Source organism: Tenebrio molitor, chromosome 4 (genome assembly GCF_963966145.1).
Source record: "Tenebrio molitor chromosome 4, icTenMoli1.1, whole genome shotgun sequence".
Classification (NCBI taxonomy): Eukaryota; Metazoa; Arthropoda; class Insecta; order Coleoptera; family Tenebrionidae; genus Tenebrio; species Tenebrio molitor.
In genome coordinates, this window is record NC_091049.1 from 18,599,406 (window position 1) to 18,671,494 (window position 72,089).

The 72,089-nt window shown below is 32.4% G+C and overlaps 2 protein-coding genes and 1 long non-coding RNA gene across 3 annotated transcripts; all 3 read left to right on the forward strand.

Moving 5' to 3' along the window:
- The first annotated feature begins 1,777 nt into the window (after positions 1–1,777).
- On the forward strand, positions 1,778–3,779 carry LOC138128400 (23 kDa integral membrane protein-like). Its single transcript, XM_069044604.1, has 5 exons — positions 1,778–2,733; positions 2,782–2,967; positions 3,019–3,192; positions 3,246–3,440; positions 3,492–3,779. The coding sequence occupies exons 1-5, from the start codon at positions 2,674–2,676 to the stop codon at positions 3,546–3,548; spliced, it is 672 nt and encodes a 223-aa protein (XP_068900705.1). The 5' UTR covers positions 1,778–2,673; the 3' UTR covers positions 3,549–3,779.
- A 23,459-nt stretch (positions 3,780–27,238) lies between these two features.
- LOC138129640 (uncharacterized) lies at positions 27,239–29,837 on the forward strand. Its single transcript, XR_011159296.1, has 3 exons — positions 27,239–29,001; positions 29,057–29,433; positions 29,491–29,837. It is a non-coding gene; the product is annotated as an uncharacterized lncRNA (long non-coding RNA).
- A 21,988-nt stretch (positions 29,838–51,825) lies between these two features.
- LOC138128649 (cytochrome P450 4C1-like) lies at positions 51,826–54,776 on the forward strand. Its single transcript, XM_069044858.1, has 8 exons — positions 51,826–52,094; positions 52,153–52,344; positions 53,249–53,434; positions 53,498–53,564; positions 53,618–53,744; positions 53,796–54,186; positions 54,238–54,417; positions 54,471–54,776. Exons 1-8 carry the CDS (start codon positions 51,905–51,907, stop codon positions 54,638–54,640), a joined length of 1,503 nt encoding a protein of 500 aa, XP_068900959.1. The 5' UTR covers positions 51,826–51,904; the 3' UTR covers positions 54,641–54,776.
- The last annotated feature ends 17,313 nt before the right edge of the window (positions 54,777–72,089 follow it).

Sequence of the window (72,089 nt, forward strand, 5' to 3'; positions counted from 1 at the left end):
ATTAAAATCTCAGTATTGATACACTGTACTCTTAAATTAACATTTTTTGTTAAAATTTGGACTTGATTAATTCATTTTTATGTTATAAATTTTATTACAATATATAAAAATATATATAAAAAATGATGAATAAGTGAATACACACCTTTCACACACAGGAGTTAAATTGGTTGCAATTGTTGCAAAACAACTCAATATAGTAATAAAAATTGACAGTTCACAGTGAGGCGGCAAAAATTTCATAACATGGGCATGGCCTGCTTCGACTGAAGACAATGTTTTCAACTTTAAAACTAAACAACAAACAACAATAAAGACTTTCTATAAAAAAAAAAAACATATACATTTTCTCATAGCGTCAATAAAAGAATGTTACATATTTTTACAGCAAGAAGGAAAGTACGATGAAATCCTAAGAGTTCGATGGGTGTAAGACATCCACTCGCCTAAGCCGACAGACAAGGTTGAAATGAGTGTTGCCTAAATCTCACAATTTTGCTTGTACTTTTCAAACAGTTATATTGATTAAAAAATAATTTTTAATTAATTGACGCAACATGACGTCAAGAGAAAATGTTGAAATACAAAAACCCCGATTTTACTAGGTTCTTATCGTAATTTACGTGTATTATTTTATCGAAGATATTGTACATAGGTATTAGCAAGTTTATTGATAAAAAGAGATATATTACACATATAACTTTGTTATTCCTGCCTCCGATAAGATAATTTTACGTAAGGTAATATATGCTTCGATAATATTAAAATATGGAGCAATATTGTTCTATTGTTATCACAACACTTAGATAAGTTTAGTCTTAATCATAATATTTCGTAATTATTTCCTATGTATTTCAAATTTAGACCATTTCAGCATTCTATTAATTAATTATTTTTTTCAAACCTGTCAATCCAAAATCTAATAGCATTGTTCAGCAATCATTTACAAATCCTAGATATGTGTAATGTGTTCCCATTATAATTTCATGATTTGTACGTAGAAATAGTCTTGAACGATAAAAATTAATCAAAATTGACTAATAGTCAATTCATTAATTGAACATTTACAAAAACCATAAAAGTGAAGAAACGATGTATTTAAAATAACCATGATCAATTATATGGCAATAATACCTTAAGTAGTTACGGTAACAATTATGACACTCCTAATTCCAATTCCCTTGGCATTAAGAATCCATAATTTCCCGTCCCATTGCGTCTTCAGTATTATCACTGCCACACTTTCTTTTCAGTTCTTTTTTTACATAGGATCAGATCTTGAAAGTAGGTACTCCAGTAATGTACTGATAATTCCATCATTTAGGTATATGTTTGCTTCCTGGATGGTTCTCCTTTAGCTATTGTTGAAATCTATCATATTCCTTCTTATAGGTACAAAGCTTATGTGTAGTAATGTAGCACTAAACAATTTATTTATTTTTTTTAACTTTACTGAACAATTACAAGGTCTGTGACGACTTCGGGCAACTTACTTTCCCGTTGCCCTCGGTAGTTATAACCGCATGAATAGTTGGCATGATGTACTAATGATGTACATAATGTACAGTCGCGAGCAATAAATTTTAGTCGTCAGTGTTATTCTTTGACGCAATGGAAAATGCTCCATTGTAAAACGGCCGTAAATATCATATTCATATCATAACCTATCATCATGTTATATGACATGAATTGTCATGTTTTTTTCATTTTTTTACACTTTCTTGACATGGGCATAATCACACAGGGATTTTTTTTTAATTTGTCACAATCTAACCAAATTTTGAAATCTTTACATTTACATATTTATCATTTCATAATTGTATGCTTTGACATTAAACGTACAAGGTTTGTTCTAATATTAGAGAAATAATGTCCTCATTTTGATATTATCTATGCACAGTGACAATGACCCATGCAGGTTCCTCTTCATCACAATGAACAATTATATTTCAATTAAGAATTTGCCAATTTTCAACTTTTTCGATCTTTTGTCTCTTACAGCCTGTTGCTAAGATTGATAAAGATTGTACAGGAGCTAGAGAACTTGTAGAGAACCCGTAACGGCTCTTGTAGAAAGTATTTATCCTTTTTCTTTGTTTTTCCTAGTTTTTTCTGTGCCATTTTCAACTAATTATGAATTTCAAGATTAGAAAATAAAACCACAAAGTTAAATATTTTTGGTAAAATGCGTGGTCTTTAATACACTGATTCAAAAAGTATGAAAGATATCCAGGAATTGCTTGAACGAAAGAAAATTTCACAGACACACAAAGCCACCATGGGAAAACCATTTTTCTTTACGTTTTGAACCAAAGACAATCAGAATCAACAGGAAACGAACCATCGTAGCAAATATTACAAAAATGCCAAATAAGTATTTTACGATGACTCAATTCTATTAAATTAATATAGTAGTTGAGATTACCGTGAAATGATTTATTTTTATAAACTTGATGATCTTCTTCATTATTATTGTTGCTTATCTAATCTCATGAATCACACCAAATGATAAGGATTTTTTGAAAATTCTAGTGGTTAATATAACAAAACAATATAGGTACAACAGAATCATTGTTTTTCTTATCAGAAATTATCGCAATCTACTTTAGGTAGGTACTCATTCCAGTTTTTATTAATGTGAACAGTGGTAGCGATTAACTTACTCTATACAAAATGAGCTGCATCTCCCAATTCTCCAAATATATAATATTTATATTTAATTTTATTATTGCGGTAAGAAACTTGTCAATACTGCCTTCTTGTTTAATTGCCAAGTTGTAGATTTGTGCCGTCGTGTTAATAGTTTTTGGAATAATCTACATAATAAATGAAAGCGACGGTGTAAATGTTTTCGGAGATGTTTTCTCACTTGGTGCTTTGGCAATAAGCGTTGGAGTCATTATATTCTTCATAGCTGCTTTAGGATGCTGCGGGGCTCTTCACGAAAATTCATGTCTTCTAACAACTGTAGGTAAGCAAGGTAATAAAGTACTTAAAAATCTTATTGTAACTTTTTAGTATGCCATCATCTTGATAGTGCTTTTTGTCATACAACTTGTTCTTGGAATACTTGCTGTAGTAAAAATAAAAGATGAAGATGATTTCTTCAATCAAGTGAAGGACTTAGTCAGAGATTTATTCGACAATAAAGACAAAGCTTCTATTGCAGCTTTTTATGCTCTTCAATCCTCAGTAAAAACTATTTTAATTTTTGTATGGATTTGTTAACTTTCAGAATATTTTAGTTTCATTGTTGCGGGGTAAATGGGCCGTCTGATTATTCAGTTACCACAGAAGGTTATCCAAAGAGTTGCTGCGAAAATGAGACAACACCCTGTTTTCATCCGTATAATGCTGGATGTGCAGCGGCATTTACAGATACGATTAGAGACTATATTGAAATAATTGGCTATGTTTCTATTGGTTTTGCTGTTGTGGAAGTAAGTTATATAAAACATTTAATATGTGTAACAAAAACACATTTGTTGTAGTTTGCTGGTGCTATCTTTGCCTTCATGGTAAGAAAGAGACGAACGGAATATGTTTAGGAAAGAATTTATCTTTAACTTAAACAATATGAAAGTGAATCTAATGAATTATGTACCTAAGTGTTCAGGATTAAGTAAGGTAGTTTAAAAGGAAATTTATTACCCAGATTTAAAGTTGTGAATAAAAAATTTAATGTTACTTAGTTAAAGCAGTCACATGGAAGTTCTTTGAAGAATAATATTTAATAAATACACTTTTTTATAATACAATAATATAAAATAAGAAACTTACTTTGGGGTATGTGTATACGAGTACTTTTCAAACACCTCTCAATAGTTTTTTAAGGAAGTTTACTCATCATATGTAGGTATATATAGAGGTTGAGTCGGAAGAAACGACGGAAACTCCATGAGTGTATTTACACTTGAAAATAATGCAAAAAAAACGTATATGTTCCTATCCGATTTTCATTTGTTTTCAAGTAGGTCCAAATTTTTGCTTGTTTTCACATTCAAAACATTTTGTAATCAGAGTATGTACAAAGAACAAGTGAACACTCGAGAAGTACTAATTCGACGTATTAGAAATACTGCCGCCAAGAAAGGCATGAAGCAATTCGGAGAGCAACAAGCGCCCTTCGTAGACGAAGTAGAAAATGTTAAGAGGTCAACATTTAATAAAAGAACGCACTTATTAAAACAATGTTAATGTTTGAAATTTTGTTTATTTGTTATTACGCTATAACTTGAAAACAAATAAAAATCGGATAAGAATATATTAGTTTTTTTTTACCATTATTTTAACATGTAAATACACTCATGGAGTTTCGGCCGTTCATTCCGACTCACCCGGTATAGTTAGCCAAAAAGGTTGGACTGGTAATCTTATGTACCTACCTACTGTACCTGCATCAAATTCCAAACTTATACGGTGTGATCAAGAATGACTGAATCTGTTGGTAACAATGAAATTTGGCAAATTTGAAATTTACCATCAAAGATTCATTTTTGTACTATCGTGTCAAAAATATATAACTCCCTATGATTTAGGGATATTCGTTACTAGGTTACCATAAATTTGGTTAGGTTGGAGGCTATGTGGTTTCTGGTGACAAACAAAACATATCGTAACCGTTAGGCAGCGAATTCCTTGTAGACTACGTCCACTGATAGAATGCATTTTTTTAAATATCCTTAGATAACAAAATCCCCAAACCATAACATTAAAATATTAAGAAAGTATCATAGATTGTGTTGGTAATATCTTGAAGCATTCGCGCCACTGATTCTCATTGGTTGTTATAAAACCCACGCGAAAAATAAATTATATGACGTTTCAAATTTGAAATTGTCAGTGCTGTCAAGTGATTTAAGCATTTAGATTTGCTATTTTTCATCTTTAGAGCTTTGTTTTGCGTTCCTCTGGTTTTAAAAGTTATTAGTTTTGATCGTGTTGCTGTTTTGATCTCCTCCGTTGCGATTTTTTTTGATTTCTTTGAATTTGTGAAGTGAGTGCGTGCCTCAAGAATCTAGCATAATGAACACTTTAAGTGACATTACAAACATCGAAAATGATACAGAGGTAATTTTTCTTCATGCATTAAATATTAAATAATCTCTTGTTTGTTTTAGCCATTTCCGAAAAAAGCTGGATATTTTCATTTCTGTACCCAGCTTTTTTCAGAAATTCGAAAATGTATTGTGCGTTGCATTTTTAAATCCATCGGGCACATTATCACTCTTGAAATACCCTGTATTAAAAAACCTAATAATATATTAATAATAATAATAATCCCTGCTATACAGAAGTTTTCTTTCGTCTTTCCTAAGTGCAAACATACAGAATAATAATAAAACATCACGTGTAAACCTGTTCTTTCATTTTTTTAAATTTCGCGCCGGATCTATTTCTTATAGCGTAGAGTGAACACTTTTAGTAACATTTATGTCAAGCAATCTATCAGTGGACAGAGTTTAACAGTTGCATATGGCTCTATTTCTCGCTAAGTGATGGATGTTTTTTCGTTTCACAATCAATTTTGGTTTCTGGCGGCATATTTAATTGGACTTAATCTCTTAATTTATAGTAATCAACCTTAAACATTCAAAATTACTTTTGAAGATTCTAGTTACATACAACATGAAAAACGTTATTTCCCTAAAAGTTCTAATTCTGGGGAGTAATTTATTTTTGACACGAGAGTAGTAGCATAAACATAACTAACATAACCAAAAATAGCTATTTATGCACCAAGGGCGTTACAACGATGATTACGCCCGGAGAACGATGAATCAGCTCGAGGGCTTTAGCCCGAGAGATGGATATCGTTCGATGGGCGTAATTATTCGGTGACGCCGTGGTGCATACAAGATTTTATTTTTCACTATACGTGTGCAGTAACATTTTTGCCATGAAATTATGCTTTAATTAATGTATTCTAGTGCATTTTGTAGTGTTGGGTTAATTTAATACAATTTAAAATCTCCCAATCTCTTGCTGGATGAAGTATACCTACCTACCTAACTAATTTGTACAATGAATATTTTTTTCGAATCATGAACTGGTGGAAATGTAAAATTACTGTTTGATAAAATTAATGTAAAATGTGTTGATTTTTTTTTTTGCTTATCTTATCTCAAGGTTTTTCTTCAATTAACCTTGCCTCTTGCCTGATAATAATAACAAATATAGTCGTAGTCAACCACTTATACTACGGTGTGTTAACTAATTGTTTTAATTTAAATCAACAATTCAACGATTTCGCCTACCCTAAGATGGTCTTCAATCTTCAATAACATTGTTTCCATAAAAATCCTCGTTTTGAATTAACTGTCTTGTTGCATTAGCTCAATTAAAAATATTTATCCTTGTTTCCCGTATTTTCAACAATAGAGTTGAAGAATAATAGAATGTCTAAGTAACAAAGCATTCGTGGTGCAAATGGTCTTATATTCATAATTAATTCTAATTAATGGGCATGAAGTGGGAATATGGTTTAATTTTCTCTAGTGTTGGGGCACGTTTTGTTTCAGCTCTCGTCAGTCGTCAGGCGCCTCTGGAGATAAACTCAAAGGGGTTGTCACTTTGTCAGCAAACGGTAATTGTTCACTTTAACTACTTCTGGAATTTTCGCGTTTTTTCTGGCTAGACAGCCTCAGGGCGTCCTCCTAGATCGTGTCCCACCATTCAAACCTTGTGCAAATGCCTTTTTTTTCTCTCTTGTTGTGTTTCAAGGTCGCTTCAAGGTCGCGCCAAGTCTTAGTGTAACTAAAGGGTAAGGAAAATTTTCATTTGCACAAGGTTTGACTGGTGGGAAACGATGTAGGAAGATGTCCTGAGGCTGTCTAGCCAGAAAAAACGTGAAAATTCCAGAAGTAGTTAAAGTGAACAATTACCCAGCAAACGAATACTCAAGTTGTTGAATAGTATGAGCGATCAAATTAATTTGTAATCGAGTCATCCATGGATTTGAATCCGTATGTTTTTTGCGATTGATATGTCGAGATCTAACCTGCGTTTCAAGGTGTTTATTGGAGCATGGAGTTCAAGTAACGACATACGATTTCGGATTCATGGATAACTCGATTACAAATTAATTTGATCGCTCTTTAGAATAAGTGTAGGTATTTCACAATGAAGGAAAATAACAAAAATGGATCTGGTCTCGTTGAACGCTGCTGGAGGAAGAGGCCGCATTGCGCACTGCCTCAGTCCGGTCTTGGACCTGCCAGCCGTGGTCGCTCACTACATAGCGTGAGGGTGGTTTTCCCTGTGCCGCAGGTACTATACCACCCGCACTACTCCTACTGGCTAACAAAGTTGCCTAACCTCTGTCTCTTAATGTTAACACTAAGTGTACAATAGTCAATTGGCAAATTTATTAATAAAATTAGGATTGAAACCAGTTTAGCAATAAAATTTTCCCAAAGTCCGCGCCGAAAATGTTAATGTTCACGTGATGAATTTCAGGAGTTACACATTTATGAGCAACCTAATGATTCAATCGATCTTCTATCACTACTATCAGTAGGTAATAATTAAACGTGAGGACACTGACACTAAGATTTTCTTAATCTTTGGCAACCGATTATACTTCCTATGTAAGCAATCGTATTGCAAGTGAATGTCTCAACGTTGACGATCGTTAATACACAATGTTTCATTGCAAACACAGCTCAATCACTTCCTGTTATTTATCTCTACTTTACCTTCAGTAGGTAGGTAATTTAAATAAATTAGATGAAAATTAATATAAAGGTACTTGAAAAGATTCACTTGCTGAAACGGTATCGACTCGATATTTAATTGGCGGTCTATCCAGAGAAAGCATCATAACCAATGACAAATGTACATAATAAGTGGAAACAAAAAAAAAAAGTGAAAAATACTAACCCCCCTTTGTCATTCTGCAGTATTTGCTTTAGCAAAAAAGGGGTTGGTGAGCATCCACTAATCAAGTTAACAGGGCATTCGTCTCCTCACTCCTCACTCTATTAAACTATCAGGGTGTTATTGAAATGCGTGGACAAATTTTAAGCACGAGCTACTGGCTTCATGTAGAACACAGAAATTTAAAAAATTCTAAGTCAAAAAATAAAATGACATTTATTTTTTCAGCTACATTTTTTTTTTTTTTACTTTTAGTCTTCTACGTTGTCCCACAACCTCGTAGGTTAAATTTTCATCACATTTTAAAAATACACCCTTTTTATCATATTTTACACCAATGCGGTTTCCTTGTTTTAAAGCATACGTACCTCCTAGAGACTACTTCGCATTGGCGCATATTTTATTAAATATGATATACGAGTTCTACATGAAGCCAGTAGCTCGTGGTTAAAATTTGCCCACGCATTTCAATGACACCCCGTGTGTATTAACTTGATTCTGATCACCAAAAGCAAATAAGCAGCTTACGAGGTAAGGCTTGCACGTAGAGGGTTGCATTCTTTGCGAAGTGAGCTTTCAAACGAGGTGTTACTTCACCCAAACGAAAACGTAACGCATAATTTTTGAAAAAAATCTAAAAACAGGTCAATTAGTGTTTTAAAAAAAGATTTCTGCTGGTATTTTCTTTTGGTCTTTTCGATGATCTTGAAAAAGTTATTATGTTATAAAAAAAATAGGTTTTTTTCAGCAAATTTCTTATGTAAATTGAAAATTTTTTTGAGCGTCTGGTAGACAATTAAAAGATCTATGACCTGATGACATCATAACTCTTTCAATGTCATCAGAAACAGCAAACAGATACCATCAACAGAAAGCTTTTTGAAACCGCTAGTTCACCTGTTTCTGCGTTTTTCTCGAAAATCATTCGTTTCTATTTTATTGGGGTCTTTCCAGACTCTTTGGACACACTGAATATCAATAACAATAATCTTTCAATTTTCTATAAGTAAACTTTGCGTTCGATTTATGAATGCCTAGTATTTTTCGTGTTCGTTTCCTGAGATACCTAGCCACTTTAGGTACTCGTACATTACTCGTTACGTTACACTACAGAATATTCATTTGCTTTCATCTTTCAATAACTGACTACTGTTGTTGAATATTGAGAATATTAGAATAATGTTTAAAGTTAAAACATAATTTCATCTCATCAAAGAAAGAGTGCGCCACACCCACACGTTAAATAGGTAGGTACTTGCATAGAATATGTACTTGGATCGTCAAAATAATCGAATACTTTAGTTATCTGTAAAGTCGGTACATACTGCATAATGAAATACCGGGACATTTTTTTAACTCTGAACGTAGTCCATACTTATTCCCTATGTTCAATTTTAAAAAACACAGATCAATACATTGTGAGTTGCTATGCAACCAACTATACCGAACACCAGAGATTTTGAAATAATGTTAAAAATTGTTCCGATTGAGGGAATTGGTCTATCATGTGTTGCATTGGAAATGTCACGCACATTTCTAATGCTCTGATTGGCATAGAATAACTGCATTATGTGTATTTCTTCTTCAAATAACTTGACCATTTTGTTAAACTGTCAAGTATGTACTTATTTTTGTTACCTTGGTTACGTGATTACATACATGCATTGACCTGTGTTTTTTAAAACTGAACATAGGGAATAAGTATGGGCTATGTTCAATGTTAAAAAAATGTCCCGGTATAACTAATCACGAACAGAGTTCTGTCTCGGTATTCGTTACTTTGGATCTCGTCGAATACCGAATACTTCAGTAACGAATAGTTACTTTTTCTACATCACTATTGGAAACCATTGATTCAAATTACTAACTTACCTGGAGTCCACATACTCGCACTCCATGACCGCCGTTGGCGCGGATACAAGCTTCAGCACGTCTCAACCACGGTTGACGGGCACCACCAAAATTGCCCATTTCCATCCAGATGGTTTCAGCGGCAGCAAAAATTCTGTTACGCACTTCATCTACTGTGTCAGGGAGAGGTTGATTATCGTACACCAAAGCCTTCATGTATCCCCATAAAAATCCGGAGATTTGGAGATCGTGCCGGCCACCTTCTAGGCTACGGCTATTGCGTCCAATTCACCGTCGAGGGTTTGTCCTATTCAAAAAGTCTCTAACCTGCCGGCTGTACATTATGGAAGTTGACAACACCATCTCGGGTAAAACACACTTAATTTGCGCTTTTTTGTAAAAACCAGCTACAAAAACGACGACGCACTGGATAGTCTGCAGGACTTAATCCTTGAACTCTTATACATGATAAGGATAAAGTAGCTGCTCATGCAAAGTCCTAGATACAACCGATCGTGACACATTAAATTGCCTGGTGAATTGTCTGGTACTTAATCCTGAATCCTCTTCCGTTGCGTTTAAAATTTGCTCTTCAACATTTCAGCATTGAAGGCTGAAGTAATCCAGTTTCTCGCTGCAAATACATTTCCACGACTTTCTCCGTAAAGTAGATGCATATCCGCGTATTCGACATTCGAAAAAGGCATTATTTTGAATAAATTTGTCACCGACAATGTGAATTTATACCAACTGACTGATGCACTTTCGGCAAAAAAAAGAATGTCGTTAAAGCCCAAAATGCCATACGGCTTTTTTTGTACAGCTTAACGAGATGTATATGTTTGCCAAGTATTGCAGGTTATACACCACTCATCCTCTATTTTTTGAAACGAACATTATGTCTGATTTGTCGTGTATAGGCTTTGCCATTTCTATTGAAACACCACCTGTTGATTGACAGTTTGGCAACGCTGCAAATATGTTTAGTAATTTTTTGACTATTTTTGCCAATCTTGATTTTTGTTGAATGTCATGTCATATTTGACTCAACGCGTCTTTCATTCAATTATAACCCAATAATTATCAAGAATGTATTGTTTTTTCGCGAAAATAGAGCAAAATAGAAAAAAAACGAGTCCTTATGGGTGCTGACATGAAGAGAACTCTTATTAAATTATATGATAAACTGCATTTAAGTCAGCCAATGTGGTCAGTCGGAAAAATTTGTGTTGAAATTTCAGAAATCTTTTCCGTAAGTTAAAAAAGGTGTTTTTCTATCATTCTAAAAAGTGTCAGCGTCTTCAGCTTAGGACGTATTTACATTTGCTAACAATGCTAACATTTAGGTATAACATCAAAATTAAATCCCGCACTTTTTATCACACGCCACTTGGCACATGCGCCTTGAGGGGACACCTTAAATTATTGTTCTAAATTGGAATTAATTGTAACTTTGATTTTCATCTCTTCAGCTAAATTTTAAGTGCAGTTTTATTTGTTATTAATTATTATAACTCATTTAACTTTAACAGCAGAAAAGTGAGGTTAGGTACGTGTTAGTTTCGTCGATCCTCTGCGGTTTCAGTATAAGAAATATTCAATAAAAAAAGCATTTCAGCAAGTGTAGTTTATTAAAAATACTTAATACATATAAGTACATTGAAATAAACCAAAATAATTATTTTTTTACTTAAACTTTTCCCCAATTCATTCAATTATGAGTTCCTCAAACTCCTGATTTTTTTAAATCCTTACAATCTTATCCCACATTGCCTATATACCCCCATAATACCAATTTCTTTTTCCAGATAGGTATCTGATATTACTGTCTACAGAATTATCCAATCACACCTGAGAGGCGAAATCCTTCAAGATTCCAAAACTGGCGCCAATCCTTTGATTTTGTAATTTCCTTGTTCATTGATTAAAATTCTTTGAGTTTCCCTTGGGTTTTACCTTCCACCTTCCAGCAGGAACACTAACCACGACAGATAACCACGCTAAAAACCACTCACTCACATTTGTAGTGGTAGGACTCGCAGGCGTAAAATTTTTAGATTTCTATTGACATTTATATTAAATTATTATATATATTAAGATTGCACGATGCGTCGACGAGATAAATAATTGCTAAATGTGTAGTTAGATCATTGATTTATCAATTTAAAATACTTATTTTGACGGCGATTTGCGTTGACGTTTTAGGAACTAGAAAATGTCAAAATTTCAAATTTCTCACTAAAAGCCGTTTTACAACCAACCGAACCTGTTACACATTGCTAAATTTTAGGAAAAATCCAACAGGTGGTGTTTCAATAGAAATGGCAGAGCCTATATAGTCCAATTTTTACCCTTTTGCGATGACGTCATTATCTAGTAACTTTACGTATGTTTGAGCTAGGATCAGAAACAAATTTGAATTGATCATAAATAACTATAAATGTGTCAAATTTGTTGACAATTGCTTCGAAAGGTTATGTTTGTAATCAATGTAATAAGTGAAAGAAATTAAAAATTGTCAAATTGACAGGAGCATAAAATAACTTCAAAGTGACCATCAATAAATAAACGTGCCTATTTCTTTGTTTTTTTTTTTCTGTTTCTGTCGTTTCAATAAAGAGAAAGCGAGGAAGGAAAGCGTGACGTCACCTCAAAAGGGTAAAAATTGGACTATACCTACCCTTTGTGAATCGATGGGGCTTGTCCGTGCGTTTGCCAAAGTGTCAGTCGAATTAATAGCGATTTACTTTCACTCTTTCGAAATTTTCAATATCAAAATTGGAGAAGTGGCGTTTTGTAAACCAAATTTTATTATTATCAAGTCAAATTATTTTTAGAATGCTTAAAAAGGCGGTAGACTGTTGCGGTCGCGAAATATCGTGAGTTAAAAAATAAGTATTTTTCCGTTTCATTTTTAGATGTATGCCAATTTTCTTTCACGGCATGGAAATTGTTTAACAAAACATTTCAAAGTATTTGGTATTCTAAGCTTATGACGTGTAACACATGTTGTTTAAATTGTAAATTTGAATGCCCATCCTGTAAATATGTATTTATTTGTGGTTAACATGTTTGCCTTTGAGGCAAAAACTGGTTTATTTACGAATATTTATGTGACCAAGTTTTTAGACAAAAACTGGCTTTAGTTATGTGTGTATTAAAAATAAATTTGAAAAGCGAACAGCCTCTTCAAAACAACGAGCAGATTCGAGAAAAGTTCTGTCAAAAATACAGTCTGTCAACAACTGCCGCATATAAGCGAGGTGTTGCAAAATAAAACAACTCTTGACACAAGAAATTAACATTCTGTATCATTACCATTGTAAACTGTAGTATTTAATATTTCGTTCTTCTCTATATTTTTTTACGCGGCATACATATTCTGCTCTCATTTTCTTCAGATGTGGGATTTCCATAATTCTCAATGTTTTCTCTAAATGTCGATAAGATATCCCGATATTCTTTAAATAGAGCCTGAAGGTTTCCTGTGAATAATTAATTTCGTATCCACTCATTTAAAGGCTTCAGAAGAGACTCAACCGTTGGCACTCCAGAAACGATAACAAAGAGCCTGCTTGATGATAGATTTGATCTTGAATCTTGGCATATAATTATCAGTTAGGTACTACATTATCATTTCGTATATTGTTCAAAAAATGCTTCGATTGTGTTGTAATATGTACACTTGTATTCAAAAAGAATCGCGTACACCATTTAAATCAAGTAAGCAATTTTTATAGGTTTTTTATCGTTTAAAAACGGACTTTTTCTGTCATTTTGACAAAAGTTATAAGACAGGTTATGTCTTAATTTTTAGATAATTTTATTTGAATATTATATTAATATTTGGTCGTGGCGCCGTTTGCATTTATAACCGCCTTTAGTCTACGTGGTATAAAAAAAATATAGACGATTTACTAATATAATTATCCAAAGCAAGTTGTCCATAACAGCGAGTGATAGGTACATCAAGAGCTTGGTCTTGATTTGTGGCTTATTTTGGACGTCCAGACTGTGGGATATATTTTACATTTCCAGTTTTCTAATCAATTTTGACACCGTGGATAGTACAGTTAGAGACACGGAATTTCGGGCATCACTGTCAATATACTGTCAAAAAATGTAAAATATGCTTTACATTATTAACCTCAATGCGATTAACATGAACAGAAGATAAATTTCAAAATTTGACTTTTGAATGTCAAGTTGACAATAAAGAGTGATTTACATCGCAATTTTTTGAAGTAACAGAAAAATTATGCCCGAAATTTCGTATCCCTAACTGTACAATAGGATTTCTGTCCGGATGAACGTTATTAAATAAATGACAAACATCTTGGTGTGAACATTGTCGATCTCCCATAACCAACCATCATTAGGATTTCAATTCTTTCAGTTTCACTGATTTTCACCGTGTTTACAAATAAAAATAAAACTATTCTTATTAAAATAAACCAACTTGTTAACTTATTGAAAGATACTTAACAATAACAGGGAAGATAACATTAAGGAAACTGATGCCACTATCATTTTTTGTAGAATTATCTTCACATGAATAAATAAACAGGAGTATTAAAAACTGGAGAATTTGATTTAATATCACATTTTGCCGTTTATTGGAAATTAGAATTTTATAATTCATAGGAAAACTCATTTGAAGAAAAAAAAGAGTAATAAAAGGCAGCAATTGCAATTTAAAAAAATAAATACATATAACAAAGCTAAAAGTTACCAAAAACAGTTTAGTAATATAATAATACGATCCATTATTAAACTGTTTTCGATATAATAATGATGAGTCCATTAGTAACGCAAAGTAAATAAATGATCTGACATTAACAAATTTTATGAGCCTGTCACAATAGTGTTAATGTTAGTGGTAATGTTATAATCTTAGTGGAGGTGGCAATGGTGATGTTAGTAGTCCAGTGTTCACAATAATGTTAACGGAATGTTACTCTTACAGCTGTCAACGTGGTGTGAACTGTCACTGCGCCTGCGCGTGCGTGAAATTCTCGATAGTGATTGGTAGATGTTAACGAAGATGTTAAAGAACCAGACATTTTCTGCATCTCTTAACATCGTTTCTAACATTAACATCACCATCACCATTATTGTGAACGGTTGAACGTTTCACCAATGTTCTGAAGATTAACATTCTGGCTAACACTAACATTAACATTACCATTAATACTATTGTGACAGATACATTACGCTCCCTTGAATAAAAAGTATGAGTTTTGTTAAGTTATGGTTAGGCAAGACATTTTTCACAGCGGCACCAGTTTTGCATAAGTTATTAACGTAATTAATTAGCTTTATGAAAAGATTTTTCTATGATATAATTGTCACTCAAAAAAGTCATAATTATTAAAAAAGTCCTAGATTCGCAACACATAAAATTTAGCTATCATTTTCGGTTTTTTTTTGCTTTGGCTATGTTGTTTTATGTCTTAATTTAGGCATTTAGGGGGTCAAGAATAATAAGAGCAATTGAGATCAGGAAAAATTTAAAGTATGTGTTCTCTTAGTATATTGACCAGGATAACATTTTAAATAAGAGTTGTGAATTTTAAAAACTGTCGTTTTAGAGTATTTAAAGAAAAAAAATGAAGAAAGAACATTATTCTTTTTTGGTTTTAAAGACAATCAAGGGCCAACTGAAGGGTGAGCCTTATTGTGAAACAACTAAATTTATAACAAAATGTGTCTGATTTATTAATTTCGTTCAAAAAGCTTTAGCTCAATATAAAAGCTTAATTGTTATGATTATTGATTACATTTACGGCTCTGAAACGAATTTTTTAAAAATTGTAAATTAACATTTGAAAAAATTAAAATAGGAAACATTAACACTATTCAGCATTGAGGAAATGTTTTCTATCAAATGTGACATAATTATCATTTTGTTGTTTTTCCTATATGTATTTTTAGATCAAGTTTAAGGTCAACTTTATTTTGCAATGTGTCATGCATACATTTTAATACTGTGAGAACATTTAATTTTATACCTACATAATTAAAGTAAGCGGTTTTTTTACGATTGGAGATATGTAAATATTTTGAAATTTAGGGTTTTCATGTTCAATCATGTTCAATTTAAAAGAAATGAAGCACTAGAAAATACTAGTTTTATTGACAATCATAAAAATTGTTCAAAGTTTTCTCCGCCGGTTTGGATGCAACTGTTAATTCGCCGTTTCATATTTTGTATTGTTTTGTATTGAAGGGTCACTTTGACAATTCAAATCAAGTTGTCAACAGTGTTGCCAATTTATTTTAAAAGTCATAGCGTACCTACTTTAATTATAAATTTAAATGATCTCACGATAGATAATAATCAGATTCGGGAAATATTTTGAAGCAAATAAAATAAGTGCTAATTCTTTTGTAAGACCAACTAATAATTCATACGTATTAATTTATTATGTGAGATAATGATCTTTATATGTGTGAATTATGACTGTCCCTCTTGTGATTAATTTTTTCCGTATGATACAGGTGTCCAAGAATCGTCTCCCCAAAGAAAAAAGGTAGTACAGTCGGTTGCAAAAAAAAATCGAGTACATCAAATTTTCTATAGATTAATTCATCCTTCTTGTCGTCAATTTTGATGTTACCGAGACAAGCAAAATGTCAAAACTTTTCATTTCTTACGTCAGGCAAATGACATTCCTTGTGTCAGACATAACCTATTTGAAAAAGTATGCCATTAAAAGTCAGAAAAGCCTCATTTACATGTGATAAAAATAGGAAAATTCAGTGCTCTTGATTTTTATGATGTACTCGATTTTTTTGCAAGCGACTGTACTTACCTATTCGGTTATTCGGATAAATATGAATTTTAAAGACAAAAGTCCTATCTGAAGCGATAATCGAAAAAAAAAAATTCTAAACTTGACCAATCAGAGTTGAGCACACAAAGGTAGGATTTTTTAGTAATATCTGAGGACGAGCTTCTGAGGCTGGTGAAATTGAAAACTTTATAAGTTGGTTATGTGAGCTACAGGAAAATATATTTTAGTCATTTTGGAGTCTCTTTTGCTGTCGGCATATGCCTGTTTTCTATGATGGGGAGGCAGTTCTGAGACAGGCTGTATAAATATGTCAGGTACTTATGTCATGCATTTTATTTTAAGGAGATAAGTAATGTAGTATGCTGATATTTCTTTGATTTAAGTTGTAAATAAAAATTTTGTAGTTTCTATGAACTAGCTAGTAGCCTGGAGGTAAACATTGAGCGGTGGCCAAGGTTAGTGACAAAAACTCTTGAGATATCACTAGTGGACTCGTAAAAGGAAGAATTTACTGTTTGCACTGTTGTGTCAGTTACCTTCAACTTATTTTCAGCGATGACTTCACATTATTTCGGCCCAAATACATAATATAATAGCCATGTCGTTTCTGACAATTCACAAAAATAGAGATTGAAAAGTTCCAATTGTAGTAAGCGGTCATAAGTCATAAAAATTTGGTTATACGGGTGATCCACGTAGCCCGTTCGTTAGAAGCTTTCTGATTTTTCAAAATCGTATTAATATGATTTTAACCCGATCGATTGTTTAAAAAAGAATCCATTCTCGCGTGATCAGACCTAGAAATCAAGATACAGCAAGCATGGCAGGAGGTCGATCAAAATTGTACCAGAAATTTAATTCTATCTGTGAATATGAGATTATAATAAGCTGTGTTGGACAGAAATGGGACTGCCACAAAATACTACTTAATTATTTAAATTAGAAACTCATATGTATTTAATGTTATGTTCATATTTTACTAATCTGCATAAACGTTTTACAGCTTTAATAAAAATAATTAATTAAAATTAAATCAATTCGACGTTGTTGGTCCCTATAGGCCGTGCCAAACCCAAATAACCACCACCTGTTGAATTACGTTGGTGAAAACAAAATTACACTAAGTGTATAATGGCAATTTTGATAAAATGCTAGACCAATCAAATCTAAGTACACAACGTTGCCGGTGGATTTTCTGGGTAGAATGCAGTGTTGGTGGTTATTTGGTTTTGGCAAAGACTATAACGGGTGTTTTTTTAAATTTGGCGTCGAAGTAGGCGTTGAACTGTCGATTGTGAACGCACTATACAGGTTACGGATCACGGATCAGCGTTTAAATCTTACATTTTTACACGAGTGGTGCGATCTCAATCGACTCTCCAACCCCTACTTCGACGCCAAATTTCAAAAAACACCCTTTATAACTAAACGCCCATGATTTTGTGAGATTACATTAAGTCACTTTGACATGAAAGTCCTATTACAATGTCGAAAAATGTTTAAAAAAAGGGCACTAGATTAACGTTGTTGTTTCCATATTTTTGGCCGCGATAGTACCCCATTTTCCTTCCATTGCTTGTTCCACAGCCCGTTGCGTGTTATTTTCATTCGCTGACTTCCGTGCGTTTTTTTTTGTACTTTCCCATTTCTGGGAAAAAAAACCTAACAATTCAGCACCTGCAGCTCAAAACCGGATAGATCTGGTTTTGTACAACTCTTTAGTATGCGATTTTGAAGTTCGCTAATTAGGTACAGAAAAACAACAAACAAACAAAAACAAGCTGTTCTAACTCTGTTTGCCGTTAACATACTTACACTAAATTAATGGAAGATTCTGGGGTTTGCATTTTTTTTTAATTCCGTGATGTACAGTGGATGAACCTTTTGGTAAGCATTGGTGACCACGCAAAGAACTCCTTTGCCGGCCTAACTGAACTTATTTCCGGTAGGTGGTTCATCTCAGACTGATAAAAATTGGGGTACGATACCTATAGAGCGGTAGTACAGTGTCATTATAAATGATTGTATAGTCGAAACAAGCCATGCCCATGTTATGACATTTTTGCTGGCTCACTGTGAACTGTCAATTTTTGTTACTGTCAGTGTCATCTTTTAGGTGGAAAGTACGGCCATGAAAATTCTATCTATTTCTTTCGAAATTAACGATCGAATATTGAGTTGTTTTGCAACCAATTTAACTCCTGCGTATGTATTCATTTATTCATCATTTTTTATATGGAGCGGCAACCATAAATTTTACATTCAGTTTTTACGCCAACTTGGACTACAATCATTTATAATGACCCTGTACATTATTAATGGAAGATTTACGCACCTGTTTTTTTTGAATTTTTGAATATTTATAAAGGAATTGGAAATAATCTAAATAATTCGTTATCTTGTAACTGGTGTAGAAAAAACTATCACTGAAGCTAATACAGCTTGTCGTCTTTTTATAATAAGTTAGATAATTTAATATCTAGATACATATTTCTGTTTCAAAAATGTACTTTTATTTTTCGATGATACAATAAACCAAGAAACAGATTTCACGTGAATGCATTATAAAACTATTACAATAAATTCAAATTTCTTCAAGCCCAAATATGATATACAGGGGTATTCAGGAGTAATATTGGGCCTAACAACGTCCCGACGCAATCAAATAAACATATTTCTCAAACGAGTAGATACCAATTGACCTATTTATTTTTTAATGAATACAAGACTGCTTTTAGTAAGACAATTTTCAGTTGTTGTTACGTGACATCTACCAAACCTAAAATGTATTTCAGTTTAAATAAAAATAACCTAAAACTTCATGTCAAATTAAAAGAAAACTAAAACCAACTGTTTTAATTTTTTTTAAATAAATATAAAGGATCCAGGAAGGCGATGAAAATGTATAACTGGTTGCATTTCAATGTTTGTAAGGCCCATTATTACTCGTGAATAATCCTGTATTAACATCGTATGTAACATTTATAGAAGAATTGAGTATGAAATTAAATGTGAGTAAGTAAATTTTGGAAAACGAAATTTAACATTCAAAATCGACTTGCATATTTAAAATATTAACTTAAAAAAAGAGTCGCACATGCTTCTGGGTCTCTTACAATACAATGATTATTTATTAGTGACAAAGTTAAATGTGATGAGTTTATGTTTATACAGGGTGTCCCCAGAAAAAAAGACGAGTCCATAGCTCCCTTATTTATCGCAGGATTTTAATTATCTATACACCAAATTAAATGGTTGTTAATAGGCTACAAAACGGCTTCATAAATTCACGCACAGCTCGAAGGACTTCAATACTAAACTGTCAAAATATTTTTTTTCAAATAGGATTACATACTTTTTTTTAGTCATTCTGATTGAGATTTTAATTCTGAAAACAACAATGTATCACAAGTATAACTTCACATAAAAAAATAACACTAACTTTTGAAACAAATGACGAGCACCAAGCAAAAAGCTATCAAAATGCATTGCGTGACAATATAATAACCAAATTAAGGTAGCTGGAAAAACAAATGACAAATAATAACATGTGGGATTGCGCAGATATGCCGCCAATGTTTAGCGCAAAATGGAACATAGACGATAGTAGCGTGTTTTACATTTTTTTTTGTGAATTTTTGGTATTTCAGTGTATACTTGTGATACATTGTTGTTTTCAGAGTAAAAATCTCTATCAGAATTACTAAAAAAAAATATGTAATCCCATTTGAAAAAATTTTTTTTGACAGTTTACCCTTGAAGCCCATTCGGCTATACTTGAATTTATTAGGCCATTTTGTAGCCCATTAACAACCATTTAATGTGGTGTACAAATAATTCTACGGTGACTTGTCTGTGTACTTTTACCTAATGGAACGGAACTGACGGAAGCAACACCTTGTAATTCAAAGTGTGATGAAATTATTACGATCTGATCACCGTTTCTCATTCCTGTCTGAATTCCTCACGGACAGATATGCTTTGTCTGTATCACGAAAAAAAATTGTAAACAAATTTCGTAGTAGGTTTCAAGGTTCAGATAAAGTTGACTACTTATCTAACATTCCTTAACACTGTGAGTGATATAATTTTTTTGTGAGAAGCTATTTTTTCCAAATTATTTGGAATTCTTCTTAATTGTTGTGCCTACTGAATGTTTACAATTCGATTTGGTTTCGTCATCTAATCGCAATAAAATTTACAATTTATGATTTAATGAATCAAGAAGCATTTTACTACACTGCATACTCAGGATTAATTTTATTTTACAAATTTTATTATGCACACAATTTTTGTTTTGGTCTTCATTAAATAGTTATTTTTATATTAAGTGCGTGAAGGGAATGTTTTTTGTGCATGAAAAGGTCTTACGCCGCGGCGCAGGTCGAGGCAGTAAAACCCTTTGAATGCACAAAAAATAGCTTCACGCACGAAATATAAACAATATTTTTTCAAATTTTTGTAGGAAATCTTAAGTATCAACGCAGTGGCCATGTAGTTAGGTAACTAATAGAAAACAGTGAGTGAAGTGAAAAACAGAAAAGGTTAAGTGTGTGAAATCGCATCTCATACTGTTATGTATTGTTTCTATAGCTTCAATCTTACTAACAACGCAAAAAAAATATATGTAAGAAAATGACCCACTTCACGCATAGATAACTGTGCGTGAATAGCAATTTTTTGAATCAGTTATAGAAAAATAGTTTATTTAAAGAGTTTGTGTGTAAATTGGGATTTTTTTGGCATGAGTGAGCCAGTTTAAAACACGATTGAAACCTACGAGGGCCAAAAAAAGCCCAATTTTTTTTATTCGACGAGTCCCTTAAAGGTTCCAAATCGCTTAGAATCTTTAAAATTAGCTTGACGTTTCGTTTTGACTTTTATTAAATCCATTCACACAGGAGAAAATTCTCAAATTCTAACAGTGTCGAACAAAAAAAAAATGCATTATTATATCGGGCCTTTTTTTGTAGGTAACCAATTACTCTCCGGATTTACACAGGTTACATAGTAAGCTTTTTCCTAATTTCATATTGTCATATTCTGTGGAGGGGGGGAATAGGGAGAATGCACTACAAAAATTAAAAATATTTTCTAACCTAATTTTATTCCGTTAAAATGTCAGACGTTTCTTGTGCCATTTTCTACGCTGGAAAAATGTTGCAAACAATTGAATTTCCATAGGTTGCTCTAAATATAAATTTATTTAAAGGCCCGAAAACGGTGGTAGGGGTTTTTCAAATCTAGAAATACTGCAACACAATTAATTTGCTTCACTAAAAAATTATTTTTTCAATAGAGGTTGTGATAACATCTTTTTTAATGCTTTGGTTTCAGCCGATAAAGGTTGCACACCTTTAAATTTAAGTGATAATATAATTTCAGATATTGTTGAGCCAAATATACCTGACGCTAGAGTAAATATAAAACAGAAGTCTTTACATGGGAGATACTTTAAAGAACTGGAACAACCAGAAATTAATATTCAGGCATCTCATGCATGGCTTAAGAAAACAAATATTTACCCTGAGAAGGAGGGTTTTATATTTGCAATACAAGATCGTGTTATAAATACAAGAAATTATAAAAAACACATATGCGGTTTGCAATCGATCATTGATAAACGTAGGATTTGCGGAACTGAAGGGGAAACAATTGAACACATCATTTCTTCTTGCATCGTTTTGGCTCAAAGCGAATATAAGAAACGTCATGGTATATTCGCTAAAATTATACACACGAAATTAAGTTGTTAAATTTAATTTATTAAAGAATACACAACCACACTATAGTTATAAACCAGAAAGTTGTTTGGAAAATGATAATTACAAATTATATTTTGATCGAACAATTTTAACTGACATTCATATTAAGCATAACAGACCAGACATTATTATTTAAATAAACAACAAAAGCAAGCATATCTTTTAGATATAGCTATTCCAAATTCACATAATATAACACAGACATATAACACAAAAATTAATAAAAATTTAGAGCTCTCCGTTGCTATGAGAAATCTTTGGTGTTTAGAAAAAAATTCGATTTTACCACTTGCAATTTCAGCAACGGAAATAGTACCGCAATCTCTTTTTAAAAATTAAAAAATTCTGGATTTAGGGACAAATTGGTAGTTGAAATTCAAAAAGGTAGGTATATTATTATACTCATGTCATATCGTGAGGAAGTTCCCTAACATTGACACAGAACATAATAAAACACAACAAAGTCAAAATGTGGAGACGAGACGCCGGTAATTATGTTGATAAGCACTGCACTATTACTTGATAGTAATATCCGTAATAGTGTATGTACTCCGGCAAAATTGCCGTGCCGCCGGGTAGTGGAGGGAAATAAGAATATAATAATGCATTTGTCTAATTTCAACAATCGGTTTTTATTTATTTATTGTGCATCTAGTGTATTTATATGTTTTTGGTAAATAATCCATATCTATTGCTTCTACATGTTAGTTATTATCGCTAATTCTATACAAAATTGAAAGCAATACAGATCATGTCAACCAATAACTACAAAAATTCTTTGTATTAGCTGACCTACGTCTGAAACAACGTGTTTCCGGACGCTAGCCAGATGTAGGCAGAAAACCAGTAATTCCGGACGGCGACACAAAAAAATCAATTTTGTGCGGCCTTCTGAAAATCTAACTAATTACGGCATGCATATAAAAATAAACGAGTAGCAATATTACGCAATTGCATTTACGTACAGAAAAATATTTTTTATAACTTCCGCAATGTTCACTTAATTATATGTAAGAATGTAATCATACCATTTTATTTAACTCATCCCGCGAAAAGTTTAGATGGGCCTATTGAAGTCTTTTTAGGACGTGAGACGTAATTTTGTATAGATATCATACCCTAATTGTGCTCCCGGTCGCCCCAACCACCCCCACTTCAACATTCTAAATGACATGTTATATTTTTAATGCCTAATTTTAAAAAGAGGACATCTATTTTAGTAAGTTTAATTAAAAGAGAGGACATTATCGATAAATGCCGTGAGTGTGACAAAGACAGAAGTATACACAATTTTAAGGGATGTTTGTATCGTGTCAAACAGATTAACTTACATAGACTCCAAATTAAGTGAGATGGAAATATTGGCGCAACCGTTGTGCGAGACAGTGTTTACCCCCACCACTTTTCGTCACACAAAAAGGTTGCCGATCAGAATTTCAAACCCCTCCCATAAAAAGTTTCACTTCAAAAAGTTTCACTTCAAAAATCAAATATACACGTTGGCTTTGCAAATGTATTGTGGGTTGCATTTTCAATTCCGTCGGGCTCATTTTCACTCGTGAAATCTGTATAATCAAATCAAATTTTTTTGCTGGCTTCATTTGCGGAGATTGAAAACAATTGTGTCTATAAGTCGCTTGGTTATCGTTACTAATTGTAACGTGTGTGACATAATTTTGATTAGGAAATATAATGCTCAACCAAAATAAGAAAAGACTAGGTACTGGAAACAGTAATATAAAAATTAATATCAGATTTCTAAGTAATGTTTCGACATTGTGGGTGCAATCCTGGTCACGGCACCAATGAAATATTGACTTTCTCCTCGGATGATATTTTGGCGGAAAAATACGAATTAGAAGATTTGAATTGTCTCCTAATTGTTAAATTGTTAAATTTATGAGGATCTCTTTTCATGTGTCAGGTGCTTCATCAACCCATTTATGGGTGGTGTGGCTGTTTTTTGTGCACTGCGGCGGGCCACAGGTAATTGAAAACGATGAACACTGGCGGACAGCGGGGGCTCCGAGGAACGAATAATGAATGAAAATCTTTTAAAATTATTTTAGGAAAGGTCGCCTTGGCGAGAACGCGTTTCCTCAATCGATTTTGAAGATTGTTTTGTTACCTAACCAAAATGGCCAATCAGCTCAGTTAGATTCCAAATTGATTGCTGTAGCTAATCGCGATCGCTTTCCGATATTCCTAGGGTCAGTTTACACAAGCGAAATTAACTTAATCGTAATCAAATGCGAGATTAATTGAACACGTGATCAGATTGAACCAATCAAAATTTCAGATTCATGGGTTAATCGCGCATTAAAATTTAATTCGAATTAAATATTTAATTCTCTTTCTATAAACTGGCCCCTAACCGTTTTTTCCACCATAATTTGAATGTTTAAATTTAGATTTTTGTTGGGACCAGACCAAATGTACAACATAATTTGTTGAAGAGTTACAAATCTGAAAATGACTCTATACAATAATAATAATTGTGCATCAAGAAAACGAACAGAAATAAAATGAAACAAATTTAACACCTACATTTAGATGTATAAAATAAACTAAGCAAAAATGAATAGGGAATTTCTCCATTTTTAAATTTTTCATATCTAAAGTTTAAAATTTGTAATGAAATGTTAGAAATATATGTATTATGCACATTAAATGTTATGTTTCAAGTACTTGTAACATTTCAAATTTATTTCGTGTTTAAGAATACGTGGGAGGATTGGGGGAATTATTTTGCTTTGCCTATCTTTGCAAGAAAAATTGGGGAATTCCCTATTCATTTTTGCCTAGTTTATCAAGTTTTATTTAACTGCTAGTTGTAAATTAGACAAATGATTTTTCTTATAAAAAATTTGTATGATGGCATTTAAGTTATTCTTAAACCTGAAGCTGTTATAAAAGCTGTTCTGCTGAGCAGGTTTATTCCACTTACAAAAAACATTATCAGTGTCTTTCATAAAGTGGAAATTTTCTTGAAATTTCGCTATTCGAGGTAGCTACCTATTGGTAAACAAGTAAACATTTAAACATACAAACTATCTAAACTAACTAGATATTTTAAAAATGAATCAGTTAAGATTTGTTGCCAAATAAAAAATAATAAAGTTATTAAGAATAAGAATTATGTTAGATGACATAAAAATATGCAAAAATATGAAAATATAACCGCCTGAAATAGATATGACCTCTTTAGAAATGATAATCAGTGACTAAATAAAAATAATAGGTAGCTGGTAGACTTATAAAAAATTAATTGATTATACATTTGATTTGAAATTAATTAATTTATTATTCAACATTAATATTTTATTTGGAAAAAGGATCAAAACAGAAGGAAATTGAAACGTAGTAATGACTGAAATTTCCGTGTGAGATGCTTATGTATCATTTCCTGAAATTTATTGTACATTTGTAGAAAATTTGAAAAATAATTTCTTCACTCCAGGGTACTGCTACTCTTCAATTTCGCAACTATGGCTGCCTAGTGAAGCAGCGACATTATCCCCAATATCAATATACATACTAACATCATAAGTTATAAAATGTAGATCTTTTCTTAACAAATCGTGAGGAGAACTGAAATGAAAATTTTTGGGCTCTTCCATACACATTGAATTAGTTTCTTAACTAAAGGGAAAAATTTCGATATGTACTTATCTCTTCCAAGTTCATAATGTTTGCCATTTGGATCTTTAATTGTATTGTGTTTCTACCCATTGTTTGTCTTCGGCGAGAAAAATGTTTTATTCTTTATCTCATACAAAACAAACTGAAATAATGAAAAACACAACTCACAAAACATGCTGATTCCTTGATGGTTCGCAAAACCGATCTTTATTTGAAATTTGAAATAAAGAACGGGAGAACAAAAGCACAGGCAAAGTTCCAACTTTTTTCTTAAGGAAATCCTGTGATACCATTTCCTGTTTTGTACTTGCCCATTGATAAAATACAGTGTGGAATAAAATGATTTACATCTAGTTACCTTTGGAATTTTTGCACATGTAAATTTTCCTGTACCGCTCTCCTTTGTTTTTTGAAGTGCCGAACTATTAGTTCTGTCAATAAATGTCATCAATCGAATTGACAATTGTTACAATTTACTAAATTGAATTAACAAACGTTGGTGGCCACTTTCAACACTAGCTGTGACTTGCTTTTGTTAGCTCCTTTTTAATTTCAATCTCTACTTTGCATTCATATCATCCCTTCGCAATAAATCACATTTGGAATTTTGGAATATTTTGAGGTTGGGCTTTCTTTTTTTTTTTGTAGAGCGGCATTTCGTATTTGTACAAGGGTAATGCAAAGGTAACTAGATGTAAATCATTTTATTCCACACTGTATTTGGAAAACTTGGACGATTCCAACATTCACCTACGATTCGTGTTGCAATTTTCATTCTCGTGAATAATACCCATTATACGCGAATAGAAGACTATAGTCGTACTTTCTCCAGGACTATACTATACAAAAAACAATCTCTGAAGAAGAACAGAATTCAAATGTGTTTATTTTTTGTACGAGTTACACTCATTTTAATTGTCTAAGCTCAACCATTAAACAAACTTGTGAAAATGTTAATTACTGGAAAAATACAACTAAGCAAAACAGGAAGTATTAGACATATAGTAATTAATAAGTAGTTTAGATTTACGATCTGACAAAATTGATGTTGAAATTAGTAGGTACTGTTAGTAATATTTACATCGTGTTGACTCTTGATTAAAATTGACTTCATTTAAAGTATGTACTAGTATTTGATGATGTCCTTCGTCCTTCCTCTTATGTAACTTTAGAGCCGCAACATCTTCACCGGCATCAACTATAAGATTCTGCCAAAAACTATAACAGTAAACAAAACAAAAATCTCACTGACCTCCGTGTTTTAATTTTCTCTCAAACGAGTGTTTACTTACCTCGAAAAAACGTTCCACTGTTTTTATTTACAGATTAATTATTAGATACTCATTTAAAAAATAAAATGTCACCGACCTCCATTTAGGGGCCTACTAACCAATCAAACTACAAGCATTGATTCATAGTTGATTTTGTAGAAAATTTCCGAAAAAAATAACTCCATGTATTTAGTATAGGCGCTACGTGAGCGACTATGGAGCTTTAAGCTGAAATTGGCTGAATAAATAAATTGCTTTTTTTTGAGGTTTTTGAGGAGGAAAAGTGCACCGTCTTATCGACTGTAGCTTTTTGAGGCGGTTTTAAATTTTTTCTTTCCAGAATTGGGCCGATGTAACACTATTTGGAATAATTATTGCCTTGCAGGGTCTTCTGGGAAGCGCGTTCGCAAATGAATATGACTTGGCTGAGCGATGTGCAATTTATTCAATTCAAGTCATATCACTGCTGATCTTTGCCGTACCACAGTGAGCTACCTATAAGAATCAGTAGTTTCACTCGCGGGTTCAAATGGTCGCAGATCTCGAATCAGCTGACGAACTCGCAGGTGACTGCGCAGTGGGAAGATCCCTGCTATCTCCGATTTTATTTATTTATTTTCTCGGTTAATATTATTCTGACATGCGACATATCGTTGGACTCAGAAAAACAATCTCTTTCAAAATAGGAATAAAAAATATACCAAACTATTTGAAAAAATTATGTTGACTATCATCTGACCTTGAATGACTTTTTGAAAAAAAAAGTCTATATTGTGCTTATAGAGTTTTTAAAGTGATTTATTCCAGTTTTTGTTTTATTTAAATTCAGCTATAAATAACGGAGATATGGCTTACGGCGTTTTTTAAGACGCACCTGTATATAAAAATTGTTTAATTTATGTATTCCCTTATTCCCCCTTCAAAAAATATTTCATAATATTTGCATCCTCTAATGTCATTTTCATTTCCGGCCTAGTTTTAACTCTCACATCTACCCGTATGGTGTGGAATTGACTACGCCACTGGCAACTCGTGGGTAGTTGCGCAGTGCAGTTTGATGAGAAAAAGATAAAAGGTGCCGCCGCCGAGTGAAACTACTGATTCTTATAGCTCTATAATGTGGCCGTACATAGAGTATGGAAATTAAGTAAGGCATAAATTCAGTAATTCCGATGATATTAATTTTTTGGAAAAAATCTCTAAGGGATATACAGAGTGATCAACAAGAATCCTAATCAAAGCAAGCGTTGCAAATTATCGGTCACGTCGTAGCAAAATCATATGCACATAAGCGGTCAAAACATGGGCGTAGACAATTTATGGTCTTAAACGCTACTTAATAAAAATTGATACCTTATGAATTTTAGACGTTGGAATTATAACTGTGCATTTTATTATTATTATAAGATAAGGGAAACAATTTATAAGATTAACAAGAGCAACATTTTACATTTGTAAGAGTAAGTAAATTATCATCTTTATTGCCAAACGCGACGCCACTGATACGGAGATGCTTCGTTGAAATGTCACATTTCAAAATTCAAGGTTGTTGTTGTTGACAATTTAAGTGATTTAACCTAGAAAACAAATCTTCGATTTCGGCAAAGTTTACAGACGTTTATTGAAATTGTAAGCAATAATTATCCCAGAATAAGTTATAAAATGGGTTTTACCATTAAAGAGAAGGCATTTTTATTAGATTATTTTCGAAAGAGGGTGAAACAAGAAAATGAAGACTGGCCTTACTTTGTACCCCCTTACACCGAAGAATTTCAAGCCAGATGTCCGAACCTGATTGTATTGGTTATCAACAAGTTTATCAATGGCTTAAAATTATAGTGCATAATTTTAGCAAATGATAATCCATCATTAAGAAGAAGTCAGGTCAGTCCTTAGTTCAAATTTTAGAAATGGTGCAAAATGTTCAACAAATTATCAAGGAAGATCCCTCAACTTCCATAAGGCGTTTAAGACAACAAGTTAAATTGTGTTATGGCACTTATCAGGAAATTTTTAAGGAGGATATTAATTTGTTTCCCTTTGTGTGTTGCAAGAAATAAAACCCACACATTACCCTAAACAAATTCATAAGGGTTTTTTGAAATTATGAGAGGCGAGTTTCATTCTGTCTGGACCACAATGGAGAACATTTTGAGTAGTTTTTGTGAAAATTTATTTTCTGACCTTGGAGTGATTCAAATGTTTTAAACACTGCTAGAAAAGATACAAGTAAGTTCTCAATTACCCAAAAATTAGAGAATAATAACTTTTGCCCTTTTCTTACAGAAAACAACAAAACAAAGAATTGTAAAAAATAATTATTTTTAAAATGTAACTAAAGATTGTGCCTTATGAAGGAATTTTGTGTAGCTGTGTGTTTTTTCCTTAATCAATAATAAATAATAATTAATTATAACTTTCTTTTAAATCTATTATTCATGAATTACAAAAAATTTATAAAGGCAATTAATAATAGATTTTTGAGAGGTAGGCAACCAACAAAACGAGTGCACAGCAAGTAAATAAAAGTGGCTGATTCATGATAGAAATACGTTTCGATAAAACAAAAGATGAGGTAGCACTCTTGATTTGGTTTCTTGTTGATCACTCTGTAGCGATTTTAACTGTAATAACAATAAATACACAAGCTTAACCTCACTTGTAAATGACAATTTTCGCGTCATTAATGGCATTTTACTCCACGACGCAGTAATTGGAAAGCCTAAACACGTTGTTCTACTAAAAAAAAGAGTGCTAACCAAAATTTTTACTGTTTTTATTAAATTCTGGAGGTTTAATTCGTTTTTCGATGAAACCTTTACTGTGACGTCACGATCAAACACAATTGGTGCCTTAAGGCTTTGTGTTCTAGATGGTATTGCAACTGCCCAGCAGCTGAGGATCCAGAAACCCCATTTGTGCTTCTTCTTTATGGCTCTAATGATTTTCCTCTGCGGCAATATCTCATTAGGTTACAATTGAGGCATTTCGATCTTCTGCTTAGTTCTTTAAGCATCATATCTAGCATCTTTTTAATTTCCTGTAAGATGGTTGCAGTCTCGCCGATTATCACAACTGCCTCATACTCTGTCTTCCGAACCTTAACACCTGTAGCAGTTCTGCATCTCTAACACTATCGACGAAGGCACTGGTTCTGAGTTGGTGACGGAACTCCGTAGAAGATGTTGAATAAAAGCCAGATGGACCAATTTCTCGGCATCGGCAGCAAAAAAGAAGGAACTTTGTGTTTAGATAATAATCAATACGGTGTTACATATTTTTTATTTGTTTTATTTGAAATAGATTATTATCAATAAATTATAATAAATTTAATGTACATTTTCTTCACTAATAATAATTTTCAGTAAAGATTAAACTTTGGTGCAAAAAATATAAATGCGCTGTGGATAATTTTTAATTCTCGCAGAGAAGTGATTCAACTAATGCAATAATTCTACAGTGTGGAATAAAATGATTTACATCTAGTTACCTTTGGAATTTTTGCACATGTAAATTTTCCTGTACCCCTCTACTTTTTTTTTTTTTGAAGTGCCGAATTATTAGTTCTGTCAATAAATGTCATCAATCGAATTGACAATTGTTACAATTTACTAAATTGAATTAACAAACGTTGGTGGCCACTTTCAACAGTAGCTGTGACTTGCTTTTGTTAGCTCCTTTTTAATTTCAATCTCTACTTTGCATTCATATCATCCCTTCGCAATAAATCACATTTGGAATTTTGGAATATTTTGAGGTTAAGCTTTCTTTTTTTTTTTGTAGAGCGGCATTTCGTATTTTTACAATGGTAATGCAAAGGTAACTAGATGTAAATCATTTTATTCCACACTGTACATATATATACAGGTGTCCCAGAACTGCCCTCCCAGAGAAAGAAAAAAGTCCTATCTCAAGCCATAATAGAGAAAAGACATCTTAACCAATCAGAGTTGAGCACCATCGAGGTAGTAGGTGTGACGGCAATTTTGCCTTGCCGGGATTTCGAAGTTCTCCATTCTCAAAATTAAAACTAAACTTTTCTCTGATTGTTGCGATATCAATAATTATTTTTGTTGTCTAGCAACCTCTCCGATTTTTTTGTAATACAGGACAAGCTTCTGGGATTGCTGAAATTGAAAACTTTATGTGAACTACAGGAAAATATATTTTAGTCATCTTGGAGTCTTGGGGAGGCAGTTCTTGGACAGGCTATATAGTTCGACCGATTTTTAAACTCATCTTGAAATGCTGAAGTTTTGTTGGTATTAAAATAGGTCAACTAATTTTCCTCGATTTTCATGTTTCTAGGTCCCCGGTTTGGACTAAGGGGTTAATGAATCATTCAGTGAAGACATTAATTTGTCTTCATATTCACGAGTAATAATGGGCCTTATAAACATTGAAACGCAACCAGTTATACATTTTCCTCGCCTTCGTGGATCATTTATATTTATAAACAAATAAATAAAATAAAACATAGTTGATTTTAGTTTTTTTTTTTAATTTGACATGAAGTTGACATCTAAATTAATGAAAATTTTTTAGGTTATTTTTATTTAAACACAAATAAATGATAGATGTTACGTAATGATAACTAAAAATTGTCATATACAGGCTGGAACAAAAGTATCAAATATTGGCTGTAACTTTTTAATTTGACAATTTATGAAAAAATGTTTAATATAAAAGTTGATTGGTGTATTATCCTGCATCATCTGGTCTTCTAGTTTGTTTCTATCTTCTTTTGTTTCGCTGCTATGGCAACCAACTTTGGTTTTTTGAATAGCACCCATACATTTTTTGTGTGATTTTCAAACAAGCGTATCTTTCTGTATTCATAAATACAGTTTTGCCATTATGGGGAAAAAGAATAAAATAAAAAAAAACAAAGGTGATAAAATTAACTTACTAAATAATAAAATGCAATATCAAGAATGCCATCGAAATTTGACAATTTTTGTTGAACGTCATGCATGATAATAAACCAAACAATTTTTATATTAAACATTTTCTCATATTTTTTCAAATTAAATATGTGTATTAAATGTGTGTTGTTTGGTTTATTATCATGCATGACGTTCAACAAAAATTGTCAAATTTCCATGACATTCTTGATATTGCATTTTATTACTTAGTAAGTTAATTTTATCACCTTTGTTTTTTTTTAAATTTTATTCTTTTTCCCCATAATGGCAAAACTGTATTTATGAATACAGAAAGATACGCTTGTTTGAAAATCACACAAAAAATGTATGGGTGCTATTTAAAAAACCAAAGTTGGTTGCCATAGCAGCGAAACAAAAGAAGATAGGAACAAACTAGAAAGACCAGATGATGCAGGATAATACACCAATAAACTTTTATATTAAACATTTTTTCAAAAATTGTCAAATTAAAAAGTTACAGCCAATATTTGATACTTTTGTTCCACCCTGTATAATATACCAAGGGACAGATATACCGGGTGATTCAGATTGGTATTCGCGCCTCTATATCTATATCTCTATATCTTTTTTATTTTTAGCAAACCATATATATTTGTAAATCGCTTATGAAACTACAATTGGTGACGTTGTCAAATCTTCTCTACGATGACATATGTCAAAGTTAAGACAGTCAACTTTTTTTTTTAAATAGTATATTATACAATTCATAGTCTATTCTTGTAAAGCTTTTTTTTCTACATTTGAAAGTGTAAAAAAAGTTGACACTTGCAATAGGAAAAAATCGAAAAAAAAATATGATTTAATTTATTCGAAAGTGTTATTTTCTAAAAAGAGCTAGTTAGCCATGGAGACAATTGAATTTTGACATTAATAGCGTCAATTATTAAAGTACCTACATTTAAATAAATAGCTATGTTATAACCTACATTTAAATAAAAACGATGATAACATCTGGCTTCGAAACCTAACATCTTCCTGACTATACCGCTTTGAATGCATACACGATAAAAATATGTAGTTGAATTTTGATAGTGCATGAATGACATGATGAGTCTTGGGAATCGTATTCGAATTGTTCGAATATTTGAATAGGTGACTATGTAAAATTCGAATAAGTGTAAATTCTAATATTCGAATAAAATAAATTCAGGATGGATTGGGTATTTCACGGTCAAAGAATTTTATTTTTTAGCTATGTAATTCTTAAAATAGTGAGATGTAGGGAACCAACATAACGCGAATTTAGCATAGTAAATTCAGTATGGATTTGGTATTTCGTCCGAGTCTCAGTTTTCTGGCCGAGGCGCACCCGAGGCTGAACAAACAAGGTTAAATAATTTTATTTTTTGGCTACGTGGTAGTCTTGTAAATAGTGACATTCAAGGAACCAACATAATGCGAATTTACAAATGTTTGGCTAACCAGCTCTTTTTAGAAAATAACGCTATCGAATAAATTAAATCTTATTTTATTATTTTTCTCGATTTTTTTCTGATGTAAGTGTCAACTTTTTTTACACATTCAAATGTAGAAAAAAAAGCTTTACAAGAATAGGCTAAGAAATGTATAGTGTACTATTTAAAAAAAAAAGTTGACTGTCCTAAACTTTGACATATGTCATCGTAGAGAAGATTTGACAACATCATCTATTGTAGTTTCACAAGCGATTTACAAATATATATGGTTTGCTTACTTTTTTCTTAAAACAAAAAAGATGTAGAGGCGCGAATACCAATCTGAATCACCCGGTATACATATCTGTCCCGAGATATATTCGGAAGAGAATCGCCCGAAAAAGCTTTTATTTTTTAGTAACACAATATTGTTTCTTTTCGTCATAGATACAGATTGTGAAAAACAACTCATATCTCCCTTGGGATTTGTCAATTTTTTTCGCCCTCCACATTGTTGACAACAAACTCATGAGAACGAAACTATAGTAACCACATATTCACGCAATCTTCCCTGCTAAATATTTTTAATAAAATTTTAACTTTTAAGTACAGAGACTAAAAAATAAAATATTGTATGCACCACGGGAGATATTCATGTTTTTCCCCTCGGTTGACTTATAATTCCTCGGGCCAAAGGCCCTCGGATTATAACCACGTCAACCTCAGGGAAAAAACATGTTCATATCTCCCTTAATGCATCTATTTCCTAGGTAAATTATATATTATATATTTTCCCTAGGGAAAATTTCCGCTTAATTAAATTGTGATTGGTTGCTCTTGAAACAATTCGAAGTTCTGATTTGTCATTATAAATCATGTGACATTTGAGGGCGATTTTCTTAATAAAAGCAATATTGGATTCATTAAAAAATAAAAATATCAGTTTTATATTTTTATAAAGTTGTAACTACATATACATATATCCTTTTTCCCCTGTTATTAAAATTTTATTTTATGGGTGTGCACTGAATCCTAGATGTTTACGTAACAGAAATTTATCATCATAAAAAATTTTGCTTACGGTAGGTGTTAATGGGTCAGTTAAATGTATAAATTAAATAATTTTTCCATTGCTAGATATATGTTTTTAATTAATTAAATAAAAATTGTAGAAGTTGTTGGCTAGAATTTTCCATTTCAAACGTATTTGTGTATGCAAATATTGTTGTTGTGTTACAAATAATTGAATATTAAAAGGTCAACCAAAAATTACTAGATAAATGATAGCTTGTTGATACCGAGTATTAGTACCGTATGTTTCAAAAAATTTCTGGTCAAGTACCTAGGTCATGAAAAACAAAAGCTCAGCTTATCAAATAATCATTGAACTGTCAAAAAAATCATTAATCGCCATAATAATTTTGTTCGCAAAATGTAATTTATGAAAATGGTTTTCACTCCTGAACAAAAGATATTCATGATTGAATATTATTTTCGCAATGGTCACACAGTTCACATATTAAGAGAAAGTGGCAGTGTTCAGCGGAAGCCTAGAAGTGGTCGACCTAAGGTTCGTACTGAGGAAAATATTGAGACTGTCCAACTCAACGTCAAATGGAAGACGAACCCCAATTATCTCTCAGGCAACTGTCGCAGCACACTGAGCTATCAGTGCCAAAAAATTGTTCGAAAGGATCTTGAAGATCTAGTAACAGCTGAAAGGTACCGGAACAACATTCTTGATGTTTTCATCAATCAAAACATCAAGGATGTTGTTCCGGTACTCTTCTTTATTTGTGGCAATTTTTTGCCGATACGTTAATCTCTGGCCTGCACTTGCGCTGCTTGATTATTATTAGCTGTTTCCTCATTTAAAAAACATCATTTTCAAGGAACTTGTCCACACAATTGATGATTTGAAAAGCACATGAGCGAGTAACCCCTTAGACATTGGTGCCTGTTTATGAGAACATGAAGAGGCGTCTTACAATGTGCATCGAAGCTCAAGACTACCATTTTCAACACTTGCTCTATAGTAATTTAAAACACATTATTGTTAATTGTTGTTTATTTATTTATTGTTATTACAGTATGTACTTGTTTACACATATTGGGCGGATTTATTTGTTTTTGTTGATCTGTTGATCTATAGTCCATTTTTTTAAAATCAATTGTCAATGTCAAAATTCCCTCAAAGACCAGGCTGTACCAGCCTAAAACCTTTCGTTTCGGGACACCTCTATCGTAAAATCTCCCTAGATCAGGTTTGAGGTTATATCAGTAATTTTCAAATGGCATCAGCATCGGCCGCCCCATTTACACAATACAATTCTTAGAATTGTGTAAAATTGATTGTCTATAGTAAAGGGGTAATTTAAAAAACGAAGAAAATCTCAATGTTATTTGTTTTTTGGCATTTTATTATAAATTAGTGTCTACAAATTCATTTAAGAACAAGAACAACATTTGTTCAATGTCGGTAATTCCCTCCTTAGAAAAAAGGAATGAACAATTTGCCTGATTTTTTTTCCGCCTCGTCCAATTTTTGATAGAAACTCATGCGATTCCTTTTCCTTGGTGGCGAGTTCACTGCATGAGCTTCTTCCATTTCCTTAATGGTTTGCCAAACCAATGTCAGACCGATTCCCGGTGCTTCAGACACCCTTTTTACCATTTCAGTTTTGGAGAGCGCTTCATTCTGCTCTCTAAATTTCGCGTAGATATTATGTATCATTATTTTCTGACACTAACTGGCTTTCCCATGGAATTTTTTTTTTACAACAGAACCAGGTTGTTGTTCTGCCACTATGCTACACCAAAATGCTGAAATCGTGCACCAACAAACGACACTTTAACTTTGTGCGCGAGAATTTGACGGTGACGCAAAAATTATGACATATTTCAAAAATAATGTCAAAGATTAGAGATTTTTAATAGTATATTATACACCAAGGTGAAGAAGTTCATGATTATAGCCAGAGCGCCAAGATTAGAGCCCGAGGCGTGCCGAGGGTTCTAAGGCGCGAAGGCTATAAGGGACTTCTTCACCGTGGTTTATATACTATTTTTTTCACTACTAGATACGTTAAAACCCTTTTTGATAATAATTATTAATCAAATTATTTTGTCTGATGCGACGATCCGAGTTCTCATTTTTCAACGGTTGCTATGAAAATCGTCTACGTTAACCAATGAAATCAACGAAAATCTTTCGTTGCTAAGTGACGGCTGTTCATTATTGACCTTGGTTAATAATGAAAATTATTATTAACCTAGGGAGAGAAATTCTACTTCTGGGGTCGACTCGAGAGTCAATAATAACGCCTTCTGAGACTAGTAGTGAAAAAAAATTATTTGGTAATTATAGTTCAATGTAAATAAGGCTTGTCACGTGGTGCAAAATAGAGTAATCTGATTTGTCAATTTTAGTCCCTATCTCCCGCAACGCTTCGTTCTTAAAAAAAATAAACTATAGGCATTTACGATCTTTTTGGGACAGAGTTGGCTATGATTTTTTCGTTTCATGTTGGACTAACTGACTCAGTGACATGCAATTTTTTTTCTGTCAGTGTCTGTTCGACATTTTCTTGCTACTGTATTGCCAGATTTATTATTTTAATATTCGTAAGAAACTAAACGATTTATTAAGTATGTAAAAATAGTTTTAATTTCCGTCAAAGGTACAGTCAAAATTGTCAAAATAATATTATTACGATAAACAATTTCTATTAAGGCTGTTGCACAGTAATAAAACTTTTGGGCAAGGTGTAGTTCAAGTTGCAGAAGTATTCAGAATTCTTGGATCGGTCAAACACTGCAGCAGGTACCCTCTCGAGACCCGTCAGTCATAAAATTACCATTTTACAAGAACAGTAAATCTTCCTACTGTGAACAAATTTGTTGGCAAATTTTAGATTTTTGTTGAAGGTTGGAGGTATCTGTGTACTTTAGTGGTTTAATCTCTTACTTCCAGAAAATTAATTTAAAGAATGATTTGTTTATTGTTGGTTACTGTGCGGTTATTTTATGCTCCTGTCAATTTGACAACTTTTAATTTCTTTCACTTATTACGTTGATTACAAACATAACCTTTCGAAGCAATTGTCAACAAATTTGAGACATAATAAACGTTATTCACGTTGAGTGGAACATTTCAAGGTCAAATAATTTAATTTTTTGGCTCTGTAATTATGTTTTGTAAATAGTGACATGCAGGTAAACACCGTTCACGCTGGATTGAGGATTGCTAAATTTGATTGATTTGATGAGCTGCATGTCACTATTTACAAAACATAATTACAGAGCCAAAAAAATAAATTATTTGACCTTGAAATGTTCAACTCAACGTGAATAAAGTATATACAGTGAGCGGCAAAAGTATGGAATAAATTCCTAAAAAATAAAACAAAATTTTTTTTCAAAAAAATCTTTGGACAAATCAATTTTAGTTTTAAAAAATACATGTTTTAGTATGAAAGAAAATTCCAAGCAGTCATTTGTTTTCGAGTTATGACGTCATCCATAGTTTTTTTTAAATAGAAAACCCCTATTTTTTTTCTTGATTCTGATAGCCCTTTTAATTGTCTAAATGACAGTATAAAAATTTTGTTATCTTACATAAGGAAATTTTTGAGAAAAAAAAGTATAAAGTTGGAAAAAATAAATTTTATAACGAACAAAAACAAGTCAAAAAATCAAGCAGGTAAATCAAACAATCAAACGTATAGAAATTTTAATTTTGATTGGGTGCGGGAATAAAACTAGATAAAACTAAAACAGGGAGAATTTCTTCATAAACTAAAATTGACCTGTTCAAAGATTTTTTTGAAAAAAAATATTGTTTAATTTTTAATGAATTTATTCCATACTTTTGTCGCTCACAGTATACTGTTCACGTTGGATTGAACATCAGTGGTGCAAATCGCACACATGGGGCATTAACTTTCATATGAGTTATCATCAGTGTGCGGACGAAATAGTACCGGACAAGTCGACCAGTACAACTTTGCGTAATCGTTATTAGCTAGTGACGTCATGGGTAACTGGGTAAAAATTGAACTGTAAATACCGTGCAATCAACAATTACTTAGATAAGAGGCAACTATGACTTTGACAGTGTCAGATTTTTCGTATCTCTGCTATCTTTAGCTAATAAACATCAAACAACTGTCACTATTAATCAAATTTTAATGCAAAAATAGTTGTTAGAGTCCAATTTTTACCCATTTGCGAGGACGCCATTATCTAGTAACTTCACGTATGTTTGAACTAGTCAGAAACTAATTTGAATTGATCATGAGTAACTATTATGTTTCAAATTTGTAACCAATAATAAATAAACGCATCGCATTTTTTTCTGTCATTTCAAACAGGAGAAAACGAGAAAGAAAATCGTGACGTCTTCCCAAAAGGCTATACTATATCTCTATATAAGAAAGATAGGATTACAATAGCGCCTGTTTTCATTACCTGCACAAATAATTTCCAGAAAAAAATCTGCTATCGGATAATACTTCCAACTTTCTCCATTTGCCAGAAATACTTGGAACCCTGTCAGAATCTATCCACTCAGACGTTTATTGAAAAAGATGATAGGTATTTACCTAGTTTCTGTGTAAATTAGTAGGGGTGCTAATATTCAATATTGAATCTTTACTGAGAACAACTAATTACCTACAGTTTGGCCGTTTACTCGACATTAGACACAGGTAGTTCGGCCCAACTGACCAACAACGGCTTCCAGATTGGAAAGAATGGGGATAGAAAAGTTTATAAACATGCATTAATTTTATTTTATTATTTGAAAATAGAATTAAGTTTTATTATTGCTTTTAAATGGGGCAAGAAAGTAAAAAACATGTTGCTTGTTCAAGAAAGCGGAAAAGTAGAAAAGAAATTAAAAGGAAAATTAAAAAAAAAGAAAAGGTTCTAAATGTGTTTTTACAGCTGAACATATAGACAATATTGCTAATTTCAACAATGATATTGATATAAGTTTAAATAATAGTTTAGAAAATTTAGATAACGATGTTTTTTAGAAGAAAGTGCTAATTCTCCAAATGAGACTAAATTTCAGTTGACAGGTCGTAGAATTGTTGACATAAATCACTTATTTTTGACATTAAAATCAATTAAACACCAAGGTTTCGATTGCAGTTTCTATGATGTAGATATTATCAATGAAAAACGGTATGGTTTAAAAAGTTATTTCAGTTACAAATGTACTATTTGCGGGTTGGAAGGGACATTTAGTAGTGAACCCGACACCGATTCTTCGGAAATTAATAAATCGGCAGTATGTGGAATTATTGCGATGGGTGCCGGTTTTACTCAATTTTCCTATTTATCTGCAGCATTAGATATCCCATGCATGAGCTCGTCAACATATTTTGCTGTAGAAAATCAAGTATTAAATAATGTTAAAGAAGTTGCAATAAATGAGATGATTGATGCAGGGCAAGAAGAACTTAGGTTAGCGCTAGAAGCGGGAGAAGTTGATTCAAATGGAGTAGGCATGATTACAGTCATTGTTGACGGGGCATGGAGTAAACGCTCTTATAAAACGAATTATAATGCATTGTCAGGAGTAGCTTCTATAAGTGGTGCTCGATTAAAAAAAGTGTTATATATAGGTATTCAAAATAAGTACTGCAGAATATGCGAAAAATTTGCTAAATTAAAAAAAAGCACCATCACATAAATGTTTTAAAAATTGGAAAAGCACATCAAGATCATAGGAAACAGCTATTATTTTAGAAGGTTTTAAAAATTCTGTAGCTATGCATAATTTAAAATATACTAAAATCATAGGAGATGGAGATAGTAGTGTTTACAAAAAGATAAAAGAGTCGATGCCCTACGGTCCACATTGTTTCATAGAAAAAATCGAATGCAGAAATCAAATAATGCGAAACTATTGTAACAAAATTAGAGAAATAGGAAAAATGCCTAGAGTCGATTTTCAAATTAGAAATTTCTTGCGTAACAATATTTTAAAGTTTAGAACCGCTGTTACAAGTGCTATTAAATATCGTAAATGTCATAGAGGGATACTATCGCAAAAAATTGAGTATTTAAAAACCGACATATTAAACAGCCCTAACCATATTTTCGGCGATTATTCGAATTGTGCATCATATTTTTGTAAGAAGAATTATTATAATTAGTGATTGGTTATGATTATGACAATCTTTTTATCCAAATGATAAAGTTTGTCTAAACATAAGTGAATTTTACGGTTTTAACAACTAAAGTACTTTATGAGGGATGTTGTAAAAGTGGCAATAACCAAATCTGCACCTTTTCGTTTAAAAAAAGACAGGCACGCGTTGCAAAATTTACGACAGGGTAGCTAAATATTCTGTTGTGATGGATTTGTCGTGAACAACCCTAAAATCCCTCATAAAGTACTTTAGATGTTAAAACCATAAAATTCACTTATGTTTAGACAAACTTTACCACCGCACCGTCGCAATCCGACCATCTCCTTTACAGGTATATTTTACTTTTATTCATAAGTTGACCATCGCGGCACGCCGGCTCTGCCCCGAGGATGTTCCCGTGAGCCCAGTGCAAGTATCTTCCCAAGAAAAGTTGCATTGCGGGCGTTAAGTAGTGATTATGTCAACCCGAGTTTACGACCTCCAGGTAGTTGAGAAGTATAGTGGACTGCCTAATAACCGAATTTTACGCGTTTTGTTGAGGCTTTTGTTTATTTTTTTGCTTCCAATCTAATTTGTTTTTCCAAAAACTGAGACAGTAGCCCCATGAGATACGTTCTTCTGAATCCAATGCACTTTTTAAATAGTCTCTAAATGAAAAATTGAGCAAAAATAGCTAGAATTAGTGAAAAACGTTATTAATTTTTTTATAAAGAATGAAGCGATTTTTCAAAAAACTGAGACAGTAGCCCGGTGAGATACGTTAATGTTTAACAAAAAATATAGTCACCATAGCTTCAAACATAAAACTGTGGAAAAATAATTAGAATCCGTTTAGCGCGCTTTACCATTGCTTGGCCATCCACTAGGCAACAGCCTTAAACGAATTAATTTAATTTAAAAAGGACAGATCAGATTTAAGAGATCCGGCAACAATGTACCTATTCAGAAAATATAACCTTAAACTGAAAACAACCTAACCTAATACAAAAAGAGTCAATTTCCTTTAGGGAATTTAGTTATCACCGAGGTACTGCCAACAAAATCACTAGATAGTCATAGCTCGGTCCCAAAAAGATCGCGAACGCCTAATACATCTACACCGACCAGATAACTCCAAAAAATAACGCTTAGTGAGTAGAAGATGAATGATAGAAAATATCTAAAACACAATAATAATTTATTGTGTGCAGAATTTACTTAATTATACATTGAAAAATAAAATTAACATCAGAAATTAGGCTTAAATTTGTCTTTTCCATTAAACTCTTTGCTATAATATTTTTCCAATGTGTAAACGGAACAATTTGAGGCGTAGACCTTCAGACTTCCCAAGAATGTAGAGGAGTTTCGAAGCCTAAAGTGGTTTTGTACAAAAAAATGCATAAATTATGACATCAGTAAGGCTGCAAATAAATTAGTTGAACAATTCAATACAAATTCTCGAAGTATTTGTAAAGGGTGCTGTTGTAATGACAGTAACCCTTATAGTAATACAATAGTAATTTACGGTATAAGCTCGGTAGGTTACTTGTAGCAGTACGAGTTGGACATTATGACGAGGCGACACTAGGAGCCGAGTCAAGAATTTCTAAACGTGTACCTGTTACATGTACTACCGGATGTATTTCGTAATGTATTTCATTTCATACTGGAAGTCTCTTGTGCATCATAATTATATTTCAAAAATAAAAAATCACATTATACTGTGAAAATAGCATCACCTTTTTTCTTGTGGCAACGGCCGTCGCTATTGTTTTTTTAGATTGAATATTTTTTGACATTTTCGCTTTTCAATGCCAGACTTGATTTATAAAAATAAAAGAGTCCGGTAGGTGTTGCTTAGTGACATTTTCCTGCTATAACTAACCTACCGGACTCAAATTGATGATGCAATCGAACATCTACCGGAGAGTTGAAAAAAAAAAAATTCGTCAATACTGAAGACGGATTCGTCTAATACTTTGTTGAGTATGTACATAATCATCCATTTACACATCTAAAACGAAACTCAAGAAGAAATATTAATGTTAATTGTCTATATTTTAAAATATGTAATTCTACCTACTTGTATAATTTATTTATCTAGGACTATATTTTTGCAATAATAAGTAAAATTGCAGTTAAAATTAAATTACTTAAGTGAATAAAATTGACAAAGCTATTAAATTAGAATTTAATTTGCATTTCTGGTTTGCAGTCGTCAAATTTGTATAAAATATGTTGATTTAATTCAGTAAAACGAATAACAAAATTTTTTAACATCTGCTTTGCTCCAAATTAGTTTATTTGATGATGTAAAAATTAAAAGTTTATAAAATATGATTTATAATTTTTTCATGATATTTTTACTTTTTATGAATGAAGCCATATCTTATAAAATATGTTAGTGCATTTAATTGTAATGAACACAGAAAGAACATTGACCTTTCCAGCTATGCGCTACTAACTTTGGAATTAAGGTAAATGTCAAGGATGTGATATTCCAACATCTACGATCTCAGAAAATTGGAATTTTGTTAGATATTCTGAATGTATTTGTTAATTTTTTTTAAATTCTTCAGACATTACAAACAGCCATTTGTAAAAATGTAAGTTTAGTATTTATAATGAGTATACTCCATAAAATACATATATTTTACTTAGTATACCACGACTTTCCTGTTTATCCATATACGAGTATCCAGAAAAAATATGTCAAAAATCATAGTTAAAAAAACGCAACAGCTTTTCGGTCATATGGGTTAATAATAATTATTATAAAAAACAATGTCTGTTTCCGAAGACTTATATTTACTGTTGGTTAAAGTATCATTTTGACCACTAAATTATAAATTAAAAAAAAATGTAAATTACAGCAAATTGGGAACTTACTTTTATTTTACATTTCTTGTTAATTGCTTTTGCAAATTTTCGTCATTAAGGAGTTTTAAAAAAGATTATGACAAAACACTGTTTTGCCAAAAGTTATAAGGTAAGGTTTTTAAAATTTGAAAACAAAAACACAAAACAAGATTTTTTTTTAGTTGTAATTTGCGTATCTGTATTTTGTTAACATTTTTAACAAAATCCAAATAAAGGATGATGCAAGAATGTTACATAAGATACTCATAAATTTCATAAAAGTTGAAAACAAAACTGCATTATTATGCATTACTTAAATATCACATAGTTTATGAATAAGATGATCTAGTTATTGTCAATTTTAGATTATTTATACTAGTTCGTAACATTCCTAATATGTATATTATTCTTGAATACTTAAATTACTTTAAAAGACATATGAGCATCATTTTTTTAGGTGGTCTAAACGAGCGAATGTTGGTGCAGCAAAAGAATATGATTATGTTAATAAGATTCAACAAACTTCTACCTGAAGTAGGCGCAAATGGGCAATTGCGAAATTTAAAATAAAAATCTACGTCACAGTAATGAATTAGTAATTTATCTATAAATTTGCCTAATATAAATGTGTCTTAATTGAATTTCGATGTGTCGCAATTAACCGGAATCTACGATAGTATTAAATATTAATTAGCTTCAAAAGAGTTCCGTCAGCGTTATTCTTCAAAACCTGTTCCGTGGCGCGTTACAAATTTTTAGTTAAAAAACGAGTAAAATTGTTTATTCCATGGTAAACAATAAATATTTGTGATAAAAATTATACCTAACTATAACGAAATAAAAGAGAACATTTTAAAGGCGTCACTTTATTTGGCAATTGCAATTTATTCTGATAAAATATATAAATCTATGAAGGAAGAATATTTGAGGAGCACCTATTTACATAAAACTTAATAAGTTATTATTTTGCATTATTTCCAAAATCTGATTTTTAGTACTTATGTTCAAAACCTGTGAAAAAACAAATATTAAAACGAATAAATAAAAAAAAAAGTTTGAATATGTCGGTAGGGTGTCGTAGGTATATTGAATTGGTATCACGTAAGTAATATAATTTTATTCAAAATTATTCTCATCGACAAAAACTAATAGACCTCGTCAAAATAAACAATATCATTATTTAGCATTTTTACCGGAAACTCTTCGTATAAAACATAAAATTAAATTAAGTTTTAACCATAAATCCCATACCCGCCTTTGTGTTTACACATTCATTTATTCAAACGGTTATTCGAATAAAAAAACAATAAATAAAGTTAACATTAAAAAATTTACGTATTATCAACACTCTTTACTTTATGGTAGGTTAGTGATAAGATTATCGACCTGATGAGAAAAAAGATCATAAGAATAGTACAGGGTTATTCTAAATGATTGTAGTCGAAGTAGGGGTGAAAACTGAATGTAAAATTTATGGTTGCCGCTCCACATAAAAAACATCAAAATGATGTGAGTAAGTGAGCACACACGGGAGTTAAATTGGGTGCAAAACAACTCAATATTTTTAAAATTGATTGCAAAACAACTCAATATTTCTGGATTCAATCGTTAATTTAACAAAAATAAATAAAAATCTCATCACCGCACTTTTCACCTTAAAAATGACAGTGACAGCGACAAAACTGACAGTTCACATGAAAGCGCCAAAAATGTAATAACATGGGCATGGCCTACTTCGACTACAATCGTTTAGAATAATCCTGTATATTATATCATTAAGAGTAGAACTGTCTCTTTTAGTGCTAAATAGTACATAATATATCATTCATATGGAGCGTTATCCATAGCTTTCCCATACATCATATGAGTAATTAATGAAGTTCACCATTTTAACAATACATAGTCAAAATAAACAATCATTTTCACTTACAAAGCAAGCACAAAAATATCTACACATTTTAAAATTGATAACATCGTGAACAACCGATTAGTTTTAAAGTGAAAAAAGTCAAAAAAAATTCAAATTGTCGTAAAAATTGTTTGAGAACTGCAAGAACAAATTATGTAATATAAAATAAATAAATGAATAAATTAACTGAAATCGGTAGCGCACAGTAAAGAAGTGTTTTTTGCAATGTTGCGCTGGTTAGTTTTGTTGTTTTATTCGATGTTTCCAGCTATGTCAGTGTGCTATTTAGTGGGGAAGATTAAACGTTACGTGTAATTATTACTAAACAATGACTGTTTTAATTAGCGTGTGGTTCAACATTTTTTTTATAAATGTGTGGGTTGGTGAATACTTAGTTGATCCTCATACAAGATATATTTTATGTCATAAATTAAAGAAGAAAGCCACCTGAAAATTCCCCTGGTAACACAACGTGCAGCATTTGCACAATGGTGCACCTCTTCATTATGTGACCAGAGTTGGGAGAAATAATCCTGTTTTTAACGTCCTCGTTCACCAGACTTGAAAGCCTGCCATTGTTGTTTGTGCGAAGCCACATGAAACAACTGATTATTAAAATCCTGTAGTTACCATGAATGAACTCATGTACGTTTCGAAAATGCTTCAAGAATAATTCGTCAAATCCTCGGAGTTTTTAAGAGAATGCGTGATCTCCTATCGTATCAATAATGAAGTCAGGTACTTTGAATATTTTTTATAAATATGATTGTATTTTTTTTTCTGGTATACTTTCAGTACAGATTGCACAACTTTTTTGTTTTTTCAGGGGACTGTAAACAGAGATCTGTCGCAGGTTTTAATATTTACCACACTTCATAAAATACCCTATGTACAAAAACAACTGTTTCTCTACGCCTACGTTTTTGCATAAAAAACCGTTCTGTTAAAGAAATTGTTAAGGACATGTTATCAGTACCATGCAGCTCGCTATTTTGAATATTTTTAAAAAAGACCTAACTCAACATGATCAAAAAGGATTTTTATAGCGTTGTCAATTACAAAATTTTGTGCATAATTTGGTTGTAACCAGTTTAGACGATATGTGTAAAAAAATTCTTATCAAAGATGTCAAAGATTTGTATCACATGTTTTAGTTTAGTAGGGATTCTTTTTTGGAAAATGTGTACGATTGCATGAAGAAACGAGTGGCTTTGTGCTTGGTGTAGCAAACGACAAATCCATCATTTACTTTGAATTTGTAAGTTTAAAGTAAACATACATCATCTTTTGGAATAACCTTGCAATCAAGTTACTGCGCAATGTGTCAAAGCTCATTAATTTTCGTGTGTTATTATTTTCAAATATTGGAGTAACTAACACGTGGAAACCAAATGCGGGTTTAACAAGTTGACTGTCGCAACTGCCGCGTTTGATAATATTTTACATAATTATATATTAAGTTTAAGGTCAATGTTACTGTGGTATTTTGCATATATTATATTTCAGCGAGACTGCCCAATTAAATGACGTTACGCAATCCGAATGAACCAACTTTTTGGAGAAAACAACATCAACCATTTGTTAGCACAATGTTACATACCTACTACACACGTTTCACGGTGAAGGAAATCCGCTTTTTAAAATATTATTTCCTCAAACTTGGGACCAGGTGTTACAATAAACAAGAATTGATGCAGTTGCTTCCTAATACTGTAATGCTGTGTATACAAATTATTATTATGGCTACTGGATACAATAGGTTTCGCTGTATTTTATGATGAGGCAGCTCATTCTCCGGAGGTAACTTATGAGAAAATGCACACTTACTAGTGTAGTATTATTTCGGTTAATTTTTTTTTGTTATGAACATATTCGCTTGGAACACATTTTACAAGTAGGGGTCGTCAGATGTGGGACAACTTTTTGAACAAAAAAAATCTGGGTGGTTGCCCCGACTGCCCATATCACCACCCTCAAAGGAAACGGTCGAACATTCGTAAATTTATTTCCACCTTCTAAGTAAGTGACAGGCATTTTTATAAACATAAATAGCAATTAAAAAACGATGTTTAACGGCTGAAGGTGGAAATAAAATTTTGTATGCAACTTGCTTAGCAATTGATCTTTACTGGGATCACTGGATTATGGAGACTCGCTACTTCGTCGCTCGTCCCACAAATTCTAGCTCATCCGTCAAGATTAATTTACTAAGCGCCTCACATAGACATAAATAACTATTACGAGAAATAAAAAATGGCAAATTTTGATGCGGTTCTCGCGCCGGTGGGCCAGGCTAAAGCGGCTCGCTTGAATGGTTTGAATCTTTTGCCGGAGTTTTTTTTTTAATGCTGAAAGAAATAAAAACGCATTATTGTAGCCTTCTTTATCATTTTTTTTATTTTTCAGTAAATTAAATAAGGTTTTAAAATTTTATTTTTAAATGCCTTTAGCCGACTGGACAACCATTTTTTTCTCGTTATGAAACTACTTCAAAGTCACTCTGTATATTCAAAGAAAATCATGAAAAATGCGTTAAACGAAAGAAAAGTAGGTATAAAAGTAAATAGAGCATAATTTAATAACACAAGATAGTGAAACGTTTCGACTTTTTTAGCTCCTTCCTCGATGCAACATTTTCGCCCTTATTTGGTGTATTGTTGGTTGTTGCTTTCCCCCGGATGATATTTTAGCGGAAAAATACGAAACAAAAATAATCTATGAGAGGCCATAACGTCGGAAAAATTTCAAAAAATGTAATTAAAATGATTAAAAACACTGCGCTTAAATTGTATGGTGTTGTTTGGTGTAAATAAATAAGTGAATTTAATAAAGTCTTTTGGTGGACATTTGAGTGAATGAAACTTGACTTGTTGCCCGTGAATTGAAATAGGACCCATGGAAAAATGACTAAGCTGAACAAGTACGTAATAGTTATTTACGAACCAAGTGCGGGAAGACGATGTTCCTGCATGAGCGCATTTTTTAAAGCACGAGCGACGAAGGAGCGAGTGCCTTTAATTAATGCGCGAATGAACGGAAGATGTCTTCACGCAAGTGGTTCGTACAATATTTTTTGCACGAAAATTAAATTAATTTTTTTTGTTTTAATACATTAAACATAAACGAACATAAAACCAAGTAGGCAGTGATCTTTAGTTATTGGAAACAATTGCTTCACTTGATATTTCAATTTTTGCAATAATTTGTGAATTTTGTAGGAACAATTTTCAACGATTATAAATCTTTCCGTAATTTTTTAATGGAGGAACACCCAGGGAAGTTGTATTTTATGAACTAAATTTTATTATTATCAAGACAGATTTTTTTTTGAATGCCTTAAAGGGCTAGTGTTTTTTGCAATTTTTACATTCGAGTCGACCGGGAAGCACTCGTTTCGGAGCGAGCGTTGGATGTTGGAAGCGTCGCTTTCAAGGCTATGAGTACAAAAATTTATTAATGTGAACAGCATTATGAAAATTTGAGATGTGAACTATATGATCCGGTTTAGACTTGAATTGTTCCCCCTATAGGCTAGTCTAATATAGGTAAAACAAAAGTGGCAAAGGTACTAACAGACTTAGAAGGGTACCTCTCTTCACGTGTCAGCTGTCACTATCCATCTAAGTATGGCGATGGCTCTTTGTGCTCTACGCAGGATCATAGTTAATTGAAAGCGATGGACCCTGGCGGTAGCTTCCCCCGACAGTGGGGCCCCAAGGCACGGATGATGAATTAATATATTTTACAGTAACATTAAAATAGATCTCCTTGGCGAGAACGCTTTTCCCCAAATGCAAGAAGCTCACATATTTCGCAATAAAGAATTTAATCCTAGATTCTGAAGAATCACGATTACAAAAAAAAATCTACTATCGCGGCCAAAAAATAGTAGGGCAATACGTTACTGTAGACACTTCCAAAATGAACGTATTGTCCTACTATTTTTTGGCCGCGATAGTATCCTGACTTTAGTACGATGAAGAAATGCTGTTTGAGTAATCAAACCGTGACGTGACTACAGTAATTAAAGTAGGAAGAACTATTGACAAACTTCCCGACACCAACACGGAAATAAGTTCAAGGATAGAACAAGCACGCACAAATTTCTTCAAATTCCACATTTTTTTAGTAACCATTGGAGGTTCAAACATATCTACAATATATTAAGCGCATAGATGCATATTTCCTCAGTTTTTCATAAATGCATATGCAAAATAAATTTTTGCATATTTAAGGTATTGTTCCTTCTTTTTTTTCTGAAATTTACCAAAGGAGTTTTTCCATTTAATGTTTTAGCAAGTAGACGAACATCCACATCATTAGAGATGGACTTATTTAATCATCTTTACTTGGTTTCGACAACCACGAGGCAAATTGTCTCCTAAATCGACACAGGTACATTTTCCAAGAGGTGAATTTATCTCCCAAGAAGAGGCGACTTGTCTCCTGCTCGAATTAATCCCATGCGGTGATAATCTTCTTATTTCTAAACGATAGCATTAACTGTCTTTCACATATCTTATTTCTCGTTTTTTGGAAGGGTGGAACAACTATCAAATAAACAATTTCCACTCATTAAAATTTTCTACAGTTTTTACCATTTTTTCAAGCGCGTTAATTTTCCAAGTGTGGTAAAATGCCTATACACTATTTCTGAGCCCGATGCCGCTAAGCTATAAAACGACCGAAGCGCTGATAGATTTTAGTGCGTCCAAAACATTTAATGGGGGGAAGGCATTATGCTGCTTATAGAGCGCAATTCAGACTACTAGATATTTTTGGATTTCCTGCTTTAAAGTACTATCCGTTGCCTGTTTTCTCACTCTTGCGCCCGCACAAAGCTTTCAGAACAAGGATAGCCAGTTTGTTAACGTGAGCGGAGCGCAAATATCTTCCCAACAAATGAAAGTTGCTTGTGTCGGTGTTAAGCGGTGATTTTTACTGATTTATGACAACCTGGTTTTATGACTTACCGGCATCCAACTCAGAAATGGAGAATAAGCACTTAAGAGGCAAAACTACCCTACTAAAGAGACAAAAAAATTGGAAAATAATTTACACTTGTCATATTGTCATAAGTATAATAAATACATAAATAAATAAATAAATAAATAAATAAATACTTACTTTTATATAAAAATAATTTGATCTCTTCTGCCTCCAACATTATGATTGAAATCTGCCAATTCTTCAATAAGTAATTGTACTTCCTCTTTGCCTAGTCGAAACAGATTTATAAACCTTTCGAAAGGCATTTCAAACGGATTCTGAAGATCTCGTAGGTTTCTATATTGTAGTATTTACTGATAAATGATATTTTTCAAGGCATCTTCAAAGTTAAAATGAAATTCGATTCCGATAGGATTCATTGTGAATTTTTTTTCAACTGCTGTCAAAAATGGCGAATTTTACATGATATAGTTGTAATGTTTTTGCCATTCACTATTTAGCAAGAACTTCTTAACAAGCGTTATTTTAACTATGGCAGTGATGTTTTTTTTTTGTTGAAATGAGTCAAATAGAATATGAAACATTTCATAATTGTTATAATATAACCAATCGTTAAAACAACGATCGCTAATTAAAAACGAACATCAAATAGAATGGCACTAATTACCATATGTTTTATCAGGTAAAATCAACACATAGTCATTTTTAAGAAATGCAGTAAAGTATTTAATTAATCGAAAACCGTGTCATAATCATTCAAATTTGTTATTCCATTAGCTTAATTTTGGGACGTCTGTATATCATTATCAACATATTACAATTATTCAAAAAAAAAAATAGTAAAGTAATTTCCGATCAGTTTTAATCTTTGATTCAAGGAAATAAATGAAAGCTCTTAAAAAAGAACGCTTCCTATTTTAACATAATGATATATTGCACAATATGTAGTAGAAGATTGTAATATGCCCGCGGATAATTTTCCTATTAGATATTTTAATGTTATTAAAATGCTAACTTTAACATAAAACTAATCACTGCCAAGAACAAAAATTTGTTGTAACAAACTTGTAAAAAACAATAATCAGCTATCTTTCCTTGTGGATTCAAACAGAAAATTTGAAATTATAATTTACTTACATATACCTATCGAAAATCATACATAAATATGTAAATATCTCACCTTCGTTTTAATGAATCTAGTGAAATTAAGAAATTATGTTTGTTGTACTGAAGAAGATCATTGCAAAAATATTAAGACATTATTATTTACAACACGTTATATATTATTTATAAATAATGAATAAATATTTAATTGTGACACTTGTTTCATTTATCTGTAGATATACGGAAAAACTTTTCGAACCACGGAAATTAAACCAAAACCGGTTATTTTTTGTTATTTTAACAAATATATAAATCGCGGCGGATATTTTAGAATTAATACTTGGTTTCGTAGTGCCACAAGATACAAATCTGAATCTAAACTTTGATATCGCCATGCAGCGATTAGAATACAATGTTAACGTCAGTAGTGCCCTGTTTTATTTATCATCAGTGGTGTTAGTGTTGTTTACTATTAATTATTGTTGGAAACGGCGTAGGTTGTACTACTATTCTTCGAAGTTGAAAGGTCCTTTAGCTTTACCATTCCTGGGAAGCATCCATGAATTCGCCGGAGGTATAGATTGTAAGGCCAATTTGATTAATTATTAGAGAATACATAACTAACGAATTTTTGTTGTAAGCCGCTTATCCGAAATCAATGGAAATAGCTCGGAAATATGGACCAATTGGGAAACTGTGGCTGGGTAGCCATTTATTTATTGTAGTTACTGAACCAGAGGATGTAGAATATGTTATGAAACAATGTCTTTCTAAAGGATACATATACGAATTTCTCAAACCCCCATTTGGTCATGGAATACTAACTGCACCACGTATGTAATCCATTATATAAATTTAGTAATTTAATATACAGGGTGTATCTGAAAAACGTGTGTTAAATTTAACCAGTGACAGAACTCGCCAATTTATTAAACTTTTCTCTATAATATTTTTACGAAAAAGCGTTACAAATTGATTTAAAATTTGAAATAAATCAAAATGTATACCTTCCTATGACAAGGCCGAAAATTTTCTGTTGTTATCGAAACGGAGCTTTGTCAAAAAAATTACATTGTTATAAAATAAAACTAAATAACTAAAATTAAAATTTTCATGGTTATAAACAAATAGAGATCAGTTAATCACACAAAACGACAAGTTTGGTAAAAATTGGAGGGCAAAAAATTTGTAGCGAATTTTGCAAAATGTTAAGTTTCAATAATTGGTGCGTTAAAATTAACACACGTATTTCACATACACCCTGTATATAATACAGCCTGTGCCAGAACTGCCTCCTCATAGAAAAAGTAAAAGAGGCTCCAAGATGACTAAAACAAATTTTCCTTTAGCTCACATGACCCAATTTTAAAGTTTTCAATTTCACCAATCCCAGAAGCTCGTCCTCAGATGTTACTAAAAAAATCAGACAGATTGCTAGACAGCAAAAACAATGATTGATATCGCAACAATCAGCGAAAAGTTTACTTGGAATTTTGACCCCGGCACCGTGAAATTGCGTCCATCCTACTTTGATGGTGCTCAACTCTGATTGGTCACGTTTGGGATGTCTTTTCTCGGTTGTCGCTTGAGACAGGACTTTTTTTCTTTAAAATTCGGATTATCACATTTACCCAAATTCTCCTTTTTTTCTCTGGGGAAGCAGTTCTGGGACACCCTGTATATATCAATCAATTAAAACACATTTTTAGTTTTGTGAAAATGTTAATTCTGTTTCAGTTTCAAGATGGAAAACCCATAGAAAAACAATTAATCAAACATTCAATCAATCCATTTTGAACTCATATTTTGATATTTTTGTGAAACGCTCAAACGAATTAATGGCCGAGTTAAAAAAGCACTATGTCAAATGTGAAACAAACATCTTTCAACGATTTAGCGAATCTACTTTTAGAATGATTTGTGGTTAGTTGATATTTTCTAATAATTTAAAAAAAGTACTTATTCTAAGCAATGTTATCGTTGTAGACACATGCATGGGAGTAGATTCGGCCGATCTCAACGTTCAAAACGAATATATGTTGAGGGTTGCTGAGTAATAATACATAAATAATAAATTACCGCAGAGCTTCAAGTTTATTGTTTCAGAGGTGCCATCTATATAGGGTCCCGCTTCTTTAATCCACTTTACCATTTTGAATTTTTGTGGAACATTTTCGGATATAAAAAACAGTTAAACGATGTTGTTACCTACGGTTTCGGTCATATCAGAAAGGTGAGCTTAAATAATGTTTTAACTATGTGTTGTTCATTGTGTTACTTTAAGATTCTTGAAAAAAAGAAACAGTTAATCAAAGAACAAAAAGCTGACAGCAGTAACAATAAAAATTTCTTAAGTTACTTGCTTAAAGTTACCGAAGAAGAGGGTATATGGACCGACAAAGAAATGATGGAAGAAACACAAACGATGGTTTGCGCAGGCAGCGACACAACAGCTCTTACGATGAGTTTTGCAACAATTATGTTAGCCTTGCACCAAGACATTCAGCAAAAGCTTTACAAAGAGGTTTACGACATCTTTGGAGATAGCGATAGAGATGCAACTTTAGACGATTTAACTCGGATGGAATATACTGAGAGGGTTATCAGAGAAACGATGAGATTGTTCCCAGTTGGACCTTGTCAGTTCCGAGAGGTTCTGGAAGATATCAAAATACGTAAATTTCTCTACTCCTTGAGCTACAGAATTAATAATGAATTTCTTCCAGGTGACGTTGTCATCCCTGAAGGCAGTCAACTGTTAATTCCTGTACATTTTATACATAGAAATCCAAAATATTGGCCTGATCCATTAAAATTTAATCCTGACAGATTCTTGCCAGAAGAAGTTGAAAAAAGGCCTCGTTATTCGTATATGCCGTTTAGTATTCCCCCCAGAAATTGCATTGGTATAACATTTTTGAGTAGCACTTTTCAGATTTTATATTGTTTCTGTTTTTAGGGAAGACATTCGCTATGATGTCTATGAAAGTTTCTTTAACAAATATGATGAGAAATTTCCGAATTGTTTCAACTCAGCACAAATCTATCGAAACCATGAAACTTCATATCAATGTGCTGATTTCTAGTGCAAATGGGTATGGAGTAACTCTGGAAAGTAGAAAAAAATAATTTTAAACTGGTAATTAATATTAAAATTTTGTTAACTAGATGAATACTTTTAATTTTAATTATATTAAACATAATTGTTAAGGTCATAGTTATGATTATATCATATTCAATGAAATAATAATATTTTCAAAAATTATATTGGTTGTTTTGATTTCATTTAGTAAATTCAAAATCAAATTGGAATTACGCCATAATTTTTCACGGTAACAAATTATCGACAATTTTTTGACAATTTTTTTACATCTCACTTAAATCAGAGATTTCATAGCATTTATTTGAAGAAAACACATTATTATTAACAATATTAATTAAATATGAATTGATATTTTGATTATAATTTTAATTTGACACTCGTGATCACCAACACAAAATTGTCGGGAATTTCTCAATCACTAGGGCAATTATACCTGATAATTTTTAAATAAGAACTTGTGAAGAACTATTGCTGGAGCAATGTAAAAGGCTGCGATGGCAAAACTTCAAAGTGTAAATTACTTCGACAAATTAATTAAATAATTAAAATTATGAAATAATTAAAATTTTTCGAGAAAACAGTAAAATTGTGTAACACCTAATTTGAGCCTGTTTGGGTTACTAAAACCATCCCATTGTTTTATTTTTTTTCTGTTTTCTTTCTGTTGCACAGTCATTATTATAAATTTGTAGTTTACTGACTATTTCCTTTGGAAAAATTTAAGCCAATCAAAAAGCTCGAATATTTGAATTTTAGCCAATAGCGATTGAATTACAGCGATAATACTGCACTAGTGCAATTATCGATAATTTGCACTAGTGCCAAATTTTCGCGTAGTCCTAATTAAAAAATCATTTGGTATTAATTTTATATTTTAAAAAGAATTACGTTTATTTGTACTTACTTATTATGTAAATTTTTCTCAGGAAATAGTCCAAAATATCCTCTCGTGCATGTCAAATTGTCGATAATTTGACATGCACTCGGGACATTACTAGTGAACATTGGTATACATTTTGATTTCATCCTAACAAAATTCAAATTTTGGTCGCAAAAGCGGAAACATACCTAACGTCATAGAAACATTAGAAAAGTAATCGTGACTAATTAAAACAACGAATTTTAAATTTAGTAGAATTGATTGGAGGTTTGGTCGAATTAGGAAAGCGAAAGTTTCATAAAACAGAACGATAGTGCTAAGTGACTTAATACTGGAACCTTGATGAGGTTGCTTGCGATACCATCAACACTGAAACAATCTCTTCCTTATCTAATACCTGGCAGGTTTAAAATTTCAAGGTAATTTTTCTTATTCATTTATTAAACCTTTTCTCAAATATTCCGAAGATCGACAATCATTATCATTTCATTTATTTTATTAAAGTAACGCAAACTGGGTTCTTTGAGAATCTATTTTAAAACAAAAACAAAACAAAAACTTTTGTTTCTAATGCTGTCATTTATTTATTTAAGTTTTCTATAGTAGTGATACGTATGCTTTTACCTGAACAACAGGGGAAACGTGTTTTCGCAAATGCGCCTTTTCCAAGAATCACTTAAAACTATTCGTATTTAGTTTTTAAATTAACTGTGAAATTAATGATTACCGGAATGAAATTAGTAATGAATTTTATTCATCTAGGCAACGAAATCTAAATGTATACCCGCCTGTGGGTAAAGGCGAAATTTTTTTGTTATGGTAGAAACGGAGCCTCGTCGAAAATGTTACATTGTTGTAGAAACAATTAAATAATTAAAATTAAAATTCTCATGGTTACAAAGAAATAGAGACTAGTTAATCACACAAAACGACTCATTTGGTAAAAATTGGGGGGCAAACATTTTCGAATTTTGTTGTTATCTCCACTGGTTAAAATTAACACACGTATTTCAGATACACCCTGTATATTACCATTTATATAATATTTTAATCTGCGTTGCAGGAATTAGATACAACAATTAGGTGCAATTCAAATTAGAAATGAAATAGTAACTCCCAATTGGGCAAAATATTCTAATAATAATAAGAAAAGATTTAGGCCAATTAACCGACTGAAAACAAATGAATATTTGACAGTTAAATTTAACCAAATTATTTTATTTGTCTGAAAAATATTGTATCGTTTATTTCTGGCTTAGTTGGTGCACAATAAGAAAACGAACGTTCATATAAGGCATTCACGATCTTTTTGGGACCGAGTTGGCTATGACCATCTAGTAATTTTGTTGGCAGTACCTCGGTGATAACTAAATTCCCTAAAGGGAATTGACACTTTTTGTGTTAGGTTAGGTTGTTTTCAGTTTAGGGTTGTATTTTCTGAATAGGTACATTGTTGCCGGATCTCTTAAATCTGGTCTGTCCTTTTTAAATTAAATTAAATCGTTTAATAGGAATTTTTTATTGTAATAAAATTATTTTGGCAATTTTGACTGCTCCTTTGACGGAAATTTAAATTATTTTTATACACTTAATAAATCATTTAGAGTGGGTACAGGTTGCAAGACACACTTGTCATTTGCAACAGCATTTTTTCAATATTTCTGAACCAAATAAAGGCATAAAGAGACCAGAAAATCATAGTTTGGATTGAATATTTTCCATATAAGTACAGTTTTATAGCTATTAAGACAACAAGGGTTTTATAGACGATTTAAAAATCGAGATCGTAGTTTAAATCAGAGCGACCGCAGGGAGCGAGGATTTAATAGATCGAGATTTTTAAACTATAAAACACGCGTTGTCTTCAAGATTTTTTCTAACACTAACATCTTATCAGAAATTTTAATAAATTCAGAAATTATTCGAGGCGCGTCACAATACACAAAATGCGGAGGTTGCCATGGGTACTATGGTAATAATATCAACAAATTTGGAAAAAAACAATTTTCATCGTTGAAATGTGCCAAAACGTTCCAGAAGAAATAAGAAAAAAGGGTCAATTTGTTACCAATGAAGTCTAAAAGTGCATACGAAAAGGTGTATGTTTCGTCTCAAGGCCGGAACAATAAAAAAAAAGCATCAGGGAGGTAACGGAAGATGTCATTTTGGCTTTTCTTGATATGGGGTAAGTGTGTTGAACTTCATTAAAAGTTAATTCACAGTACGGCAAGAATCATTTGAAGAAAATGTAAAGATTGCCAGTTTTCGATGGCCGGGCACTTGCATTGGATGAAACAGCAGAAGTTAAAGAAGAAGATGTTAGGAACAAGAGCACGAAGCTAATATGGCAATTCCAATTCAATAATTGTACTTTTCACTTTTGTGAGAATTACTGTAAAAATGATGAATAAAATGTTACTTGAATGATGTGTGTGAGCGTATTTTATGACTCTATAAGATACGTTGCTATTGACGACGTGTCTTATAGAGACAAGCGTATTTTATGGGAAACATAAGGTGTGAGCTCAAATGCACCATGGAAACAGTATAAGATATTAGTGTTAGAAAAAAGTAATTTCAAATGACTAATGTCATAAAAGTGCTGTTGCAAATGACAAGTGTGCCTTTGCAACCTGTACCCAATTTAGTTTCTTACGAATATTAAAATAATAAATCTGGCAATGCGGTGGCAAGAAAATGTCGAACAGACACTGACAGAAAAATTGCATCCGTTACATCACTGAATCAGTTAGTGCAACATGAAAAGAAAAAATCATAGCCAACTCGGTCCCAAAAAGATCGTGAATGCCTAATATAATCGATAGCAACAGCGAAACTGATGAAGAAATGTCTAATACAACAGCGAAAATGATGAATCGGCTAGATAAACACTCTAAATACTAGTGAAAACCCCATCAAAATATGTTTATTAGCTTTTAAGTTATAAGCGTCGAAGAGAACATAGATATGTATACATAGATATAAATATTGTCTTTAGTAATATGTAAAGCTTGTTTGACACGATGCTAAATTTTGTAGAAAATTTGTTAGAAAATGAGAGAGACCCTCGACAGGACCAATGAACGATCAGGATCATAGTTTGTCTTTGTCAGATCCTGACCTCTCTCATTTTCTAACAAATTTACTACAAAATTTAGCATCGGGTCATACAGTCTTAAGTTTATACTCTCATATTTAAATTTATCTTACAATCTTTGCATTTACGTATGTTGAATGTCACTTTGAGATTTCATTCCATTCAACCTGTTATTACCAAGAAGAAAAATCTTGTGCTGTTTGACTTTTTAGTAATTTTCAATAGCTCATTGTTTCAGAATCAGCTTATGTTGAAATTTAAGTTTTATTGAATAAATCAATATTTAATTATTGCTGTTTTTTTTTTACAAGTTTCTTCGTTTTCGTGGCACTTTATTTAAAACTGAAAATCAAAACTACAGCTTTGTTAGGAAAGTTAAAATATAAATTTTGCAGAGCATCGCGATATATGGGGTTAAAATTGGATTCCAAAGAACTTGTTCGAATGAATTCTTTATTCTTTTGATATGTATACAGGCTGATTCACGTAGCCCGTTCATTAGAAACTTTTTGATTTCCCAAAATCATATTAATATGAAAATTGGTAGTTGACTATAATCGACTACTCCAAGTTCAAATGAGATATTTTCAAAATGGCGGCACTTCCGGAAATACCGGAAATCGATGCCATCTTTGTTTTTTTAAATAGAAAGGCCCCATTTTGACTTCACATTTCGATTCCACGTTAAATTTTGAGTTTAATACGTCTTTTTGTCAATACTTATCTGTCATCGTTTTTGACCTATGTCATCTTTTTTGCAAAAAAGTGAGGTTGCAGGGCTTCATTAAAAAATTTATAATTCCTGAACCATCAGAAATAAATAATTTATTTTTATTTTACTGACTTGCCAAAAATTTGGCCGCTTTTTTGCGCTATCAACGACATTTTTTTAATGTTTCATACGCCTACTGCAATTTTTTAAAATTGATAATCAAAAAATGTCGAAAACTTCATTTTTTTAAATGGCAACTAACATTTCTGATACTAGATATAAATGTAAAATTAAATTTTAAGGCCACTTTTATTAACATTATGTATGTCTATTTGCAGCCGTTTAGGCGTAATTTCAATTTTTTGAATAAAATATTCTTTTTTATAAGTAATTTTTTATTTTCAAAAATAAGAAAATCTATATTAATAACATAATTACATAAACATTTGTGTTTTATAATACAAAAATTTCCGATAATATTGCGGAATCTGGAAAGGTGCCCCGAATGCTTGCAGCGTTTCCACGTTGAATGGCAAGGGAAATTCTCTCGAAAAGGAATTTCTTTGATTTTGAATCGCCTGATTCCGCGATAAGTCGGTTTCCGATGACATTAATGAAATCGATGGCTTCTTTGCACCAAGGGCCTAAGGTTTCAAATGCTAAACTTTTAAACACGTAGTTTGACGAAATGATTAAACTATATTTGCTGTGTTTGCGTTTGCAAGCCATTTCAGCGGCAGAACCTGAGACTTCAGATGATTTCAATACGTAACTGTCTGCAAGTGTATCTACAACAGTCTCAAGCCAAAGTTTTACCTTTAATCCACGGTACTAAAGTCATTCCATCTGGGCGTTTTCCGTCATCCCGAGACAGTCCATTTGGTTCTAAAGTTGAATTCACATGAATAGAAGTTAAAAACCGGTTGACAATGGAATTAATTTCAGTGTGTCTTGAAAATCTACCACTGCTTTTGAAACAACTTAGACCATGGGTGCCAATTTCGTCAACTTTCGCATTGCATTTGCAAATATGAGGTGTACAAAGATTACAACCCAATCTTAAACCAATACAAACTTGGAAGGAAGTGTTATCTAAAAGAGTACCAATATTAGGAGAAGGTATTGCATGTAACCAAGATCCTGATTCTCTGCATTGCAAAGCCTTAAAACGAGCCAAGTCTCTAGGTGAATTAAAGATTAAGTCATTGGCAATTATTCCTTTGATGTTAATATTATCCCAATTCTTCTGAAATTGTGGGATTGTTGGTATTTCGTTCTCATTTGCTACACCCCAGACTGCTAAAGCTTCATCATAATGGTGAATATTAAGCTCATTATCCTTTGAGTTTAGTAATAAAGAAACAAGCTTTTTAACCCCATTAATTTAAGATAGGAAAGCAGGGAGGCAAATATTGGAAATGCGACGAATTCTCAGACCACCAAATCTAATCGGTAAAGTGGACTGACGCCATTGTAAATCAGTTAAACGTAAATTAAGTATTCTCTCTAAACAAGACTTTAAAGAAGAATCAATTGAATTTTTATTCAAAAATAGCATTGCAATAAATATTAGATAACAACAAAACAATAAAAAATAAGCAAATTAACAAAAAAATATTTTAATGTATATGATTTCATTGAAAATATTTTTTTGTTAATTTGCTTATTTTTTATTATTTCGTTGTTATCTACTGTTTATTGCATGTGATTTTTGAATAAAAATGCAAATAAAACAATTGTTTGATAAAAAAAAAGAATACTTTACTCAAAAAATCGAAAGTACGCCAAAACGGCTGGGAATAGGCATACACAACGTTAATAAAGTGCGTCTATCGATATTTTAAAACGACCTTTTGCTTCCTTCAGAGGTTTATTGCCCGCTAACAAAGATTGTCGTAAAAGTGGTGAGTAACCGATCCTCAATAATCCGCAGGTACCATCGAGAGTTTTTGTTACAGGGTAGGTAAATAATCCCCTAGTAATGAGACCATCATAAACGACCCAAAATGTTAACTAGTGTTTAAAAAGTCGTTTCAAAATATCGATAGACGCACTTTAAAAGTAGGCTTAGAATTAGATTCTACATTTACATCTAGTGTTACAAATAAGGTACTATATCTTTAGAAGGTAGCGCCATTCCGCTCCACAATTTTTCGCCTCGAAATTAAAAGAGATGGAATTATCGATAAATCCTGTGAGTGTGACAAAGATAGAATCTGTTTGACTCGATACAAACATCCCGTAAAATTGTGTATACTTCTATCTTTGTCACACTCACGGGATTTATCGATAATGCCATCTCTTTTAATTTCGAGGCGAAAAATTGTGGAGCGGAATGGCGCTACCTTCTAAAGATATAGTACCTTAGTTACAAATGGTGGTTGCCATTTAAAAAAAGGAAGTTTTTGACATTTTTTAATTAGCAATTTTGAAAAATTTCAGTAGGCGTATGAAACATAAAAAAAAATTCACTAATGGCGGAAAAGATCGGCCAGGTCTTTAGGAATTCAACTAAAAAAAATCAATTATTTATTTTCGATGGTTCAAGAGTTATAAATTTGTTAATGAAGCCCTGCAACCTCGCTTTTTTGCAAAAAAGATGACATAGGTCAAAAACGATGATAGATAAATGTTGACAAAAAGACGTTCTAAACTCAAAATTTAACGTAGAATCGAAATGTGAAGTCAAAATGAGGCCTTTCCATTTAAAAAAATAAAGATGGCGTCGATTTCCGGTATTTCCTGAAGTGCCACCATTTTGAAAATATTTCATTTCAACTTGGAGTAGTCGATTATAGTCAACTACCAATTTTCATATTAATATGATTTGGGGAAATCAGAAAGTTTCTAATGAACGGTCTACGTGAATCAGCCTGTATACATGGCGAACAGAATTGGTCCAATTTCCGAGTTGGCTGGGTTTACAATTTCAGTAGAGTTAAGTACTTGAATTCCTGAAAAGATATAGCTCATGTGCAAAAATTCAAATCTCCACTCATCCACGTAAGGAAAATATCAGGTTGTTTTTATCTTCGATGTGACACATTGTACAAGAATGAAAAATTACAGATTTTACAGCAAGGTGTGAAAATGGTTCCAGGGCGAGCAGCGGAGGGAGACAATCACATCGAGTGTCAAAAGTGATTTTTTCCTCGTGCATAATAAAGGATCCAAGAAGCGACTGACACCACAAAACAGCCATTCCATTATGACGGACGGGACAAATCGGAAACATTTATTCAAAAATTCTTTTTTTTTTAATCAATTAGTACTTATATTGAATCAAGATTTGACAATACTGTTCAATGTGATCCAATGATTCATTTTATTGCTAAGTTTTATCGCTTTTATTGTTTACTTGTTTTTTTTTTTTAATTGCAAAGTTGAATGACGGACGGGACATGAACATAATGTTAAAATAAATTCTAAGTGTATTATCTACAAACTATGCGAAATGATTAATAAACCAAGTAGAACTGATATTACACTGATGTTCTAATTTTTAAATCAATGAAATGTAACAGTCACATTTAAGAAATGGTGAATGAATAAGTGATTATTGATTTTTTTAAATCATGATGGACGGGACATGACGGACGGGACAATAATTACTTTCAATTTTAATATACTTTTTTGTTCGACACTGTCAGAATTTGAGAATTTTCTCCTGTGTGAACGGATTTTGATAAATTTGACAACTTGTCAAAACGAAACGTCAAGCTAATTTTAAAGATTTTTAGCGATTTGGAGCCTTTAAGGGGCTCGTCGAACAAAAAAACGTTCTATTCAACTCGTTCTTGTGTAATTTGGGCTTTTTTTGGCACTCGTGGACCTTTAAAACTCTCGTTTCACTCGAGTTTTAAACTGGTCCACTCATGCCAAAAAAAGGAAAAATTACACACGAACTCGTTAAATAAATAACTATTATTTTATCAACCATTACAATAAACAAGTACTTTTAACTACAAAACGAACAAAAATAACAATAATTCGTACTTCATTTTATAAACAAAGTTCAAAATTCAAAAATCGTAATAAGAAAACTTTCTGTTTATGAGTACTTGTCGGTAAAGGGTTTTTAACTTTTTTGAAGGCTTTACTCAATGTTTGAGGACATTTGCACGCACACAACTGAGAACCTGATAATTTCAACTTTTCCTCCTGCTTTCTTCAACTTTTCCTGAATCTTCTTTTACGAGCCCTTTCAGATATTCTTTTCTTGTTCGATAAAACAGCATTACTCTTCAATGAAACTCTTTCTCCTGCTCTTTTTACTCTCTTTCTTTGAGCGTCATGTTATAGAAACCCTTCTCCCTTATTACTTGAAGTAATCTTGTGTCAGTATCGCCGCGAAGCCTTTTTATTTTGTTTTTTGAATCTTTCTTTCCTCTTTGCATCCATTTTTGTCTATATGTACAAAAAATATGCATAAACCATTTATTAGGCAGATTTCGTTTATAGAAAAATAAAAAATGTAGCAAAAGTTAATGTAAATAACTAAAAACTATAATAGGAGTAATTTTTGTATCACATATTTCACATTATTATTTATTTTACGACGGACGGGACAGGAAAAATGGTGCTCTAATGTTCGCAAATGGCACCATATATTTTTTTTAATAGTTCCTCTTCATATATCAGTCCTTCTACTTTAATACATAAAAGTAACAATAACCGATTCAAGAACATTATGGTTTATTTGTGTAACTTGTGTAAATAAATATGCATACATACCTTTGTAACAAAGACACACTGAACAATTGCGCCTTAATTGTATGACACAAAAACATTTTTATCACATGTCAAAATATCCTAAAACAGTAGCTACACAGCTACTAGATTTTGATGCGAATTAGAAGCTTTTTGCAAGCGCTCTCATTACGAAAGTGTTTTTTCATTTAAATCAAAAAAAATATTTAAACGTTCAGATTCAAATGTGATTTTGGACATTTTAAATCCAAAGTGACATTATTAACAAATCGATTTTAAAAAATAGCTAAATTCATTTTTTGTTGAAACGGTTTCATTTATCGTGGAATGGCTCAAAAGTCAATCAATGCTTCAAATATTCCAAACCGTCGTCGTCCTCTCTGTTATTCCTAACTCGTCGCTTGATAACTCTCTCGGCCTCTACTGTTATACACAACGTACAGCTTGCGATAAAGGATACAAATTTGCCTAACATCAATATTTCACACTTAAAAAATGTACAAAAACTCCACATGACATGGACATTTACCGCCGCCAACCTAAAATCTTTCGTTAAACATTTTTGTTTCGATGTTCTTGCCAATGCAGAGAAATTCCATTTTCATGACGATTTAGACGAATGGAAAACCAGTATTTTCTAGACGGAGACAGAAAAAGAAGGTTTTTTTCAACGAAAATGAAGGTTGCTGCACGAGCCGAAGACGAGTGCATTTAATCATTTGAGTTGCAAAATAATACTACACTTTATCCAAGATTAAATATACAAAAAAAAAAACAGAGTGTGTTGTAAAGATGCAGGATAGAAGTGAAACTTTTGTATTACAGGGAAACATTGTAATTATTCATCAATCACTTTTAAACAGCATATTCACATATTAACAAAATTGTATATTTTAATGAAGAAAATAAATTATAAACAACGATAACACTAAACAATATCGAAATGCGTAACTCATTGTTCATTTTTAAGCCTCCAAATTAAAAGAGAGGACATTATCGATAAATGCCGTGAGTGTGACAAAGACAAGTATACACAATTTTGAGGGATGTTTGTATCGTGTCAAACAGATTAACTTACATTTAAGTGAGATGGAAATATTGGCGCAACCGTTGTGCGAGACACTCGACCCGACAGTGTTTACCCCCACCACTTTTCGTCACACAAAAAGTTTCACTTCAAAAATCTTAGTTCAATATTTTTGATTTTTAAAAATTCAATGTTCGTTCTGTTACCATGGCTACGTTATTGTATTTGGTTAATTAGTTATGGTGATGCGGTTCCTGCAAATTGTAGCCAAATGGTGAAAATGGTGGAAAAATTAAAATGACAATATTTCTAATTTTGATTGGTCCAAATCCGCGGATGGATAAAAATCCTGTCGATTTTATCCATGGTTGTCAACCAATAAGAGCTCTCTTTTAGTATGTCGGTGGATAAAATGACAATTTAGAGTAGAGCTTTCACGTCAATAATGTTGCTTTTATCCGATGATCCTAGATAAAATATACATATCTATACCGGGACATTTTTTTAACAATGAACATAGTCCATACCTGTCGAAAGTGGTTGAAATGTCATTCAAGGATACTCAAGCAAAGCATAAGTGACTGAACACTGTCACACACCTTTCTAATGCTCTGATTGGCATGGTATAACTGCATTATGTGTATTTTTTCTTCAGTTGTAAACATTTTTTCAATTAATTACAACAATAATTTAAACAACCTGACAATTTTATTTTTAACTATCAAGTAGGTAGTTACCTACTTTGGTTACCTTAGTTATTTGATTACACACATGCATTGACCTGTGTTTTTTAAAAGTGAATAGGGAATATGTATGGAGTGCGTTCAGTGATAGAAAAATGTCCTGGTATTTTAAAATCCATCGGTGTAAATGTAATGTTGGTTCCATCACCAGTCTCATTAGGCTCATCACTATTCGTGAATCACCTTGTAGATATAAGATATTCATAATAATTTTAACAAAATGTCATACAATTTGCACATGTTTTGTCAATGTAAAGAAAAGGAAACTAAAAATAAAACTGATGTTTACATGATGTAAACAAATAAATACAGTGTTTGCCTTTTTTATTATAAATTTAATTTGACACTGACATCTTTCAAAAACTCCACTCACTCACATATTTTAAAGATTAAAAAAAAAAATAAATCCTAGTAACGTCAAATTACGGCAAACACATCTTGAAAGTGTAGATCTCTAATTGGTCAACTTTAAGTTTTCTTTTTTCGAATATCTTTTAAGCCAGATTTTTTTAAATTGAAAATTACACATCCGAATGCGATCTCGTATTTCCTCATTTTCTCTGGGACGCGAGTTCTGAAAGACCCTTTATTTGAACACACTGTTTGTCTAAAACAATAAGCGAGCGTCAGTGACGTGCGTCTTTTCTTCTCCTACGAGGGCTGAACCAGAAAAGGTATTCTCCCGCTTTTAGAATTATCGACATTATTGATAAGATTGTGGTTGCTCTAACACATGTAATAGGAGGAGAAATTAAGATTTTAGGCAATAGTGCAAGAGCTCATTCATAGGGCACAAATGTGATACAACCCACACAGGCAAGTAAAATTGAATATTTACAAGTACCTCCAAAATATCCTAACTTTAACCCAGTATAAGACGTATGGAGTGTTATTTAGGTCACTAGATAACCATAGGCCAGCACGTTTAACACCGAGGGAAGTAAGAATACCTTTAGTTCTACTGTGGGATAATTAACTTCAAGACGACATTGGTAATTTAATTTTTCTATTTTGCAACACAGTCAGTATAAGACTCAAACGCGTTTCGAAAAGGAGCCTTTTTCGATACGCGGTTTCAGGAACATTTACTTAAATTTTTAATGTTGGCAGTGACTCATAGTGATGAGTTGTTGCTAGGTGATCACTGCATTTCACGACACTTTAAATTCAAAACTTACAATTGTTCGTCTATTTACCAGCGTTACCCACCATTATATTTGCCAAATATAATTTTCCTAGCATTATGTTCTGGACTTTTTTTAAATTTAAGGGGCAAAATAGAAAAAAATATTGTATTATACTTGTTTTATAAGCCATTTTGTCGCACTTGTTTGCTTATTGCACTCGTCGCTGCGCTCCGAGTGCTCTAAAAAACGCGTGCGACAAAATGGTGTCTTATAAAACTCGTATAATAAATAACTATTTTAGTATGCCACGCGTACATAATTGCAATCAAAAGAGGTCATACTCTTTATTTTTAGAGCTTGTTACTTTAATTAATATCTTTAATTTATATAATATTTTTTCTAAGTAATTATCAGCAAGACTCATTATCATTAATTTTTTTAATAGAGTTTTTTTTTATGAAGTCGTTAAGTACACACTAATTATTATCAGCAGATTATTTCTGGTTTTAATTAGGTTGTTTTAAGGTGTATTTCTTTTTCTTTAATTTTTCTTCATGTTGAAAATTCTTTCAAGGCGGAAGGAAATGGTTAGGTCGTAAACAGCTCAAATTGTATATAGGGCGATTCAGATAAGAAAATGAGCCTGACGATCTGGCGATGCAACCCAAAAAACAATTTCATTTAAGCCTTTGATCCAATTTAAATTAGGGTTTGCACGTTGAATCCAAGTTATCATCTTATGTCGCTCTGACATCAGCGCAGAGAACGATCATTAGTGCCATTCGGTTCTCGCCCAGAAGGTGTTCAAAATGCTGGCCTCCTGCTTGTCCGCAAGCCGCTACTCTATTGAGAAAAGACTTCCGAACACGTTGTAAAAGTTCCGGTAAAAACATAATGGATTGAGTCGGTTATGCGTTCCTGTAGCTCTTCGAGGGTGAAAATGGGTGTCGCGTATACTTGCTCCTTAACAGTACCCCATAAAAAAAAGTCTAAAGGAGTCATATCCGGACTACGGTGTAGCCAAGCATTATGCGATCCCCGAAGATGCCACACCAAACGTTCAGCGAAACAATTCGTTGGAAATGTGTTTCACGTATCCACAGTGGATTTTCCTGAGCATAGTAGTGGCAGTTGTGCTTGTTAACACTACCATTGTTAGAAAATTTGGCTTCATCACTGAATAAAATTTTCTGAATAAAGTTATTGTCAACTTGCATTTGATTTCTGGTAAAGTGACAAAAATCTGATCTGCGTTCAAAATCAGTTTCCTTACGTTCTTGTACTATGGCGGCCAACAAATTTTGGCCGTCACTTTCTGTCATTTAAAAAAAAAAAAGGAATGTAATCCATATAGTCCTTGCCAAAACCAAATAACCACCAACACTGCATTCTACCCAGAAAATCAAACGGCAACGTTGTGTAGTTAGATTTGATTGGTCTAGGATCCTAGTAATATCAAAATTGCCGTTATACATTTAGTGTAATTTTGTTTTCACCAACTGAATTCAACAGGTGGTGGTTATTTGGGTTTGGCACGGCCTATACTTCATTGTCATTACTCATTATGATTACCGTCTTGATTATGATTGGATTTTTTGGGTGATAAATTTCAAAACTCGAAATTATTTTGTCATTTTCTACTACACAGGTTTACCTCAGGTTATCTATGTATGACTGCTCTAATTTTGTTCATTCATGTCGGATTTTTGGGATATCTGAGTTTTAAACAATTTAAATTGATTGACAGAATAACAATATCCATGTCAAAATGACAAGATTTGAAAGGGGGTTTACGGTTCCTAAAGATTTATTTACACTTTATGTGAATGTCAAGATAGTGACGGCTAAAATTTTTTGGCCGCCATAATAGGTACTATGCGGGCCAAAAAATTTTTGTTCGATACCTCCCTAGAAAGTGGGTCTGTATCCATGGTTACCAGTGGGTGAAGGTTTCACTTTCGCACACGCACTTTCGCTCACGTACTTTCGCTCACGCACTTTCGCTCACGCATAATTAAAATTCGATTTTATAAAAAAGAATTTGTATATTGAAAATAATTACATACCAATAATAACTAAACGTTATTCACGTTAAGTTGAACATTTCAAGGTCAAATAATTTTATTTTTTGGCTCTGTAATTATGTTTTGTAAATAGTGACATGCAGCTAACCAACATAATGCGAATTTAGCAATGTTCAATCCAACGTGAACGGTATTTACCTGCATGTCACTATTTGCAAAATTATTTGACCTTGAAAATAAATGTTCAATTCAACGTGAATAACGTATACAGTCAAGGCGGTCTCTATTTTAACAGGCCAGGACACTGGCTGTGTTGCCAAATTTCTTAGTGGGCCATTCCATAGCATCCTGAGTTTCAAAAATATTGGCACTTCCATAGAAAGGCGGTTCATTCATTTTGAAAAGACAATTAATTGTGCAATTAATTTCAGTGATTGAAAAATAAACATGCCACACAAATGTTGTGTTCTCGTAGATACCCAATTGCAAATCAAATTATGCTTCAAGTAAGTCTTCCTACGTTAGCGTTTTCAAATTCCCGTCGAAGAAGATTAGAATGCAAGAATGGATGCGGATTTTGGAACTAGAATCGAGCGAGGTCTTTGTTGCTCGTTCCATTAGGTCTAAAATCCATTTTAAATTATAAACCTGTATTGATGGTATGGTCCATACACCCGAGTGGGTAGCTTTTGCAGTTCTAATTTATTTTCAACAAATCATACTGCACCTTTATTGGTCTTTAATGGTCTCTGTGTATGAGTTTAGAAAAAAAAATCTTGTCCTGAGCTATACAGTGTACAGGTGGCATATGTTGGAATTTGCACTCGAGCTAATGCAATCAAGGTGAACTAAAAGGACTTCTATCTTCATTTTGGATAGGATACTTCTTCAGAATACAGGACTATGAAATTTTACTAACAATAGCTATCTTATAAAACAGGATACACATAATTACCTTGACTTGGTCACCTGATATACTTTGACTGAAGTAAAGTTGCAATACCAGAATTAGAAAAATCTTTCAGTGATGATTAACTGACAGCTAACAATGACAAAATAGTGAGTGACAATGAGTGATCACAAAACTTCAAAACTAGTAACTTTTTTAAAGGTTGGCGAAGCAACGTTGTCAGACGTTAGTGGGCCATTCTACAGACCACTTTCTGAAGTCAGTGTCACGGCCTGTTAAAATAGAGACCGCCTTGATACAGTGCGTTTTTTAAGACTGGCCATAGGGTTTTACATGCTAATTTTTCAACTCCTTGTTAACCTTTATTTTTGTGAAAATTACAAAACCTACTGCTGTTTTTAGATTAAACACTAGTTTTATCTAGTCATTTACTTCATTTTGTAATACCTAAATGGTTGTAATAGACAATTTACAAATAAAATGTTATTTGCAAAAAATAGTGTGAACATTAATAATTAATACTGCTAAAAAATAAAATTGTTTCACTAAAAAATTATTTCCTCAATAGAGCTCGTGATAACACCTTTTTCAATGCTTTGGTTTCAGCCGATAAAGGCTACACACCTTTAAATTTAAGTGATAATATAATTTCAGACATTGTTAAGCCAAATATACCTGACACAATAGCAAATATAAAACAGAAGTCTTTACATGGGAGATACTTTAAAGAACTGGAACAACCAGAAGTTAATATTCAGGCATCTCATGCATGGCTTAAGAAATCAAATATTCACCCTGAGACGGAGGATTTTATATTTGCAATACAAGATCGTGTTATAAATACAAGAAATTATAAAAAACACATATGCGGTTTACAATCGATAATTGATAAATGTAGGATTTGCGGAACTGAAGGGGAAACAATTGAACACATTATTTCTTCTTGCACCGTTTTGGCTCAAAGCGAATATAAAAAACGACACGATATATTCGCTAAAATTATACACATGAATTTAGCTGTTAAATTCAATTTATTAAAGAATACACAACCACATTATAGTTATACACCAGAAAGTTGTTTGGAAAATGACAGTTACAAGTTATATTTTGATAGAACAATTTTAACTGACATTCATATTAAGCATAACAGACCAGACATTATAATTTTAAATAAACAACAAAAGCAAGCATATCTTTTAGATATAGCTGTTCCAAATTCACATAATATAACACAGACATATAACACAAAAATTAATAAATATTTAGAGCTGTCCGTTGCTATGAGAAATCTTTGGTGTTTAGAAAAAATTTCGATTTTACCACTTGTAATTTCAGCAACTGGAATAGTACCGCAATCTCTTTTTAAAAATTTAAAAATTCTGGATTTAGATAACACATTGGTAGTTGAAATTCAAAAAGGTATATTATTATACTCATGTCACATCGTGAGGAAGTTCCTTAACATTGACACAGAACATAATACACAACAAAGTCAAAATGCGGAGGCAAGACGCCGGTAATTATGTTGATAAGCACTGCACTATTACTTGATAGTAATATCCGTAATAGTGTATGTACTCCGGCAAAATTGCCGTGCCGCCGGGTGGAGGTGGGATAGTCAAAATTTTACATTTAATAACGATAGATTCATTATTTATGTTATAACAGGGTTCTTTACTTTAATAAAAATGAAATGAAATGTTCAAAATGGCAGTTAAGCAATCACACTGTAGTGACCCAGTTTAAAATTTAAATTTTAATTCCCGGTACCGCCACGAGAGCGCGCCAAATGTGAAGGTACTAGAGGCTAGATTAGGAACTAAGGGATGGGGTTGGCAATCCTGGGGAGGTTGGCGAAGCTGAGGAAGAGCGGAAATATAGCGGGGATGAAGCGGTCTCTCGGGCGCGTGGTTGAAGGGGGGTAGGTCACTTTTGTTTGGTTTTTCGAAACGAACACACCTTGCGAAGGGCGATCCAATATTCCAAAAATCTGTAAGTTACATCTGAACCGATTACACTACCGTTCCGAGTAGATATTTTGTGTCCCCGGGAAGAATCCGGCGTTTTTTTAATCCACACGGGTAATAATTTATTCCACGTTCGTTGGCTTTTTGTTTTTGTTGTTGGGGCCAGGACCACGTGGTAAGGGTATGTTGTAGATTTCATTTTGTCGCGTGCTGTTTCTTTATGAAGTGCCCATTTGTTAAATTTAAGCGTTATCCCTAAGTTTCTCCCGGAAGGTTCA

Coding starts and splice junctions, on each gene's coding strand:
- LOC138128400 (XM_069044604.1), top strand. CDS start 2,674: ATGAGCTGCATCTCCCAATTCTCCAAATATATAATATTTATATTTAAT. Junction 2,734..2,781: donor TATTTAATTTTATTATTGCG/GTAAGAAACTTG, acceptor GCCAAGTTGTAG/ATTTGTGCCGTCGTGTTAAT. Junction 3,441..3,491: donor TTGGTTTTGCTGTTGTGGAA/GTAAGTTATATA, acceptor CATTTGTTGTAG/TTTGCTGGTGCTATCTTTGC.
- LOC138128649 (XM_069044858.1), top strand. CDS start 51,905: ATGCAGCGATTAGAATACAATGTTAACGTCAGTAGTGCCCTGTTTTAT. Junction 52,095..52,152: donor ATTCGCCGGAGGTATAGATT/GTAAGGCCAATT, acceptor TTTTGTTGTAAG/CCGCTTATCCGAAATCAATG. Junction 52,345..53,248: donor TGGAATACTAACTGCACCAC/GTATGTAATCCA, acceptor ATTCTGTTTCAG/TTTCAAGATGGAAAACCCAT.